Source organism: Mus caroli, unplaced genomic scaffold, assembly GCF_978045245.1.
Source record: "Mus caroli unplaced genomic scaffold, Mus_caroli_1 scaffold_8, whole genome shotgun sequence".
Lineage (NCBI taxonomy): Eukaryota > Metazoa > Chordata > Mammalia > Rodentia > Muridae > Mus > Mus caroli.
This window is the reverse complement of record NW_028227263.1, coordinates 113080844-113152932: the sequence shown is the minus strand read 5'-3', so window position 1 is coordinate 113152932 and position 72089 is coordinate 113080844.

Here is a 72089-nt window from a genome sequence, read left to right as displayed (position 1 = left end):
ACTAGGCCAAAAAACGGACAGCGAGGCCCATGTTCCCAGGGCCCTCAAATATATGGGGCTCTTCAGAAAGACCAGACGAGACCTTTGCCGTCTCTCCGTCATCCGAGAGACCACGGAGAGCCACTACTGGCTCCGCAGGATTGGACCTCCACTCCACCACCAGACTCGTATTAACCCCATAGATGGGGGTACAGCCCATAGATACAGATTTTAAAGGCCCCCTTCCCAAAGATACTGTAGGACTATTGCTTGGCCATTCATCTTCTGCTTTAAAGGATTACAAATTACCCCTGGAGTGATTGATCCAGATTATACGGGGGTTGTGAAAATCTTAGTGGCCTCCCCCAGTGGTATTTCAGCTATCTCTCCAGGAGATAGAATTGCTCAATTATTACTATTGCCAAGTTTGCATAAACATTTTCCAGCAAATAATAAAATAAGAGGAGAGAGTGAACTAGGTTCTACAGGTTCTAGGTTCACTTTCTTATCAATGGAATTAGGAGATCGCCCCATGTTAACTATGGAGGTTGAAGGACGATCCTTTCTGGGGTTGCTAGACAGAGGTGCAGATTGCAGTATTATCTCCGCTCATGATTGGCCGCCAAAATGGCCTTCGCAAACATCATCTCAAAGCCCCCACGTTCTAGGTTATAAGACTGCTCCCCTTATAAGTGCTAAGGAATTGACTTGGAAACATGAGGAAGGTAAGTCAGGGCATTTTTTCCTTATATTGTGGATATTCCTGTGACCCTATGGGGTAGGGATGTCTTAACCCAAATGGATCTTATACTAACTAATGAGTATTCCCCACAGGCCCGAGAAATTATGTCTAATATGGGCTACACCCCAGGAAAAGGGTTAGGAAAGTCATTACAAGGCATGACTAGTTCAGTGCCTGCAAAGTTTAAACAAGAAGGGATTGGGTTTTTCCTAGAGGCCGTTGAGGGTGGTATACCCATTACTTGGAAAACAGAGGAGCCTGTATGGGTTCCTCAATGACCTCTTTCCTCTGAAAAATTAGTAGCTGCCAGAGAATTAGTAGAGGAACAATTGAAATTAGGACATATTCAACCTTCCCAGTCACCTTGGAATACACCCATATTCGTGATTAAGAAAAAATCAGGCAAATGGAGGCTCCTGCATGATCTTTGAGCCATTAATAATCAAATGCAGATTATGGGCCCCATACAGAGGGGCCTGCCCCTACTTTCTAGTTTTCCCAAGAGTGGCCTATTATAATCATTGATATTAAAGATTGTTTTTTCTCTATTCCCCTTGCATTGTGTGATAGTGAGCGCTTTGCCTTTACTCTTCCTTCTGTAAATAATGAAGAGCCTGATAAACGGTATCAATGGATAGTTTTACCTCAAGGGATGGCAAACAGTCCTACTATGTCAACTTTTTGTAGGAGAAGCCCTACAATCAGTCCGTGATGCATTCCCAAAGTTAAGGATAGTACATTATGTAGATGATGTCCTTCTTGCCTCAAAGAATAAAGGAAGTTTAGATGAAGCCTATATTAAGCTAGTAAAAGAATTATAAATGAAACAATTATTTATAGCTCCTGATAAAGTTCAAATGGGAAATTTAGGAGAGTTCTTGGGTGCTCGAATTACTCCACGTTTTATTACACCTCAAAAGATAAAATTACGTAAAGATCATTTAAAAACATTAAATGATTTCCAGAAATTGCTAGGTGATATAAATTGGATTCCTCCATATATGAGGCTATCAAATTTTGAATTAATCCCTCTTTTTGATATATTGAAAGGTGATCCACAGCTTTCGTCACCTCGTGCTCTCACCCCTGAGGCTCGAGTAGCATTAGAAAAAGTAGAAAGGTGTTTAGAAAAGGCCAAACTGTATAGATGGAAAGAGGGAGAGGACATCCTCTTATGCATTTTGAAGACATTCCGTCAACCAACAGGAGTGTTGTAGCAGTCAGGTCCTCTATTGTGGATTTATCCTCATGTATCTCCCAATAAAACCCTTGAATATTATCCCATTGCTGTAGCTCAATTAGCGATTTTGGGCATTAAATCATGTATTCAATATTTTGGAGCACCCCCTCAGAAAATCATTACACCTTATAATGCTAATCAAATACAGATTCTAAGTTCTTTGATAGATGATTGGGCTCTATTGCGCTGTAGTTTTGATGGGGAATTAGGTAATCATTATCCCAAAGATCTTTTGCTACAATTTTTTAGTGAACATCCAGTGATTTTCCCCAAAGTCACAGCATCTAAACCCATATCGGGTGCATTGGATATTTATACAGATGGTTCTAAAACAGGTGTTGGTGCCTATGTAGTTAATTCTCAAAAACCTGTTCTTTTTCAATACAATCCTGGCACCCCACAACTTACTGAATGTAAAATTGTGTTGGAAGTATTCAAAGCTTTTAAGGAATCTTTTAATCTAGTCTCTGATTCGGCTTATGTAGTAAATGCAGTGCATGCATTAGAAATTGCAGGACCCATTAGACCTACCAGCCCTGTGTGCACCATCTTATTAGAGTTACAAAAATTGATTTGGAAAAGAACACATACATTCTTTATTCAACATATACGAGCCCACTCTACCTTACCAGGCCCTATGGCAGAAAGAAATGCCTTAGTGGACGCTAGCACTCGCATGGAATTTATTTTTCATGCCACCCCACTGGAGCTTGCAAAAGATTTTCATCGATTGTATCATGTTCCTGCTGCTACACTTCAGCAGAAATTTGATATCTCTCGAGCCTCAGCACGAGATGTGGTGTTACAATGCCCACAGTGTGTACAATTTCACTACCCTCCTCATGTTGGTATTAACCCTCATGGATTACTTCCTCTAAAACTGTGGCAAATGGATGTTACTCATGTCTCAGCATTTGGAAGATTAAAATATGTTCATGTTTCAATTGACACCTGTTCAGGTGTCATTTTCGCCTCCCCCATGTCCGGTGAGAAATCCTACAACGTGGTTGGCCATTGCCTAGAAGCCTGGGCAGCTTGGGGAAGGCCAGATAGTTTAAAAACTGATAATGGCCCCGCATATACATCAAAATCATTCCAAACCTTTTGCAAAATAATGCAGGTTAGTCACTCTACTGGCCTTCCCTACAATCCACAGGGCCAAGGCATTATGGAAAGAGCACATCGAACCTTAAAAGAACTCTTACAAAAACAAAAAGGGGGAATCGCCCATGGCCAGCCACCCAAAGAACAATTATCTTTAGCCCTCTCTTTTTTAAATTTTTAAATTCTGGACGAACATGGTCGTTCGGCTGCAGATAGGCATGCCATGACCTCGCCTATCCTTAAACAGGATGTCAAATGGAAATATATCCTAACTGGAAAATGGTATGGCCCAGATCCCGTTATTTCGAGATCCAGGGGAGCTGTTTGTGTTTTTCCACAAGGTCAAGAACACCCGATTTGGGTACCAGAGAGGCTGACGCGAAAATTACTCCTCCCAACAGAGATATAGTTCCAGAAGGACATGTTTTTTAGCAGAATGTTGGCAGGGTATACTGCTGTGGTTGTGAAATTTCTCACCTTTGTGCCTATAGTAGATTTTGAAATGTTTGCCACCTATGCCCATTAGGTGCCCCTTGTATAAAGTTGTGTAAGCTAATTTCTCTCAGTCTCTTGAACAGATTCGCCTCTTATCTGAGTAGGAAATTGGGCAGCTAAAGCGGAGCAGTTGTCCAGAAAGCTGCTCCTCCAGATTGCCAAACTCAACAGCACTCTACTGGACCCCGTCACCTTGGGGGACTTCACCTCCTGGATCACCAATGCCTTCTCATATTTTAAGGAGTGGGCGGGAATGTTGGCCTGGGGAGCAGTGGTCCTCCTGGGTTGTGTCTTTTGTGTCTGGCTGTTGTGTCGATTCAAACGAGAGCACGCTCAGTATAAGGCAGTGGTGTACCAAACATTGATGGCAATTAAAAAGGGCGTCTCCCCTGAAGTTTAGTTCCTCTTTTGTAGAGTTCGCCCTAGGTCATTTAGAAGTTACTGTCACACAGCACTGCGGTATCCAGAGACAGGCAACTTTCCTTATGCACAGACCAACCTAAGACACAGGGCCCAGTGGCGATAGGGTAACCTTAGGACAGGTAAGGCTGTGACATGAAAGGATCGACCTAAGACAGGAGCCGTAGCCGTAGCCGATGGACAGACTTGCCCAGACCTAGTCCAGCATCATATTATTAAACAAAAAAGGGGGAGATGTAGGCAGCCGCACACCTAAAAGATGGCGCCGAACTCCGGTACACCGGCCCCGTAAACAATGCCATTGCGCAGGCGCCAGCCCGAATCTGGTGCCAGCCCATCCTGAGCAGGTGTTACATATCAAAGTGCCGACAGACTGACGAATCCCAGGAGGACACGTAGCTCTCCCCAGTGCTGGGGTGAATATAGGCGGTCCTTCCGGGGTTTCCGGAGTTCCCAGGTAGCATGGAGGTGTTCCTGAAATAAAGAAAGCTGTTGAGAAGAATCCGACCGTGTTGCATTTTTTCTTGCTGGACAAGGTGAGCACAACAATCCACTTCTGTGTTTGACAGGCCCTGGCATAGCCTCATAAGAGACAGCTATATCAGGATCCTTTCAGCAAGATCTTGGGAGTGTATGCATTGGTGTCAGCGTTTAGAGGCTGATTATGGGATGGATCCCCGGATATGGCAGTCTCTAGATGGTCCAGCGTTTCATCTCAGGTCCAAACTTTGTAACTCCTTCCATGGGTGATTTGTCCCCAGTTCTAAGAAGGAGCAAAGTGTCCACACTTTGGTCTTCGTTCTTCTTGAGTTTCATGTGTTTTGCAAATTGTATCTTGTATCTTGGGTATTCTAAGTTTCTGGGCTAATATCCACTTATCAGTGAGTACATATCATGTGAGTTATTTTTTGATTGGGTTACCTCACACAGGATGATGCCCTACAGGTTCTTCCATTTGCCTAGAAATTTCATAAATTCATTTTTTAAATAGCTGAGTAGTACTCCGTTGTGCAAATGTACCTCATTTTCTGTATCTATTCCTCTGTTGAGGGACATCTGTGTTCTTTCCAGCTTCTGGCTATTATAAATAAAGCTCCTATGAACATAGGGGAGTATGTGTCCTTCTTACCAGTTGGAACATCTTCTAGATATATGCCCAGGAGCGGTATTGTGGGATCCTCAAGTATACCATGTCCAATTTTTTTAGGAACAGCCAGACTGATTTTCAGAGTAGTTATATAAGCTTGCAATCCCACCAACAATGGAGGAGTGTTCCTCTTTTTCCACATCCTTGCCAGCATCTGCTGTCACCTGAATTTTTGATCTTAGCTATTCTGTCGGGTCTGAAGTGGAATTTCAGGGTTGTTTTGATTTGCATTTCCCTGATGATTAAGGATGCTGAATATTTTTTTTCAGGTGCTTCTCAGCCATTTGGTATTCCTCAGCTGAGAATTCTTTGTTTACCTCTGTACCCCATTTTTAATGGGGTTATTTGAATTTCTGGAGTCCAGCTTCTTGAGCTCTTTGTATATATTGGATATTAGTCCCCTCTCAAATTTAGGCCACTCTGTTGGTGGTCTTTTTGTCCTATTGACATTGTCTTTTGCCTTACAGAATCTTTCAATTTTATGAGGTCCCATTTGTTAATTCTTGATCTTACAGCACAATCCATTTCTGTTCTGTTTAGGCATTTTTACCCTGTGCCCATATCTTCGAGGTTTTTCCCCACTTTCCCTCTATTAATTTCAGAGTTTCTGGGTTTATGTGGAGGTCATTGATCCACTTAGACTTGAGCTTTGTACAGGGAGATAAGAATGGATCAATTCTACTTCTTTACATGATAACTTCCAGTTGTGCCAGCACCATTTGTTGAAAATGCTGTCATTTTTTCCACTGGATGGTTTTAGCTCCCTTGTAAAGATCAAGTGACCATTGGTGTGTGGATTCAATTCTATTCCATTGATTTACCTGTCTGTCATTGTACCAGTACCATGCAGTTTTTATCACAATTGCTCTGTAGGACAGCTTGAGGTCAGGCATGGTTATTCCACCAGAGGTTCTTTTATTTTTGTGAATAGTTTTTGCTATCCTAGGTTTTTATTATTCCAGATGAATTTGCAAATTGTCCTTTCTAACTCAGTGAAGAACTTAGTTGGAATTTTGAAAAGGATTGCATTGAATCTGTAGATTGCTTTTGGAAGGATAGCCATTTTGACTATATTAATCCTGCCAATCCATGAGCATGGGAGATCTTCCATCTTCTGAGATCTTCTTTAATTTCTTTCTTCAGAGACATGAAGTTCTTATCATATAGATCTTTCACTTCCTTTGTTAGAGTCATGCCAAGGTATTTTATATTATTTGTGACTATTGAGAAGGGTGTTGTTTCCCTAATTTCTTTCTCAGTCTATTTATCCTTTGTGTCGAGAAAGGACATTGACTTGTTTGAGTTAATTTTATATCCAGCTACTTCACAAAAGCTGTTTATCAGGTTTAGGAGTTCTCTGGTGGAATTTTTAGGGTCACTTATACATACTATCATATCATCTGCAAAACGAGATAGTTTGACTTTTTCCTTTCCAATTTGTATCCCCTTGATCTCCTTTTGTTGTCGAATTTCTCTGGCTAGGACTTCAAGTACAATGTTGAATAAGTAGGGAGAAAGTGGGGAACCTTGTCTAGTCTCTGATTTTGGTGGGCTTGCTTCTAGCTTCTCAGCATTTACTTTGATGTTGGCTAGTGGTTTGCTGTAGATTGCTTTTATCATGATTAGGTATGGGCCTTGAATTCCTGATCTTTCCAAGACTTTTATCATGAATGGGTGTTAGATTTTTTCAAATGCTTTCTCCACGTCTAACGAGATGGTCATGTGGTTTTTGTCTTTGACTTTGTTTATGTAATGGATTACATTGATGAATATATGACACCATCTCTGCATCCCTGGAATAAAACCTACTTGGTCAGGATGGATGATTGTTTTACTGTGTTCTTGGATTCGGTTTTATTGAATATTTTTTGCATTAATATTCATAAGGGAAATTGTTCTGAAGTTCTCTATCTCTGTTGGATCTTTCTGTGGTTTAGATATCAGAGTAATTGTGGCTTCGAAGAATGAATTGGGTAGAGTACCTTCTACTTCTATTTTGTGGAATAGTTTGTGCAGAACTGGAATTAGATCTTCTTTGAAGGTCTGATAGAACTCTGCACTAAACCCATCTGGTCCTGGGCTTTTTTTTGGTTGGGAGAATATTAATGACTGCTTCTATTTCTTTAGGGTATATAGGAGTGTTTAGATCATTAACCTGATCCTGATTTAACTTTGGTACCTGGTATCTGTCTACAAATTTTTCCATTTCATCCAGGTTTTCCAGTTTTGTTGAGTATAGCCTTTTGTAGAAGGATCGGATAGTGTTTTGAATTTTTTCAGGATCTTTTCTTATGTCTCCCTTTTCATTTCTGATTTTGATTATTATGATGCTGTCCCTGTGCCCTTTAGTGGGTCTGGCTAAGGGTTTATCTATATTGTTGATTTTCCCAAAGAACCAGCTCCTCCTTTGGTTCATTCTTTGAGTAGTTCTTGTTTCCAATTGGTTGATTTAGCCCCTGAGTTTGATTATTTCCTACTGTCTACTCCTCTTGGGTGAATTTGCTCCCTTTTGTTCTAGAGCTTTTAGGTGTGTTGTCTAACTCCTAGTGTGTGCTCTCTCTAGTTTCTTTTTGGAGGCACTCAGAGCTATGAGTTTTCCTCTTTGAAATGCTTTCATTGTGTCCCATAAGTTAGGGAATGATGTGGCTTCATTTTCATTAAACTCTAAAAAGTCTTTCATTTCTTTCTTAATTCCTTCCTTGACCAAGGTATCATTGAGAAGAGTGTTGTTCAGTTTCCACGTGAATGTTGTCTATTATTTATGTTGTTATTGAAGATCAGCCTTAGTCCATGGTGATCTGATAGGATGCATGGGATAATTTCAATATTTTTGTGTCTGCTGAGGCCTATTTTGTGACTAATTATATGGTCATCATTGGAGACGGTACCATGAGGTCCTGAGAAGAAGGTATATCCTTTGGTTTTAGGATAAAATGTTCTGTAGATATCTGCTAAATCCATTTGTTTCATAACTTCTGTTAGTTTCACTGTGTCCCTGTTTAGTTTCTGTTTCCATGATCTGTCCATTGATGAAAGTGTTGTGTTGAAGTATCCCACTATTATTGTGTGAGGTGCAATGCGTGCTTTGAGCTTTACTAAAGTTTCTTTTAATAATGTGGCTACCATTGCATTTGGAACATATATATTCAGAATTGAGAGTTCCTCTTGGAAGATTTTACCTTTGATGAATATGAAGTGTCCCTCCTTGTCTTTTTTGATAACTTCGGTTTGGAGTTTGATTTTATTAGATATTTAAATGGTTACTACAGCTTGTTTCTTCAGACCATTTGCTTGGAAAGTTGTTTCTCAGCCTTTCATTCTGAGGTAGTGTCTGTCTTTTTCCCTGAGATGGGTTTCTTGTAAGCAGCAAAATGTTCGGTTCTGTTTGTGTAGCCAGTTTGTTAGTCTATGTCTTTTTATTGGGGAATTGAGTCTATTGACATTAAGAGATATTAATGAGAAGTAATTGTTGCTTCCTATTATTTTTGTTGTTCGAGTTGGCATTCTGTTTTTGTGGCTGTCTTCTTTTTGGTTTGTTGAAGGATTACTTTGCTTTTTCTAGGGTGTGGTTTCTGCCTTGTAATGTTTTTTTTTTTTTCTGTTATTATCCTTTGAAGGGCTGGATTCATTGAAAGATAATGTGTGAATTTGGTTTTGTCATGAAATACTTCGGTTTTTTCATCTATGGTAATTGAGTGTTTGGCTGGGTATAGTAGGTTGGGCTGGCATTTGTGTTCTCTTAGTGTCTCTAAAACATCTGTCCAGGATCTTCTGGCTTTCATAGTCTCTGGTGAAAATCTGGTGTAATTCTGATAGGCCTGCCTTAATATGGTATTTGACCTTTTTCCCTTACTGCTTTTAATATTTGATCTTTATTTAGTACATTTGTTGTTCTGATTATTATGTGTTGGGAGGAATTTCTTTTCTGATCCAGTCTATTTGGAGTTTTGTAGGCTTCTTGTATGTTCATGGGCATCTCTTTCTTTAGGATTGGGAAGTTTTCTTCTACAATTTTGTTGAAGATATTTGCTGGCCCTTTAAGTTGAAAATATTCATTCTCATCTACTCCTAGTATCTGTAGGTTTGGTCTTCTCATTGTGTCCTGGCTTTCCTGGATGTTTTCAGTTAGGATCGTTTTGCATTTTGGATTTTCTTTGTTTGATTTGCCGATGTTCTCTATGGAATCTTCTGCACCTGAGATTCTCTCTTCCATCTCTTGTATTCTGTTGCTGATGTTCACATCTATGGTTCCAGATTTCTTTCCTATGGTTTCTATCTCCAGAATTGCCTCACTTTGGTTTTTTCTACTTCCCTTTTTAGGTCTAGTATGGTTTTGTTCATTTTCTGTTTCTGTTCACACCTGTTTGGATGTGTTTTCCTGTTTTTCTTTAGGGACATTTACCTGTTTGGTTGTGTTTTTCTGTTTTTCTTTAAGGATTTGTAACTCTTTAGAAGTGTTCTCCTGTATTTCTTTAAGTGAGTTATTATAGTCCTTCTTGATGTCGTCTACAATCATCATGCGATATGTTTTTAAATTTGGATCTAGCTTTTTGGGTGTGTTAGGGTGCCCAGGACAGGGTGAGGTCTGAGTGCTGTGTTCTGATGATGGTGAGTGGTCTTGGTTTCTGTTAGTAAGATTCTTACTTTTGCCTTTCACCATATGGTATTCTCTGGAGTTAGTTGTTATAGTTGTCTCTGGTTCAAGCTTGTTCCTCTCGTGATTCATGATTTTGTTAGCTTATATCCGCAGACCTGGGATACTAGCTCTCTCCTGAGTTACAGTGGTCAGAGCACTCTCTGCAGGCAAGCTCTCCTCTTGCAGGGAAGATGCCCAGAGATAACTTCTGCTAGTGTCCATCTGTCTCTGTTTAATTTCTTTTTTCAGGATCTGTCATTTGTCAAAGTTGGGTGTTGAAATCTCTCACTATTATTGTGTGAGGTGAAATGTGTGCTTTGATCTTTACTAAAGTTTCTTTAATGAATGTGGCTGCCTTTGTATTTGGAGCATAGATATTCAAAATTGAGAGTTCATATTGGTACATTTCACCTTTGATGAGTATGAAGTGCCCCTCATTGTCTTTTTTGATAACTTTGGGTTGGAAGTCAATTTTCTTAGATATTAGAATTGCTACTTCAGGTTGTTTTTTAGGACCTTTTGTTTGGAAATTTTTTTCTAGCCTTTCACTCTGAGGTATAATCTGTCTTTTTCCTGGAGGTGGGTTTCCTGTAAGCAGTAATATGTTGGGTCATGTTTGTGTAGCCAGTCTATTAGTCTATGTCTTTTTACCGGGGAATTGAGTCCATTGATGTTAAGAGAAATTAAAGAAAAGTAATTTTTGATTCTTGTTATTTTTATTGTTAAAGTTGGGATTCTGTTCTTGCAGCTGTCTTCTATTAGGTTTGTTGAAGGATTTCTTTCTTGCTTTTTCTAGGGTGTAGTTTTTGTCCATGTGTTGGTGTTTTCCCTTTATTACCCTTTGAAAGGCTGGATTCGTGGAAGGATATTGTGTGAATCTGGTTTTCTCATGGAATACTTTGATCTCTCCATCTATGGTAATTGAGAGTTTTGCTGGGTATAGTAGCCTGGGCTGGCATTTGTGTTCTCTTAGGGTTTGCATAACATCTGTCCAGGTTCTTCTGGCTTTCATAGTCTCTGGTGAGAAGTCTGGTGTAATTCTAATAGGTCTGCCTTTATATGTTACTTTTCCTTTTTCCCTTACTGCTTTTAATAGTCTATCTTAATTTAGTGCAATTATTGTTCTGATTATTATGTGTCGGGGGGAATTTCTTTTCTGGTCCAGTCTATTTGGAGTTCTGTAGGCTTCTTGTAAGTTCATGGGCATCTCTTTCTTTAGGTTTGGGAAGTTTTCTTCTATAATTTTGTTGAAGATATTTGTTGGCCCTTTAAGTTGAAAATCTTCATTCTCATCTACTCCTGTTATCCACAGGTAATTAATGCCATTCTTGATGTCCTCTATCAGCACCATGAGATATGATTTTAAATCTGAGTCTTGCTTTTTAGGTGTGTTGGGTATCCAGGAATGGCTGAGGTGGGACTGCTGGGTTATGATGATGGTGAGTGGTCTTGGTTTCTGTTAGTTATATTCTTATGTTTGCCTTTTGCCATCTGGTAATCTCTGGCATTAGTTGTTAGAGTTGTCTCTTGTTGGAGTTTTTTTCCTCCTGTGATTCTGTTAGCCTTTGTCAGAAGTCCTAGGAGTCCAGCTTTCTCCTGACTCTCAGTGGTCAGAGTATTCTCTGCAGTCAAGTTCTCCTCTTGCAGGGAAGGTGCACAGAGATCTGGTGTTCAGACCTGCCTCCTGACTGAAGATGAATGCCCAAAACATGGCCTGTCCCAGAAGATGTGTTTCTTCATGCTCACTTGCACAGACTGATCTCTGGAGTACGTGGGATCCAAGATGGTTGGTTTTCTTACCTGCTCTGGTGGTCAGAGCCTTACCAGGCAGACACCTCTCTTCTGGTTTGGAAGGTGCCCAGATACCTTGAGCCTGAAATGGTGTATGTCCCAGAAGCTGTGTTTTTTCTGCAGTCTGCTTGCTCACCCTCTGCAGAGCTGACCTGCACACACTGGTCTCTGAGGGACCCGGGACCCATGATGGCTCCGTCACCTGATCCTGTAGTCAGAGTTCTCTCAGGAGGGCACTTCTCCTCTGGCAGTGAAAGTGCCCGGATGTCTGAAGCCTGAAATAGGGTCTGTCCCAGAAGCTATGTCTCTACTGCCTGTCTCAGAAGCTGTGTCATTTCTGTAGTCCACATTCTCACCTGCACAGACTAGTCTCACAGGGACCCAGGACCCAAGTTGACTCCCTCACCTGCTCTGGCAGGCAGAGCCCTCCTGGGTGGACATCTCTTCTCTGGTGGGAAAGGTGCCTGGATGTCTGGAGCCCAAAACAGGGTCTGTCCCAGAAGCTGTGCTGGTTCTGCCTGTCCCAGAATCTGTGTTGCTTCCCTAGTCCCCACTCTCACCTGCTCAGAATAGTCTCTGAGGGATTCATACCCAAGATGGCTCTCTCACCTGCTCTGGCAATCAGAGCCTTCCCAGGGAGACACCTCTCCTCTGATCCTGAGCCTTCTAATGATTATGATACCAATGATCAGGACAGCTCAAATCCCTATCAGCCAGCTGAGTTAACCTGGAGAGTAGTATCCACTCTTACTGGTGAGTAAGTATATTCTATCAATTCTCAAAACCACACCCCATATACCTGGTGACCAGACTTTGTGTTTCATTATTGCCAATTGGCAGCTAAATTGAGTACCTGGGATATTCCTGCAGACAAGTTCAGTGTTGTTGCTTTTAACTTTTAGAAACAGATTGGTTGCCTTCAGACAGGATCGCTGTCAGCAAGCTTACTATTCACCATGGCAGTTATTCATCTCTATGAAGAAAAGCATTGAATGCATATCCATATGTCCTTTGTGGGTTTGGTCTAAATGTGAAAGAGTGTGTTTTTGAAGGCTGGTAGGCAGGGAAAAGTAAGCGTGTTCTTGAGCTTCTAGCAACCTAAACCAGAGACATACATTAAAATCTATGTTTGCCATCCATGATGGGTAAGAAGGAGCAATAAGGACACATATCTAAGGGAGGCATGATCGCTTAACCACTCTATTTCCTATTCGGGATTATGGACAAAAAGTAAATCTTGTGACCCTGTCCAGCTAGCTCATCTTTAATGAACAAAAATGGGAAGTATGCTCTTCCCCCATTCTTGAGTAGGCTAAACAAACCCAGGATGGTTTTACAACTTACCTGGAGGCATCTGGCCTTGCCACCTTTGCAATTTCCTACAGGAGCTTTAAGGAGTTGACTGTCCACTGAGCTTGCTTTGCAACTCAAGCCAACTTAAACAAAGGATGGGGTCTATAGGCTTTCCCTGTATAAACACAGTATTGAAAATTAACCTTTGCCTTGATCAGATATTTTGACTTGGCTTCATCTTTCTCTCACACCAATTCTTTTTCATTTATAGTCCCACTTTCAGGTAACCCAGCTAATCCATGGATGCATTACAGCTAAAGAGAAGGAGAAGGAGTTAGCCCTCATGCCAGGAAAAGTGCAGCTACCATAGCTGAAACATAAAGGACAGAGAGTCAGCCAACATGAAAGAGCTGAGGACGAGCAGCCCCAGGAAGCTAATCAACTGGATCTACAGAAACAGAAATGGAATATAGATTTTAATAATAAATTGATAATATAGGAGGAATGTGTTAGCCATGCAGAGGATAGGAAGTGGCCCAGCCATTGAGCTGTTTAAGGCATATTAAAATAGAAGGCCCTGTGTGTGTGTGTGTGTGTGTGTGTGTGTGTGTGTGTGTGTGTGTGTGTTTCATTTGGGAATCCAGAACACTGGGGCAGGTAGTAATTAACTCCTGTTTCTGCTGCCACTGTATTGAGTCAATTAGAGAAGAAATTAAATGGCAATAGCGGCTGACACCACCACATCCAAAGCTGCTGCCACCATCACCAATGGGTTGATTAGAGAAGAAATTAATTGAAAATAGCAACAGGAGGTGGGGTGCCTTTGTGCCTGATGAAGTTGCATTGGAGGGTGGTGTCATAGTCAGCTTTAGGTGTCAATTTGATACAATATAGAACCACCTAAGGAGGGTGGACATCAGCAGAGGTCTTGCCAGGAGTAACCATACAGGTACCTAATAAAATAAAATGAAATAAAATAAAATCTTGCACATGGATGTATTTTATTTTTCAGAATTTGAATAACTAAATTCTGTGGTTGTGTACCATTGATGCATATTCAGGGTTTCAATGAGTAACTGCTTTGGGTTCTGAGAAGGCTGTTTCTGTAATTGCACATTACAGCAATTAAGGCTATTGTGAAAGTACCTGTACAAAAAAGGCTGACAAATATCCCCCAATAAGATGAAGCAATTCTTTGCTTATTATAATATGAAGCATATTGGTGGTTCACCATACAATCATACAGGACATGCAATTGCAGAAAGATCTAATCACACTTTAATGAATGATTATAAAACAAAAAGGAAGAATAAAGTCCCTCAGAGACAGAATATATAGTGCTTTCTCAAATATAAAGTTTTGAATATTAATGAGAAAGAAACAACAGTACCCAAGAGACAATGAGATATAGAAAAAATGGTGGAATTAAATCATTCTATATGCTATAAAGATGTGTTAACATCAGAATGAAATTCCTCAAAAGTTTTGCATCAGGGACACAGATGTCCTTATATTTCTTCAGGAAATGAAAAGATGTGGATGCCAGCAAAACTCATAAAGATTAGAACTGAGCATTGGAGGTCTCCTGAAAACCTTGGGCACTAAACCAAAAAAGAATGTTTTTCATTGGAATTGTCTGTGTTCATAGTTTCCTCCTAAATGCAGGACAATTTAGCCCTGGGTATCCTTGTCCACCTTTGCAAAAGCAACCATGATACTGAGTTATACAAATGGGACAGAACCTTCAGAAAGCAGTATAAAATAGCAAATGCTACTTGTATATTGATGGATATTGAGGGGAGTTGAACTAAAATCTCCTGAATTTCTTGGTGGCCTTAAATGAATGAAACCATATTATCTGCCTATGGACATCCATATTACTTTATGTTTTGGTGGAGATAAGTCTGACATTACACACACACACAGACACACCCAAACACGCACACACATATTTGTGTGTATTTATGTGTATGTGCATGTGTACATGTATATATATATATATATATATATATATATGATTTAACTCTTATTTATTATCAGTTATAAATATAACAATTTATATTCAAATATTAGATAAATTATAATATATTTTACATCAGATATTATTTAACTCTTGGGCTAGAAATGTAGCTAGATGTATAAAGTCCTTGCTGAACATTTTTGAGACCCTGAATTTGATGCTCTGCAGAGCACAAAACTGTGATGATGATGGTATACACCAGAATAATCAGCACATAGAGGTTGAAAAGGGAAGATAGGAAATTCAATGTCATCCTCAGCCACATAGTAATTTTGAGGCCATCCTGTGCTGGAGAAACTTGCCATAAAAAAGTAATTCTTAGAAAGCTCAGTTTATGAATTTAAGGAGATGGCTTCATGGTTAAGGGCACTGGCTGATCATTCAGAGGACTCAGGTTGACTCCCAGCTCCCACATGGCAGCTTACAATCTCCTGTGAAAAAGTTGATATAATACATCATAACACACAATAATAGATAATACATAATTTTGACTCCCTCTGCCCATGGGGATTTAGGTTGATGTTGGTCCACGAGGGCAAAAGGTGCAAATGTGACAGACTGAGGTGTTCAGAAGTTCTGTGAGTGTGTTTAGTAGTGGAAAAATACCAGGACCAACTGCCAGGAAATAGATCAATATTACTTGAGGATATTTAAGGATTTCATAGTTTTAGAATAGAGGGTGCAGAAACATCCAGCCTGGGTAAATGTCATTGGTGGAAGGCTGAAGGTGCTGTAATACCTCATAGCATAGGGAATAATTTCAGGAATCTCAGGTGATACATGAATGGATTCTTATCAGATGGAAGTTGAACTTACAATCTTACCCATTGTTATGTGGAATTATGCAAGTAGACGTTTGGGTGAGGTTTGAATTTCCAAGACAAAGGTCAGAAAATGAAAAGCCACTCCAATGAAGGGAGTCCTCCATCTTGCACTGAGCTCCAGAAAGCTAGCACAAAATGGGTACACTTTGTTCTTATTTAGCAAAGCAACATTACCAATTCAACTATAGCTCCAGTTCCAGTGACTCAGATGGCCTCTCCTTTCTTCCACAGTCAACAAGGATCAAAGGGTTCACATACATACATGCTGGGGAAACACCTGTACAAAAAATAAAAAAAAATAATATAGATAAATTCCAAAGCATACTTTAGAAATGAGTAAATAGGCTAGACAGATAAAACAGCTTACCAGACTCAGTGTGATCTGTAGTTTCACTCATTTTCTGCAAATGAGATAACTTTCTCATTCATGGTTTACAGAAATCTATTGTGTATGCATGTCATGTTTTAACAGTGTATAAATCAGACTCAGAATGACAAATACTGAATGATTTAGCTCAGGTATGGATCCATGATACTGCAAACACACACACACACCCCAATGTAGAAAGACTTCAGGAGACTAGGCTCTGGAAAGTGGTGAGAGAAGCAGGCAATAGGTAAATATTTTCCAAACATGTGCGATTGTTGAGTGTAAATGCAAGTTGCCACGGTAGAGGGGGTGCTAAGTGTTTCTGCTAGCATAGGTGGGTATCCTGGAACTAGGAAGCCTAGGAGCCATAGGGAATATGTATACCAGTGGAAAGGCATCCTGAGACATGGGAGTTTAAGAATCACAGAGCTTTGAAAGTAAGTCTCCTCAGCAGATGCATTACAGCCAGTGAAAGGTATCCCCAGCTGAGCTGAGGAGCTCAGGAGCCTAAGCCCTGCTCCATGTCTTTGCTTTTTCTCTTCTTTGCTTTTTTTCTTCATTCCTTCTTCTGATGAGAGTCACGCCAGGCAGGAAATCTCATAAAATAAATTTATTGTAGGGTCCGTGGTTTGGAGGCATGAATCCAGGAAGGCTGCCCTCTATTCTAGGCAAAGGTACCATGCCTATATAGGATTTCTGAGGTGGTGAAGCTTCTAAGGGCAGAGGTTTCCAGGAGTAAGGATTGATGGTATTTCAAGTTCTAAGCTTGGGGAGCTCAGGGATTTGTAGCTTTCCTGTTCTGGTATTAGTGAGTTTTTGTGGTAAGCCCAGTGATTGGTGGACTTTCCTTTTCCTGGAATGATAGGTTTATATTCATCCCTGCAACAGGCCTTTGGGTTAAGGTTGGAAGTCATTCCTGTCTGCAGACTACATTTTCTTATGTGCCATCTCTTTGAGGCTTTGGTGGGGGTGGGGTGAAGGAGAGGCTGGACAGGAGGTTATGCAGCTTTAGACAGCTCCTATAGTACAGCTCCTGCAGTGGTGTTTCATGAAAGCTGGAACCTGAGCCCTTAAAGAAGTTGCTGTCATCTTGGAGAGTTCCTGTGCTGCTCTAGCTGACCCTAGCAAGTTACTATGTCACTTTTTTGCATACAGCTTCTGCAACTACTGTGAGGCCTGAAAATGAAGAGATGGTATGGTGGCACCATTTTAACAGGAGTTGCCAATGGGACAGCTTCTATGAGGCATTTTACTTCGGTGGCTGGATGATCAGCTTTGAAGCAGGGACATGCTCCCAGTTTGAAGGTTTTTGCTCCATGGGGGCTCTTGTGTTATGAAGCTGAAGGACTACAACATATGCATCCATGTTTGTTCTTTATTCTCCTAATACCACATGGAACCCATTGAGGTTTTGTGTTGATACGGGCCTTACATTATTAGAGATACAGTATTGAATTTGAGTAGCATTATCTTGTTTGATCATCAATTTGAGTAAATGAAATCCCATTGAAAAACCCACCCTCGAAATGGTCCAGGCTACATACCTAGTTCAATGTCAAAGTACAAGAGATTCAAAATTCACTGGCTACCTTTAGATCTTAGTTTGCTTTTTATTGCAGTGATACAGACCATAACCATAAGCAACTCAGGGTTAAAGGAGTTCAACTTTCAGCTGGCTCAGATTCAGGTTAAGGAATTCAGGGGAGGAACTAAAGCAGAGGGTGAAGAGGGAAAATACTTTCTGCCTTGCTGTGCATGGTTTGTTCAGCCTACTTTTTGTACAACCCAGAACCACCTGCCCAAGTGTAGCAACACAAACTCACAGTGGGTTGGTCTCACACATATTAATCATTAATCAAGAAGATGCCCTTGTTGAAGAGCCTGCCTTTTCTCTGATGTATACTATGGGCATCTTAATTAAATATGGGGTAGCTATATTGGTATGGGTTTCTTTTTCTTTTTCTTTTTAACTTGAATCTGAAACTAATGTTTATTTTAAAATTCTGTTCTACAAATCTGTTAACAGTTGATATAAGGAGAAATTTAGCTTTTATCAATGGTACAATTTACAAAAAGACAAAAAGCCATGTATTGTAAGACCCCTGAAACTGGGGAGTCCTCTGCTCAAGTCTTGGGATGAGCTGGCCCACACCCCCAATAACTGGAGAGAAAACCACACCAGATGCAAACTGCAAGAGGCTTTATTGTCAGCTAGCTGAAGAAGACCTCCTATCACCATGCAGGTCAGGGGAGTTCGACCCCCAGTGGCAAGAGCAGGGAGCTTTTAAAGGTTAAGTGAGGAATTGGGAGGTGTTGGGAGGAATTGGGAGAAGTCTGGCTACCACTCTTCTCTGGCATGGGGAGGAAGGGGTGTCCTTGACACAGGGATCCAGGCTAGGTCTTTTTACATTTATCGCATCTCTGATTGAAAGGTATTGAAACAAAAAGGCTTTTTGCTGGCTATAGAGAACAAGGAGCTTCTTTCTGGCTGTATTTTTAGAGATCAGGGAAAACAGGCTTAGGGAACGTCCAGGGGCTTTACCTTCCAGGGAAAAATGCTCTAAGTCGGGGTCTCCTAGTACCTCATACACAAAGAGGGATAATGGCCAGTCATATACAATGAATAATTCATAGTAACTGAGAACGTTACTGTTTATTTTATGTAAATATGTATATTTAATTATACATACTTGTAAAAATATGTATAATTATTTTTGTTAAACAAAATACAGATTGCTGAATCCATCCAAAATCGCCAAATATGCTCTTCTTAAACACTTCCATGCAAGAAGAAAGGTGGTTGGTCTGAATTCCGTCAGTCACTTCTTATCCCCTAATTGTTTTTTGGGGTTTTTTGTTTGTTTGGTTGGTTGGTTGGTTGGTTGGTTGGTTTTTTTTCTGTGTGTGTGTACAGTGAGATTTTTTTTAATTAGGTATTTTCTTCATTTACATATCAAATGCTATTCCAAAATTCCCGGATACCCTCCTCCCCACTCCCCTACCCACCCACTCCCACTTCTTGGCCCTGGCGTTCCCCTGTACTGAGGAATATAAAGTTTGCAAGACCAAGGGGTCTCGCTTCCCAATAATGGCCCACTGATACACATGCAGCTAGAGACACGAGCTCCGAAGGTACTGATTAGTTCATATTTTTGTTCCACCTATAGGGTTGCAGACCCCTTTATCTCCTTGGGTACTTTCTCTAGCTCCAACATTGGGCGCCCTGTGTTCCATCCAATAGCTGATTGTGAGCATCCACTTCTGTGTTTGCCAGGAACCTGCATAGCCTCACAAGAGACACCTATATCAGGGTCCTTTCAGCAAAATCTTGCTGGCGTTTGCAATGGTGTCAGCGTTTAGTGGCTGATTATGGGATGGATCCCTGCGTGTGGCAGTCTCTAGATGGTCCATTCTTTCATCTCAGTTCCAAACTTTATCTCTGTAACTCTTTCCATGGGCGTTTTGTTCCTATTTCTAAGAAGGGGCAAAGTGTCCACACTTTGTTCTTCGTTCTTCTTGAGTTTCATGTGTTTTGCAACTTGTATCTTATATCTTGGGTATTCTAAATTTCTGGGCTAATATCCACTTATCAGTGAGTACATATCTTGTGAGTTCTTTTGTGATTGGGTTTTCTTACTCAGGATGATACCCTCCAGGTCCATCCATTTGCCAAGGAATTTCATAAATTCATTCTTTTTAATAGCTGAGTAGTACTCCATTGTGTAAATGTACCACATTTTCTGTATCCATTCCTCTGTTGAGAGACATCTGGGTTCTTTCCAGCTTCTGGCCATTATAAATAAGGCTGCTATGAACATAGTGGAGCATGTGTCCTTCTTACCAATTGGAACATCTTCTGGATATATACCCAGCAGAAGTATTGCAGGGTCCTCCAGTAGTTCTATTTCCAATTTTCTGAGGAGTGGCCAGACTGATTTCCAGAGTGGTTGTACAAGCTTGCAATCCCACCAACCTTGGAGGAGTCTTACTCTTTCTCCACATCCTCACCAGCATCTGCTGTCACCTGAATTTTTGATCTTAGCCATTCTGACTGGTGTGAGGTGGAGTCTCAGGGTTGTTTTGATTTGCATTTCTCTGATGATTAAGAATGCTGAACATTTTTTTCAGGTGCTTCTCAGCCATTTGTTGTTCCTCAGGTGAGAATTCTTTGTTTAGCTCTGAGCCCCATTTTTTAATGAGGTTATTGGTATGGGTTTCTATCCACATCCTCTGTTCTATCTCAGTGCCCTATATGACTGTTTCTAAGGTAGTACTGAAGTCTTCTTGTCACTATGGATCTGTGGCATAGTTTGAGATCAGGAATAGTGATACCTCCAGACATATCACTAGTTCTCAAAACTTCATTGCCATTTATGTTTCCATTTGAATTTTTAGGGTGTCTTTTTTTAAATTTCTGTCCAATACTCTGTAGCAGTCCTTCTGCCTCATGAGTCAGCTGTTTTATGTTGTCCCCAAGTTGACACCAGGTCAGCTCTCCTTGCTGTAGCCCATGGCTGAGATAGGAAGAGTTTCTTATTTTGCTTGTATCTGCTTTCTCTGATTTCTCCTTCTCTGTGTGCTCAATACAGCTTTCTTGTCACCACTGTCAGGGCACTGTCAGTTCCTACTCACAGGTCAGCCTGTCATATTGGAAGCTAGCATGATCTTGCAGCATTCTGTGGAAAAAACAGAAACAGTGCTCCCTTTTCCCCATATTAAGTATCTGAACAGGATCATGCCATTTGCCAATAAGTGGATCCTTTCATCTCATGAGTATGCCTGGTTGTAGGATGTCATAGACACTCAGAGAGATTTTTGGCATCCAAATTTAAATTGTTTTGAAGATATAAAGTTCCACAGTACCGTTTTCTTGAGAATTATAAAAATCTCAGTAACATGGGTAACATTAAATTGTTGACAAAACATCTCAAATGCTTGGCTGTAATAGCCAGTTTTAATTTGATTTGGAACACCAAGCAAAAAAAATCAACACAGGCAATGACTAAGTATACTTTTAGTTGCTTTTCTTGTCAAAGCAGTTGTAAATAGAAAGACTAAAAAGGTACCAATAGTCACATGTACATATTTTATTTTTCTAAAATCAAAAATGAGTATCTATTTGCAATAATTGACTAAGTATAAGTCCTCGAGAATTAACACCAATGTGTGGAACAGGTAGAAACTGAGGACACTGAGAGCAAATCTTTACAATATGACATGCACTATTTATTTATTTATTTATTTATTTATTTATTTATTTATTTATTTATTTATTTATTTTAAATACCAAATTATTATCTCAAGCCAGTACTATTTAGATGATGTAAAGAATGAGATTATATGGTCAATTATTTTTGTGTAAGGCCTATTATAATCTGCCTGGGATATAAATCTGGGGTGGCATTGCCTTAATAGGTCTTGTCCAGGCAATTTAGAGAAAGTTCTTACATGTCTAAAGACCGTCTCCTTAAAAGAACAGCATTTTTTCTTATGAGTTGTATATGCATAAACAATTGCAAAATTGCAAATTCATAGTATCTGAGGGACGAACAATTTTTAAGCAATTGTAAGCTCTGAGCTCTCTCTCTCTCTCTCTCTCTCTATATATATATATATACATATATATATATATACTATTAATGTACAAATTAAAGCTTGATTACTTAACATTTAAAAACACTGGCTACAGCACACTATTCAATTATCTGTGTTGAAGTAGGAGGAAACTCAAAAGAAAAAAACATGTGATCTAGTCACATATACTTCTCTCCCATGTAAGTGCTGTTTATAAATGTAGTAGATGTATTCTTTGTGGAATGCTTTGAGGAGAGACCTATGGAATGCCACTAGGCAGGAATCTGACATTGGCCAAGGACAAGGAAACAAGCCTCAATCTTTAGGCTGTAATAGGGAAGCAGGCCAAGGCAGGAACTCCAATCTCAGGGTGGAACATAAGAAGCAGGCTCCAGAGAAGATCCTGGGTCCGGACAAGGACAAGCCTCTCTGAGGCTGCTCTAAGCTTTGCATTAACTGTAAATATTTCTTACTATGCATACTACCTGAGTCTTGGCCCTCCTGCAGTGAGGACAGATTCCAGGGGAACAATTCAACTGTATGTCCATGCCTCTGATTTTGGACAATCTTTCTTAAGATGACTTATACCTTAAACATTTTTTATAACCTTTTATGGTCCTGCAAGGCTGCAACCATAGCCAAACTGATTTTGTGAGGGTCTAATTTCTGCACAAAGACGAATATATCTAGTTAATTCTGCCTTGCTTTGTATGGCTGAATGGCCAAAGTGAGCGGCCTTAGCGCTCTCATAAGATAACTCTTGTAATAATCTTAATTAACAATATATGGGTGAGTTAAAAATCTTAAGCTTGTGATCAAACTGCAGGCTGCAGTCAATGGAACACTGGCAATTTTTACCAAAACTTTTAAGTTTCTTTTTCAATATTTGAATATATCTATAACTTTTGGTAAGCAAAACCCAATTTTAAATAATTATTCTTTTTAAAATCAATATTAGAAACATCACTATCATGTTACAAAGTTTGGCTGCCAATTCATTAATGCATGACAGTGTAAATTTTAATGTTCCATTAAAGAGACATTTTTTAAAAAATCTTATCTCTATAAGTATACTTTCTAGGATAAGAATTACATAAAATATTATCTCACTTAGAAGTATCCTTAGAGTCCTAGTTTTTTGGCCTGCTTTATGTCACGTGTTTAAAATGACTCTAACCCTGAGTTACCAATTTAAAGCCAACTCAATGTTATACCTTTTCAATCAAACCCAACAACTAATAAGCTAATACTCTATGATGAAGACACATAGAGCATATTTGTACCTTTAAGACCAGTCAAAAACCAAATGAAGTGGCTACATGAGTCTTATAAATTTAGATCAATCAAATAATTTTAATTTTTCTAGCTATAATTATAAGATAAAAAAGAACGTTGTCATTTGCTAATTACAATAATCACAATTGCAGAGAATTTTCTAAGAAAAAAACAACTATCAGCTTATTTGCCTTAGAACTAAGAGGTTGCAGACTCCTTTACTTTAAAAACAGTTTTTCAACAGGACCTCTTCTGCTGTGCTTGATTTTTGGCTAAAGTGAGGGGCCTGTCTCAGCCTCCATTGTGCAAACTGAGAGTGATTCAGCAGGTAAAGTTTTAATCATTTTTTTTAACATGAAACATAAAACAGTCAGTCATTCAGACAATCATTCAGACAAAGAAACAAAACACATACATGAATTGACACATGATTGGTGCACCAAACATAGACAATACAAAGAGGGTAGAGAACTTCTCCTGTAGGGGCTAGAGAGTATAAAACAGGGTGTCCCCCAATTTCTCTCTGTCCCTGGGAGAGTTCTAAAATTCATTTTCATCTATCCCTTCATTTCCTTTCCTGCTTGTAAGAGGCAGCTTGTCAAACCAGAATTTAAACCCAAAATTTCTAACAGCTTCTGGCAAGCATCTAAAACTTCCAATTTATTTAATCTGAGGGCAATTCTCTGAGAAAACACACAATCTCTTTACACTAAATGCCTCAAATAACCTAAAAGTTTATCATGCTGAATCTTTTTTGAAGCCATCATCAGCCCACACTTAGTCAAATATTTTACAGCTATCTGCAAAACGCTCTCTATTTTCTGCAACCAACAAAAACACCATCGACAAAATGAATTATATATGTTTTAGGAAATGATTTCCTAACTTCCAATAAAATCTAATCTACAAATTTTTGACACAATGTAGGATTGGGGAGTTGTAAATAAGGTAACAGTAAGAAGTGAGCTACATTTTGACATTTATGAAGTCTCTTTTTAATGCTTTAACCATAATTTTAATTTTACCTAAATTATCAAAATTCACAACTTGAAGTTTTTCTTATAACTGGGGCTGTGGCCTATAATGAGGTTCACAGTTCCTGAACAGGGCTAAGAGACTGCCCCTTTAGTTTTTTGTCTTACCCACTCCTTTAGTGAGTGGAGTCCCATCTTTATGGGACTTTGATCTGCAATCATTCCTACAAGGTTCTCTCCACCACAGCCTGGACAGAGATCTGGAGAAAGGCCCTTCTTGTTTCCCAAGGGATTCTTACAATCCTTACTCAGGTGCCCCGGTTTTTCACAACCAAACATGTAGTTATAGTTCTTTGTCTTACCTGCTTCTCTAGTGAATGGAGTCCCATCCTTATGGAACTTTGGTTTATATTCACTACTCCAGTGCTTGCCACAACACTGGCAGGTACCCAAAGGAATGCTCTTCTTGTCTCCCAAGAGATTTTTACAATCTTTTCTCAGGAGCCTCCGTTTTTTACAACCGAAACATGTAATTCCATAAGTATTTCTGACATAGGTGCCAAATTTCTCCCCTTTCATTGCTACAGCATAAGTTATTCCCTGAATTATGGCCAGTGAGGCATCTGATTGCCCCATGATAAAACTTACTCTTCGTCCTAACTGATCTACTTATCAGCCCATCTGCAGAATGGTCATGACGAGATCCTATCCTTGCCTGAGAAAATAAAGAAGAGAAAGAAAAAAGAAGGAAAAAGAAATAAAGACTAACCTGCCCCAGTGTCTCTGTTCGAAGGCACCAACTGCCGCAGACCCTCTGGGTCCATTTGTCTGCATTGAACAAGTCTCTGGGGCAGGTGGGCAAGGCGTTGGTGGGTGACAGACAGACAGACCAACACGAGAGATTGTGTAGAATCTGAATGTATTGTCACAAAGTGAACACCAATCTTATATAGTACAGAAAATACCAGGGGTAGCAGGCAAAGTACATTGAAGTTGCCTGATACAAAACAAAGGAATGACTTCAAAAGGATTTATAGGAACCAGGTAAATGTTCACAGTAAAGATAAAGCAGTCCTGCCTAGGGTCAGCTTAATGACAGGAAAGGATTTCACACTCTACTGTTATGCCTTTGAACCTTGTGAAGGCTAGCACCAGGGGGTTCTGCTCTTAGCAGACCTCATGAACAATGCAATATCACACTCCCCCCTCCCCCCGCCCCCATTTCCCAGGCCTTGCCAAATTCTTACATGCCTGTAACTTTTAATTATCTGGAGAATCTCCATTTGTCAGGAGAATTCGCCAACCTGCTTCTAATATGCAATGCAGCCTGTACTGAAGATTTCTATCTCAGTGAGATTCCCTGGCTCTATTATGGTATTCCCTTGTTTGGGTGAGATATGCTACTGTCCTTAGTAAATGCTTCACAGACTAGCTCTGAGCTACTGGCTCTGTCTTTTATAATGCTTAATTAGTTCCTGAATAGGTAACTTCCTTACTGCATTCCTGCTGGATTCCAAGCTCATCTGCTTCTGGAACCTTGGAACACTGGGGAGACTTAACTATATCAGAATTTAATCTTAAAAGGCACTTATAATAAAATAATACTAAAAGAGAGCACGTGGGTCCATACACGAGACTAACACTGGAATAGGGTATGAGTATATGGGTTAATGAGAACCCCCAAAGCTCCAGGAGGTAAGTTTCCGTGAAACTCTGCCTCATGAGTGGCTTCTAGGCTTTTCAGCCTGTCAAACAGACTTGACTGGAGGGCGAGGCAACAGGCAAGAGTTACCTAGGACTTAACAGATTCCTGACTTAAAATCACATCATCTGCAAATAGAGATTCTTAGGTTTCTTCCTCTTTTCTTTTGTCCCGTTTATTTTCTTCCCTTGCCTTATTGCTCTGATGAAGATTCCATACATGATATGGAATAGAAGTAGAGAGTGGGGACCCTTTTGTCTTACTCTTGACCTTAGTGGATATAATTTGAGTTTACTTTTTACATTTCTCTTGAACCGGCCTGCAAGTTTATCATTCGTATACACACCCACACCCACACCCACACCCACACACCCACCGACACCCACACTATATATATATATATATATATATTCCATCCATTCCTATTCAGTTATTATCCTGAATAAGTGGATTTTTTCATGGACTCCACTGTAATTTATCAAGTAGATATTAACAGATGCCTCCCCCTGCATTAGTTTAAATGCTATTTTTATTACTGTCTTTGAGTTTGTGATGATGCACTTGGATGTGTGTATGTTGACACATCTATGGAATGACGTGTTCTTGAATTGTGTTCAACCAGACTTTACTAGGAATATTATGTTTACATTCATCATAGAGAGTAGCCTATGATTTTCTTTTCATGTTGTGCCTTTGTCTGACTTTGGTATTGAAGAAGTATAGCAAAATTCGAGGCTTTTGGGCTCAGGCTTGGGAGTGTAGCCTTTGTGGCTTAGTGCTCCAGGTACTGGTCATAAAACAGATAGCGACATTCCTCCACCTACCCGCTTCCTGGGTTCAATTCAAAGAATGGCACCCTGACCATTACTGGAACCTACAATGCAAATGTGCTATCTTTAGGGGCTCTTAGATTGTTAGGGGCTCTTAGAAACTGTCTTGAGAGATAACCTGACACTTGTGACTTTATGCTTCCTTGTGACTCTTAACTGGTATTTTTGGTATTTTCCAACAACGCCCTCCCCACCTCCATGAGTTGTGGTTTCTTCCTTTAAATACCCCCTTACTCAGCTACTCGGGGCGCCATGGTCCTCTACCCCTGCGTGGTGTATGACCATGGGCCCGAGAACGCTCTCGAATAAAAATCCTCTTGCAGTTGCAGCAAGACCGCTTCTTGTGTGATTTGGGGTGTCGCCTCTCCTGAGTCAGAATGTGGGGGAGTCCTCACGTTGTGGGTCTTTCATTTGGTGCATTGGCCGGGAAACGCGACCACCCCTCACACCCAAGAACCGACTTGGAGGTATGGGGATCCCCTCTTGTGTGTGTGCCGGCCGGTGTCTCTGTTTTGAGTGTCTGTTTTCTGAAGTAACATTGGAACATGTGCATGTTGTGTTGGGTTGTTTGTGTCTTGTCCTATGTTTCTGAAGCATGGCAAAGTCTGAGTTTGGATCCATCTGAGTTTATTGAATTTGTGCCTTGGTTTTCGGGTTGCGAAATTGTGGGTTCGAGTCCCACCTCGTGCCTTGGTTTTACACCTGGCAGAGTGAGGGTCTCCCTTCGGGGGTCTTTCATTTGGGGGCTCGTCCCAGAATTTGTGCGACCACCCAGGGGTCCTAGACCCACTTGGAGGTAAGATTCTCTGTGTAGTCTCTGTGTTGATTCTGTATTCTGTTCGGTGCAATCGCAGTTTCGGTTTTGCGGATGCTCAGTAGTGAGACTGCGCTCCAGGAAGGAGAGTGGGGTGGGTAAGGTTAGACGTATCCAGGTGCCCACCGTCCGTTCGCCCTGGGAGACTTCCTGGGAGGACAGGGGGAGGACCAGGGACGCCTGGTGGACCCCTGCGGTAGTCAAGAGATAGTTTTTCTCCTTGACAATCTGTGTCAGCGTCCTAACTCTAGGCCGGCTGACTCTGGTCGACACGAAGTCGACGTCGGTTTTGGTTTCTTTTTTCCTTTGTGTTTGTGTCTGCTTGTGAGGTGTGTATTGTCGAGCTCGAGATGGGACAGACAGTGACAACTCCTTTGACTTTGACTCTTGATCACTGGACTGAAGTAAGGACTAGGGCCCACAATCTGTCAGTGGATGTCAAGAAGATCGAGAGAGAATTAAATAAACAGTATTAATTGGTCTTTGGAGCCCTGCACCTGTAGTTAGAAATCTAGTGTGGCTGGAGAAGCCCTGCTAGGAGCTGATTATAAATGCTGCTCTTTTAGGGACCAGCAGCTTCTAAAGTTCTATGGTAAGGGAACAAATGACTGTTTTTCCTACAAAAATCTCTGTGCTTGTAAAAATTGGATTCATCAGGTGACAAGGTGCTCCTCTCTTGAAATTACAGCTAGAAAAATTAAGAATTTTGTTTGGTTTAAATGAGCAAATGTATACGGCCATTTCATTTTTGTTTCTAAATAGTTTCAAAAGTATAAATATGTTTTAATTCTTATCCTAGAAACCCGATTTATAACAGATATATTGGCGGCTGCACCTTCTTGTGTTTGTGTGCAGGAACGGACAGCCAAACTTTGTAGCAAGTAATGTTTTTAGAGTTCATTTAAAAAAAAAATTCAAAGGTGTGGTTAGGTCCTTTGACTACTATGTTACAGGACTCTTTGACTTAGTGGAAGAAATAGTCAAAAGCTGCAAGGCCTGTGCTATGATGAGGTAGAATTTCTAAAAGAAATCTTCCCAAGGTAATGGACCTGCCTTTGTTGCCCAGGTAAATCAGGGACTGGCCAAGATATTAGAGATCGGTTAGAAGTTACATTGTGCATGCAGGCCCCAAAGCTCAGGACAGGTAGAAAGAATGAATAGAACCATTAAGAGACCCTTACCAAATTGACAGCGGAGACTGGCGCTAATGATTAGATAGCTCTCCTACCCTTTGTGCTCTTCAGGGATAGAAACACCCCCGGACAGTTTAGACTGACCCCCCTATAAATTACTCTACAGGGGGCCCCCTCCACTGGTAAAAATAGCCTCTGTACATAGTGCTGACATTCTGCTTTCCCAGCCTTTGTTCTCTAGGCTCAAGGTACTCCAGTGAGTGAGACAGCGAGCAAAAAGGCAGCTCCAGAAGGCCTGCTCCAGAAGACCTGCTAGACGTCTCCACGCAGAAAACCTTGAGACTCTGGTGGAAAGGCCCTTATCTTGTACTCTTGACCACCCTACTTTCTACCTTTATGGGACCCCTTTTGATTTTGCTTCTGCTTTTAATTATAGGTCCATGTGTGTTAAATAGGCAAGTCACCTTTATTAAAACAAGAATTAATGCAGTGTGGCTTTTAGTTTTGAGACAACAGTACCATGCCCTAAAGGATCAACTATGTCAGGGAAAAGATAGTGTCTAGTTCTAAGATTAGAACTATTAACAAGTAGAAGGGGGGAATGAAGAAGTATAGCAAAATTCGAGGCTTTTGGGCTCAGGCTTGGGAGTGTAGCCTTTATGGCTTAGTGCTCCAGGTACTGGTCATAAAACAGATAGCGACATTCCTCCACCTACCCGCTTCCTGGGTTCAATTCAAAGAATGGCACCCTGACCATTACTGGAACCTACAATGCAAATGTGCTATCTTTAGGGGCTCTTAGATTGTTAGGGGCTCTTAGAAACTGTCTTGAGAGATAACCTGACACTTGTGACTTTATGCTTCCTTGTGACTCTTAACTGGTATTTTTGGTATTTTCCAACAACGCCCTCCCCACCTCCATGAGTTGTGGTTTCTTCCTTTAAATACCCCCTTACTCAGCTACTCGGGGCGCCATGGTCCTCTACCCCTGCGTGGTGTATGACCATGGGCCCGAGAACTCTCTCGAATAAAAATCCTCTTGCAGTTGCAGCAAGACCGCTTCTTGTGTGATTTGGGGTGTCGCCTCTCCTGAGTCAGAATGTGGGGGAGTCCTCACGTTGTGGGTCTTTCAGTATCAGGGTAATATTGGCTTCACTAATTGAGTTCTCCTTATCTACTTTATGGAGTAACTTGAGACTCATTAATCTTTTTTTCTTGTTTTCATTAGATATTTTCTTTATTTACATTTCAAAGGTTTCCTAGTTTCCCCTCTTAAAATCTCCTATCCCCCGCCTCTCCATGATCCCCAGCCCACCTACTTCCTGGTCTTGGCATTCCCCTATACTGGGTCATAGATACTTCACAGGACCAAGGGCCTCTCCTCCCATTGATGACCGACTAGGCCATCCTCTGCTACATATATATTTAGAGCCACAAGTTCCACCATGTGTTTTCTTTGATTGGTGGTACAGTACCAAGGAGCTCTGGGGATACTGTTTAGTTCATATTGATGGTCCTTCTATGGCGCTTTAGTTATCTTCAGCTCCCTGGGTATTTCTCTGGCTCCTCACTGATAAGTGGATATTAGCCCTGCAACATAGTATGCCCAAGATACAGTTTGAAAAACACATGAAACTCAAAAATAAAAAAGGCCAAAGTGAGGATACTTTGTTCCTTTTTGAATGGGGACCAAAATACCCATGGAAGGAGTTACAGAGACAAAGTTTGAAGCAGAGCCCAAAGGAAAAGACCATCCAGAGACTGCCCCACTTGGAGATCCACCCCATAAACAACCACCAAATCCAGACATTAAGCAGATGTCAACAATAGCCCCCTGACAGGAACCTGATATGGCTGTCTTCTGCCAGGCTCTGCCAGTGCCTGGCAAATACAGAAATGGATGCTCACAGTCATCCATTGAAGACTCATTAATCTTAGTTCTTTAAAGGCTTGGTAGAATTCATCAGTGAACCCAGCTGATACAGAGAATTTGACCTGGGAATCTTTTCACTACTGCTTCAATATCATTTGTGGTGTAAGTTACATTGTAGTTGTAAGTTTCATTGTAGCTATGTTACATATATTGCCTTGTTTTAGCCTTGTTAGTTTTCATTAATAAAATCTGTTTCTTTGGACTTTCCAGTGTAGTGTGACATATATCTTTAAGGTATGTGTTTATGATCTTTCTAATATTTTTGGCATTGTTAATGCAAGATGGGAGGATAAAAATACCCACCTAAATCATCATGGCTAAATTAATTAAAGAAAGCAATTAACTTAACCAAGCTACTTATTTGTGTATACAGCCTGCCTCACCCTAAGGTAGGGTTCCATATATCAGCACTGGTCATGAAAAGACAAGACCTATATAGCTCACAGGTAGGGAATTTCCCAATAAGGGATTTTGTGGGCAAAATAGGCAGAGGTACAGGCAATGTGGCTTCAAATTCCCTCACCACAAAGGCTCAGTTTCTCATTTGAATTTTGTGCTTAAATCTTGTGTACTGGCTCTCTGGTCCTATAAAACATAAGAGACAACTCAGTCTTGCCTCTAAGCACTTGTTTATGCTCAGGGATTTTAACACCTCCTATATGATATTTTATCAATGGGGTAAATCCACACAGCCCCTGGTCTGGACTCCAGAAACCAGAATCCACAGACCCAGTGGACCACATTGGGAATTGTAACTACCAAACTTATAACCACCTTCATTTTGAAATTAAAACAATTTAAAATTATTAAAAACAATTATAATTTATTGAAATAGGATTTCTCTGGGTAGCCCAAGATGCCCCAAATTTGTTTATAGATTAGATTGGCTTCAGATTCACAAGAAACCTAACTGTCCTTGCCTTGGTCTCCTAAGCATTGATATCAAAGTCCTGAATTTGTTTTTTTCATCCATGTTTAAAAACGTTTAAAACCATTTTCATTTATTTCTCCCTTCTATGGAGATTAATATCTCTCTGGACAAATACACTTTCCACTTTATCTTAATTTACACAAATACAAATATCCTCTTTACCTCTATATAAATTTAATTAATATTTTCCTATAATTAACTTCATTTAAATTCCTTTATATTTATGGTTTAAGCCTATTTTAAGGACAACATATATATCATGTGCTAGGATAACCTGTCCCAGTGTTCCCATGGATCTCACATTGAAAGGACCCAGTTGCTTAAGATAGCATTGACATCTTACACTTCTATTATTTCTACCTTCATTTTTTATGGTGAAAAAAGTGTATATTTAGAATTAGCCATCTGGACTCAGTTTAGATGACCCCAATCTTGTTGGCAACATCTAGAGCATCATAATCAGGAGCTAAGCGAACATAAGCCTTCTCTCTGTCAGGTCTTGTCAGGGTATGGACTTTGGACACATCAATGTCATAGAGTTTCTTCACGGCCTCTTTGATCTGGTGCTTGATGGCCTTGACATCCACAATGAACACAAGCATGTTGTATTCCTTTATTTTCTTCATGGCTGGCTCGGTGCCATGAAGAGGCAATTTGAAGACAGCCTAGTGGTCAAGCTTGTTTCTCCTGGGCTCACTATTTTGAGGATATTTTTACTTTCTCTGGAGCCACAGGGACATGGGCTGCCAGAAGGTGTATGATTGTTCTGATCACTGCCTTCTTAGATTTCAAGGCCTTTGCTTTGGCTTCATCTTTGGGAAGGGACAGGGCTTCCTTCCTCGCTTTTGGTGCCATCTTTGTGAAAAGGCTATTTCTCCCTTCTATAATACATTTACAATAAATTTTATTTATTTCTAAATTCTATGGAGTTTAATATCTCTGTGTATAAATTGTGGATGTCAAGGGCAACAAACACCAGATCAAAGAGGCTGTGAAGAAACTCTATTACATTGAGGTTGCCAAAGTCCATACCCTGAGAAAGCCTGACAGAGAGAAGAAAGTGTATGTTTGCTTAGCTCCTGATTATGATGAGATTATGATTATGATTATTATGATAAGATGGCATTGAAATCTCCCATTTACATTTATTTTCTATAATTGTTTGATTTTGGAAGACAGGTAGCCTTGTTTTCTCTCCTCTGAGCAGCAGATGTTGCCTGCTTCGTTGCACTGCAAGGTCTTTAGTATCTTTGGAATTAAGCAGCATCTCCAAAAAAGCAGAGAAGCATTGAGAGTCCTTAGGCAGGAACAAGGACATTAGACTGCTGTTTAGTTAGGTTAGGGAGCCTCAACTTCATCCTAACTTAGAATGACACATGCCTAATTTATATTTTTGTCCTAGTCCTCCCACCTTTAACATTACTTCAAGGAAAACCACACAGCTAAGAAACCAATTATCCCCACCACCTAATCTTAAGATGACAGTGTATGTTTTCCATTTGGCAATCTGACACTATTTTTTAGGTGAATTTTTGCTAGATATTGATTTCCAATATGTTATAGAAAATTTTAGTCTCAATCTGGGGTTTCCACTCAGGCTTTGATTCTTTAGTTCCTGGATAAAATACACACACAAACTTTATATTTACCATAAGCTTTAGTCAACATTAGAACTGGACAGATAACTACCCTCTATACTATTTGAATCTACGTTCCTGAATTATTAACTACTACTTATTGTGCTTCATTTGGGCTCTCCAATTGGCCAGCCCTCAAGATCACATTTTTCTGGTTCACTTATGCCATGGTGGTTTCTCCTTCTTCCTCCTGCACCTTCTTCTCATGGTCCTCTTCTGACCCCAAGCCTGAGAATCCTATACTCCATCTATGTTTGTTATGCTCAGCTATTGTCTGTTGGTATCTTTATATACCAATCAGAAAGGACTTGGTGCAGAGTCACAGGTCTATGCACAGATTCCAGGTCTTGGGGGACCATATTTAGCATTAAAATAGACAGCAAGATCAAACCTCAACAAAACCCCCACATTTAAACCAAGGTAGAAGAATCCTGAAATATACAGTCTTACAATATCTGATCACACAATTTATGCTAGAAGGTGTATTAGCATGTATTTTTGCAAGTACATTTACCGTGTACCTCAGCTTCCTTCATGAGAGTAAAACACAGAACCTATGAGGGACAAGTATCTCTCAGTGGAGCTCAGAACTGACTTGTAGGCTGTCCCTCAGAGTAAGTTATCACATCTACGGTTGAATCATAATTTAGTGCAGACCAACCAGGGAATGGGGTCATAAAACGTGAATTCATGTGGTCTGGCATAGTAAGAAAGATCCTTTTACTTTTAACCAGTAACTCAGAAGATAAACTCAAAAGTTGTGTTTTATTTTTATTCAATGGTTGTTTTACTATTAGTTATAGGTATAGAGATGGAAGGGTTATGGACTTGAGTAGGTAGGTTCCCTGAGAGGCCAGAAGAGTACATATATTACAGTCATTGCAAGCCAGCTCTCCAGGGTTCACCCTTATACCACCAACTTTTCTTGCACTTTTTCTATATCAGAGCCCCTTGATTACAATATGGAGATTCTAGATTTTTATACATTTCACCAATAATGTTGTCTCAGGACCAATCTGGGCATGATTGAATGAATAACTGTGTTTCTAGTTACTTTGTATTGCACAACTGATTTTCTTAGATAAGCTTTACTCCTGATATAGATTTTTTCAACCACAATTGCCAGTGAATGTAGAGTCACTTTCTAGTGGGGAAAATATCCTGGTATGCAGAGATGGGTCAGTGGCTAAGAGGTCTACCAGAGGACAAGGATTCTCAGTATCTATGACAGCTTATAACTGTCTATATCTCCAGTTCCAGAGAATCCAAGGAGACCCTCTTCTGGTCTCTAGCTCACAGAAATAGTCTCATGGTAACCAGACATTCATGCAAACATAATACAGAATTAAAATAAATGTACTTTTTAAATAGCATTTAACACAACCCTACATTCTCACAGTAACAAATTACTGCTTTGCACACATTCTGTATCAGCAACTCCTATGAATACCTGTTACTTTGAAAATGGCTGACTACAGAGACATGTTTTCTATGGGAATCTAAGATTGCTTAGAGTTGGTGTATCCATCTACTCAACTCAACAGCATTCACCTAGTCTTTCCAATCATAAAATCATGATCCTACTTGGAATTTTTTTCATTGCCCTAACATATATATACAACTGCCTTTAATTTCTCTCTCTCCCTCTCCCTCTTTTTCTTTCTCTCTCTCTCTCTCCTCCCCATGCCCCTCTCTCCCTCTCTCCCTCTCTCTCTCTTTCTTTCTTTCTTTCTTTCTTTCTTTCTTTCTTTCTTTCTTTCCTTCTTTCTTTCTCTCTCTCTTTCTTTCTTTCTTTCTTTCTTTTATGTTTATGAGTCAAGGTCAAATGACAACCTGTAGGAGTATGTTTGGTCCTCTTCTAACACATAGGTCTTGGAATTTAAACTCAGGTTGCCATGCTGGGGAGCAAGTGCCTTTAGCTATTGAGAAACAGTATCAGTCCCACAGCTGACATATTAAAAGTCAGCCCACATGCATCTGAATAGAAATAAGGGAATAATATTAATTCCAATGTCATTGGGTGAACATATGGTTTCCTTTGCCATCTGGTTTCGTAGCATTGAAAAATATCAGAAATAAGGTTTCCTGTGCATTGTTTCAGTCCTTTCTATGGTAATCTCTGTACACCACTGTAGCAGGAGAAGGAGCAGAACTTTAGAATACCAGCAAGTATGGCCGCCAAGGGTCTCTAAGTACCTGTTGTGCAACATGATGGTTTTCATGCCTATGAAGGGTCATGCCATGAGAATTTCATTACCCATAAGACTCAGCTTGGTGACTGAGGGTGAAACTTCCAGCTTTTGTCAGGCTGAGGCTTTGTATGGGATTTGAAGAATCTGAGTTTGGGCTACTGCAGTGAAATAAGGAACTCAGAAACTCAAGAAAACTATGTAGGTCAGGTTCAGGAGGATGCCGAATAAGTGACTGCTGCATAGGCTGACAGGGCTTCAGTTGGGACACAGCCTGGAAATACTTCACTCAGCCTCTGGTGTGCAGGTGGCTGCCTCTTGGACACACTACCTGGAAAGGTGCTGTGGTCCCAGGAAGCACTTGAGTGCAGCCAAGTGCACATTAGAAGTCAGAGCTGTGCCTGCCCAGGTCTTTTCAACTCAGCCCAGATGATCAGGACCAGGGTGACTTCCTTGAGTAAGTTTTGCTGTTTCTGTCACCAAGTGCAAGGAGGACCTGAGAAGTTTTCTCTTCAGAGAGAGAGCTGCATGTGGAGAGGCTTGAAGATTCGTGTGAGGAGTGATGGAAACTGAGCTTTTGAGCAGAAGGACTTTAATTCTGAGGGTGTTGGTGCCATCACGATGAGCTGAGGAGACTCCTTCCTAGACAGGATTAGAAAATTTTTCTAGAGTTTGCTCAGAGGGAAAAAGGACTTGGCGTTGAGTGCTAGGGAGGGCTCCACTGTGGATGTAGTTTTGTGAACTTTACTTTTAAATTTATTATTATCATTATTCTAGTTATGAGATTTTTATTGGTATATGGATGTATATGTTTTGTTCATATATGTATTGACATATATGTAAAACACAGGAGTTAGGCTATTGTGCTGCAGGGCAGGGATGGAGGTACATGAGGGCTTTTGTTGCCCCTCACCGGGTGGTTGTACTCTCATAATCTCTCTTTTACCACAGAATTTTATAAAATTCCAAATTTTTTGACTTGGAAGCCAGACACTGTGGTGGAAACCTGCTAGATAGTAGCAGAAAAATCAGCCAGGTGACCTTCCTACTCCACTGATGTCCCAGAAGGAAAACTTATCATCTCCTTCGCCATGCTCTCTTAAGTTGCCTTCAACTCAAAGATGCTTCTTCATCTTTCCTGAGTTTCCTTATGTTCACTCCATGACAACTGGTTGCTCTTACTGCCTCTTGACCTATCATTGATATAATTTAGCTCTTGCTTACAGAAAGCTCTTGGTTTAAAGATGTGTGCTAGAGCTGAGCCACACCAAAACAAGAAAAATAATTTTTTTAAATTCAGTCTTGTTGTTCACAGTGTGATCAGATATCCTGCAACAAGTATGGGTTCTCTCAAAATGTCACTCCATCACAGGTTTCTATAGCTTCAGAGACACTCATAAGGCAAGCAGATATAATGAGATGGTATCTCATGTGATCTTGCCATAAATATCCCACTCATATGTTAACTAGACATTAGTCTTGAAATAAATTGCCTTTATCTTTGATTATTAGACCTGTGTTCTGATCAGACATAGATACTCAATCCAGAACAGCAGATGTATGGACACATCCAAGTATCTGACTACCAGTAGCATGTCCTTTAGAAAGTATAACAGGTACCTGCATTGATGTGTACACATCCTGAGGTGAGACAGCTGGCAGTCAGTTGTAGTTCAGTATCATGTCTTGCACGATCAGAGAGCTAAGATGCAGGATCCAGGACTAGAGTGGCAGCTGAGGATCTGAGCCTTTGTTTGTGGGGTTTTAGTGACTGTGGAAGCTTTATAGTTTGTGGGGAAGGTCTTCAGAATCAGGTTTTATTGGACATCTGTGGGACCAATGGAACTCTGGAGATTTGAGAAGTAAACCTGGAGCAAGAGTGGGTTTGAGGCATGTCCAAATCCCGGAAATATTGTCCTGAGATGAGCAGGATTAGGACTGCATGTCCTAGACTGCTTAGACCTGGGCCCCCACCTTTGCCCCACAGGAAGAGGTCACATAGCCCAGTAGCCAGTTTAGACTTTGTTTGTTTCCCCTTACAAGGCCATGTTCATCAGCATCTGCAAATGAGGCTTTTCCAGCACCATGGCTCCAAACACTGATATATACTCACCATTGATGCCACATCTCACCCCCAAAGGTTTAAATATCTGTTTTTTTTTCCACGCAATTAAATGACCTGTCTCAGCAAAGCATGTCTTCCAAGAGTCTTCTCAACACACTCACTGCTGCTTGAGGTTTCTCTCACTGTCTTTCTTTCCTTCACTCCTCACTCACACACATACACACATCAGCCATTCCCACCATTATAGGTGAACAGACTGGGAACAGCATATATTCACTGGCAGAGGAGTGGAGAGCAGAAGATAGGCTTATCACAGTAGCTTCTGGGACAGTGCCAGTGAAGGCCAAAGTCCAGGGTTCTGGGTGGATCATCATTGTGATTTCAGGTACAGAAAATTGGAATATCTTCTGTTGGTCTGGGAGAGTCCAATGGGATTAGAGGCAAAGAGGGGACATAGACCACCTGAGGCTTTTGATGTCTATTGCTAAACAGAAGAAAATGTTGTCTGCTGATGTGGATAGATAAGTTGCATCATTTTTTTATAAGGAATGTTAAGAATTAGGTTTGGAGCTTTGTTGAATCTGAGCTGTCCTAGAGAAGTCTGTGTGAAGGCCTTGAGTGTATGTCTGGACACAAGTCTGGAGAAATTCAGGACCAAGATTCCAAATGAATACCCACTGGGTATTTTGGTGATGTATATGAGGATGGAAGTAGAAGTTAGTTAATCTTAGGGAAGGCAACATTCAGAGGATTGTGGCAGTGGTGCTAAGTGTAAGGAAGGGTGTGGTCCAATTAATAACACTGGGCTTATCTCTCAGACTGAGATGGCTGTCACATTGACAGATGCGATTTTATCATGTATATGTATTAGAATGATGTTTGGCAAGGGACCAGGGCTGCCAAGAGACACTGGCCATGGGTTGGGTATGAATCTGAACAGTCATAAATTTCAGTGGCAATGATGCAGGTGACTAACTGTGAGGCAGGAAACTAACTGTGAGGCAGTGAGGCAGGTGACTGTGAGGCAAGTGACAGGGACTGTGATGAAGATAACTGCGAGGTTGATGACAGTGAGTCTAAGGCAGGTGACTAACTGTGTGGCAGGTGACTGTGAGGCAGGTGACAAGGATTGTGATGAAGATAACTGTGAGGTAGATGACAGTGAGTCTGAGGCAGGTGACTATCTGTGAGGCTGGTGATTGTGAGGCAGGTGACAGGGGCTGTGAGGTAGGTGACTGTGAGACAGGTGAATGGGAGGCAGGTAACAGTGACTGTGAAGCAGGTGACTGTGAGGCAGGACCCTATACCTGTGAATATTCCCCATACTGTTGTGCTGACCCTGGGTGGAATTTGGAGATCTGCACTTGGACTGGTAGATAAACTCATGGGTAAATAAGAGAATTAATGAATTCTTCAGAACCAAGGAAGTTGGGCTTTTTGTTAATGCAATTTTAAAAGGAGCTCTTTCTTGTATATCTTGGCTATCTTTCAAATACACGAGACAGAGTCCATTATATTTATTTAATCAAGCATTATAGCAGAAAAAGTGGGCAGCCATTGATCCTCTCTATTTCTTTAAGCTAAACTACCTACCTTCCAATAACATTCCACAAGATACTTACATGTTAGTATTGATCTGGCTGTCTCTAAACCAGGTGTTTTCCCGTGGTGTCTCCTTAAGACCCTTTCCTGGTAGCTGAATTCTCTTTTTCTTTTTCCTCCTCTCCCCTGGCTGATGGACGTGCATCCCTGTTTTCTCTTCTACCCAGCCTTTGGTACATCAGTTTTAATAACAAATCAGAGAATAAATTGTTCAATAAGAGACCTGGTCTCAAATAATTAGTTGAAGACTGTTGAGATAGCTCAGTGATTAAAGGTGCACTAATTGAAGGTGAGTTCAAATTCCAGAGCCCACTTGGTAGAGGAGAAGTAACTTCTTAAATTGTCATTTGACCTTTCAACGTATACACACACACACACACACACACCTTGATACCTCTGTCCATACACAGGCACACACACAAGCACACAAACACATGAACACACACCTACAAATGTCTGTGAAAACTGGCATCAGTAAGCATTAAGAAGCTCCTAATAGAAAAATTTGAAACAATTTGACAAACAAAATAAATAACATTATATTAGATTGTACTATATAGTGGTGAAATAACCTATAAACCCTTGCTGATGTGAATTGTTGCATGGCAAGTAAATGAACATGACTGAACCCAGTGTGACCTGGCGGGACCCACTCCACAAGGCACCTAGCACACCCAGGACCTCAGAATCATGGGTGAGTGGAACAGAACTTCAGCACCAAAGAATCTCTGAGGGTCTTGTGTGCCAGCAAGAAGAGGGATAAAGGAACACTGAATGACCAGAAGCTGGGATTCGTTCTGGTTGGGGCTAGCCCCCCCCCATCTTCTTCCTGAACCCAGCAAGGGAGCCAAGGACCCAGAGGACTCTCCACACAACAGGACCCCTAGCACACCCAAAACCTCAGCATCACAGGACTCGGGAAGTGGATGGGAGCTCCAGACTTCTGTACAACTGCCTTGCAAGAAGAGAGCTTGCCTGCAGAGAGTGCTCTGACCACTCTGACTCAGGTGAGAGTTGGACTCCCAGGACTGCTGACAGAGGCTAACATAATCAAAGGAGGAACAAGCTTCAGCCAGAGACAGCTAGATCTTCTAACACCAAAGATTACAAGATGGGGAAAGGCAAGCGTAAGAAATCGAGAACAGTGGGCATCATCAGAACCCAGTACACCCACCACAGTGAGTCCTGGATACTCCAACACACCCGAGAAGCAAGACTAGAATTTAAAATCAGATCTCATGATGGTGGTAGAGGATATTAAGAAGGACATTAATAACTCACTTAAAGATTACAGGAGAACACTGTGAATCAGGTGTAAGCTCTTTAAAAAATTACAGGAATTCACGGCTAAACAAATAGAAGTACATACAGAGGAAACACAAAAATCCCTTAAAGAATTACAGGAAAACACAACCAAACAGGTAATGGAATTGAACCAAAACTCCCAAGATCTAAAAATGGAAGTAGAAATAATGAAGAAAACCCAAAGGGAGGCAACTCTATAGATAGAAATTCTAGGAATGAAATCAGGTACCATAGATGTGGGCATCAGCAACAGAATACAAGAGATGGAAGAGAGAATCTCAGGTGCAGAAGATTCCATAGAAAGCATGGACACAACAAAGGAAATGCAAAATCGAAAAAGAGCCTAACTCAAAACATCCAGGAAATCCAGGACACAATGAGAAGACCAAACCTAGAGATAATAGGTATAGATGATACCTACTCTGATATCTAAACCACATATAGAGCCAACAAAGAAAGAGAACTTCAGACCAATTTCTGTTATGAACAGGGATGCACAAATACTCAATAAAATCCTCGAAAACCAAATCCAAAAAGACATCAAAACGATCATCCATCCTGATCAAGTAGGCTTCATTCCAGGCATGCATGGATGGTTTAATATACAGACATCCATCAACATAATCCACTGTACAAAGAGCCTCAAAGACAAAAACCACATGATCATCTTATTAGATTCTGAGAAAGAATTTGACAAAATCCAATACATCTCCATGATAAACGTCTGGGGAAGTTCAGGAATTCAAGGCCCATGCCTACACATAATAAAGGCAATATACAGCAAGCCAGTAGCCAACATCCAACTAAATGGAGAGAAACTCGAAGCAATCCCACTAAAACCAGGGACTAGAGAAGGCTGCCCACTTTCTCCCTACCAATTCAATATAGTACTTGAAGTCCTAGCCAGAACAATTCAACAACAACAGGAGATCAAGGGGATACAAATTGGAAAGGAAGAAGTCACTCTTTGCAGATGATATGATAGTATATATAAATGGCCCTAAAAATTCCACCAAACACCTCCTAACCTGATAAACAGCTTCAGTGCAGTAGCTGGATGTAAAATTAACTCAAACAAATCAATGGCCTTTCCCTACACAAAGGGCAAACAGGATGAGAAAAAAATTAGGGAAACAACACCATTCATAATAGTTACAAATAATATAAAATACACATGAGTGACTCTAACTAAGGAAATGAAAGATCTGTATGATAAAAACTTCAAGTCTCGATCTTGTGTCTGGGGTCCCTCAGAGACTACTCTGCTCAGGGGAGAGTTCAGACTAAAGAAGCAACACAGCTTCTGGGACAGACACCATTTGGGGCTCCAGAAATCCAGGCATCTTCACTCCCAGTGCAGAGCTGTCTTCCTGGGAGGTCTTTGACTGCCTAAGAAGGTGAGGGAGCCATCTTGGGACCTGAGTCTTTTGGAGACCAGTCTGCCCAGGTCAGCTTGGGGACTGTGGAGGGTGAGTGAGTGGTCTGCAGAAGTGACACAGCTTTGGGACAGATCCTGTTTCAGGCTCCAGACATCCAGTAACCTTCCCCTCCAGAGGAGAGGTGTCTGCCTGGGAGGGCACTGACTGCCTGAGCAGGTGAGGGAGCCATCTTTTGACCTGGGTCCCTCAGAGACTAGTCTGCACATGTGCAGACTGCAGAAAAGGCACAGCTTCTGAGACAAGCCCCTTTTCGGCTCCAGACATCCTGGCACCTTCTTAGCCAGAGGAGAGGTGTCCTCCCGGTAGGGCTCTGACTGCTGGAGCAGGTGAGGGAGCCATCTTGTGTCCCTGGTCCCTCAGAGAAGAGTCTGCCCAAGTCAGCTATCAGACTGCATTGGCAACACATCTTCTGAAACAGGCCCTGTTTCAGGCATTCATCTTCAGCCTACTGTAGGCAGATCTGAACGCCAGAACTCTGTGCACCTTCCCTGCAAGAGGATAGCTTGCCTGTAGAGAGTACTCTGACCACTGAGACTCAGGAGAGAACTGGGCTCCCAGGACTGCTGACAGAGGCTAACAGAATCACAGGAGGAACAAGCTCCAACCAGAGACAACTGTAACAACTAATGCCAGAGATTACCAGATGATGAAAGGCAAATGTAAGCATCTTACAAACGGAAATCAAGACCATTCACTATCATCAGAACCCAGCACTCCCACCTAAGCCAATCCTGGATACCCCAACACACCTGAAAAGCAAAACTCAGATGCAAAATCCTATCTCATGATCCTGAAAGAAGACTTTAGGGAGGGCATTAATAACTCACTTAAAGAAATATAGGAGAACACTTCTAAAGAGTTAGAATTCCTTGAAGAATTATAGGAAAACACAATCAAGCAGGACATGGAATTGAACAAAACCATGCAAGACCTAAAAAGGGAAGTAGAAACAATAAAGAAAACAAAAAGTGAGACAACTCTGGAGATAGAAACCCTAGGAAAGAAATCTGGAACCATAGATGAGTGGATCAGCAACAGAATACAAGAGATGGAAGAGAGAATCTCAGATGCAGAAGATTCCATAGAGAACATGGGCACGACAATCAAGGAAAATGCAAAATGCAAAAATATCCTAACTCAAAACATCCAGGAATTCCAGGTCACAATGAGAAGACCAAACCTACGGATAATAGGAGTAGATGAGAATGAAGATTTTCAACTTAAAGAGCCAGTCAACAAGACAAAAAGGCCACCAATACATTGGGAAAGGATTTTTACCAATCCTAAATCTGATAGGGGACTAATTTCCAATATATACAAACAACACAAGAAGCTGGACTTCAGAAAATCAAATAACCCCATTAAAAAAATGGGGCACAGAGTAAACAAAGAATTCTCAACTGAGGAATACCGAATGGCTGAGAATCACCTGAATAAAAGTTCAACATCTTTAATCATCAGGGAAATGAAAATCAAAACAACCCTGAGATTCCATCTCACACCAGTCAAAATGGCTAAGATCAAAAATTCAGGTGACATCAGATGTTGGCAGGGATGTGGAGAAAGAGGAGCATTCCTCCATTGTTGGTGGGATTGCAAGCTTGTACATCCCCTCTGGACATCAGTCTGCGGTTTCTCAGAGAATTGAACATTGTACCACAAGAGGATCCAGCAATATCTCATCTGGGCTTATACTCAGAAGATGTTCCAATGGATAATAGGAATACATGCTCCATTATGTTCACGGCAGCCTTATTTATAATACCAGAAGCTGAAAAGTACCCAGATGTCCCTCAAGAGAGGAATGGATACAGAAAATGTTGAATTTTTACACAGTAGAGTACTACTCAGCTATTAAAAACAGTGAATTTATGAAATTCATAGGTAAATGGATGAATTTGTAGGGTATCATCCTGAGTGAGTTAACCCAATCACAATAGAACTGAAATTATATGCACTCACTGATTAATGGGTATTAGCCCAGAAACTTAGAATATACAAGATACAATTTGCAAAACACATGAAACTCAAGAAGAAGGAAGACCAATGTGTGGATACTTCGCCCTACTTATAATGGGGAACATGGAAGGAGTTACAGAGACAAAGTTTGTAGCTGAGTCCAAAGGATGGGCAATCCAGAGACTGCCCCACCCGGGGATCCATCCCATAATCATCAACCAAATGCAGACACTATTGCATATGGCAGCAAGATTTTGCTGAAAGAACCCTGATATAGCTGTCTCTTGTTAGACTATGCCAGAGCCTTGCAAATTCAGAAGTGGTTGCTCACAGTCATCTATTGGATGGAACACTGGCCCCCCAATGAAGGAGCTAGAGAAAATAACCAAGAAGATGAAGGGGTCTGCAACCCTATAGGTGGAACAACAATATGAACTAACCAGTACCCCCAGAGCTTGTGTCTCTAACTGCATATGTAGCAGAAGATGGTCTAATCGGTCATCATTGCGAAGAGAGGCCCCTTGGTCTTGCAAACCTTATATGCCCCAGTACTGGGGAACACCAGGGTCAAGCAGAGGTAGTGGGTGGGTAGAAGTGAAGGGTCCCGGGAGGGTATAGGGGACTTTTAGGATAGCATTTGAAATGTAAATGATGAAAATATCTAATTAAATTTTGAAAAAATAAATAAACATGAATGAAAGACTGTGTTCTTACAACTTACAGAAGAATTCCAGATGATCTGTAGGTGTTACTCCTGGGAGGTGATCTCCCTTCATTCAAAAGACCCAAGACTAGGTAATGTATTTGGGAAAGAGGTTAACTTGCTTCTTGATCTGGAATGTTGAAAGTCAAGGATAGGGCAAGCTGAGGTAGCCAGGGACTTGTGATGTCTGATCCCAAGGTACACAGCAGAAGTGTAACAGGGTATTGTGGAAGACAGAGAGCAGAGGCTCCACTCTGCTTCTCAAGCACCCATGATACACTCACTGATACACAATGGGGACCAATACTCAATGTGGGTATTGGTGTGTGCCTCCTTATACATGTTAATGCATAGGTGGCCCTTCCTTCAGACATGTTGGTTTTTGAAGAGTCTGGGTATTTAGGAGACAAATTACCCAGGCAGGTGGAGAAAAAATGTTTTAGGCAATGAGGGCAGAGCAAATGAAGGCCCTGCTTTTTGCTTGGGTCACACTTACAGAGAAAATGTGTCATACCTAGTATAAAGTCTCTGCAAATGACAAACACAGTGGTTAAATGGTAAATTGTAGGTAGAGGCTTATACAGAGCAATCAGATGACCAGGAAAGAAATGAGGTGAAGACATGCTTCTCTCCACCTGTGATCCCCACTTGTGGGAAGCTGAGGCAGGTGTGCCCCAGTCACCTGTCTGGGATCCCCTTAATCACAAAGATAAAAATTGAGCTGGGATCCAATGTGAGTCACCATCGCTAGGCATTGCTAAGAGACTTTGACAGTGACTGCCACCAGCCCGAAGGAAAGCTGAATCTAACACACACACACACACACACACACACACACACACACACACACACACACAGAAAGAGGAAAGAGAGAGACAGAGAGAGAGAGAGAGAGAGAGAGAGAGAGAGAGAGAGAGAGAGACTTTTCTCAGTAGGATTATGAGCTCAAGACCAACATGCTAAGACAATCTTCAAAAAAAAAAAAAAAAACCCAAAAGTGGTGAAACACTGGATTTTAACAAAAGCCTGCACTTGTAAATGCTCCTGTGATTTCTCCCTTTGAGTCTGTGACAACACTTGCAGATATTCATGCATTGAGCCATCTCTGGAAAGGATGTGTTCTTTAATTGAGTACAACATATCTTTACTGAGAATATTGTGTCTATTTTCATCAGGAGTATCCTATACTTTTCATTTCATGTTGTGTCTTTGACTTGGTATCAGAATAATATTTGCTTCACTAATTGAGTTCTGCTAATATACTTTGTAGAATACCTCAAGATTCATTAATCTTAGTTCTTTAAAGGCTTGGCAGATATCAGCAGTGAACCCAGCTAATCTAACCTAGGAAACTTTTCACTACTGCTTCAATCTCATTTCTGTTATAAGTTACACTGTAGTTTTAAGACACAATGTAGTCATAAGTTGCATTGTAGTTATAAGTTACATTGAAGTTATAAGTGACATTGTAGTCATAAGTTACATATTTTGCCTTGGGTTAGCCTTTGTAGTTTTTAGACATAAAATCTATTTCCTTACATTTTCCAGTCTAGTGTGACATTGGGTTTAAAAGTGTCTTTACGATAATTCTAATATTGTTGGAATTGTTAACCTAGAAGATGGGAGGGAAAAAACACCCACCCAAATCATCATGGTCATATTAATTAAAGCATGCAATTAATTAAACTGAGCTATTTATTTGTGTATACATTCTGCCTCTCCCTAAGTTGGGGTTTGATATGTCAACATTTGACATGAAGAAGACAAGACCTATACAGCCCATGGGTAGGGAATTTGGGAGATAAGGGATTTGGCAGGCAAAATAGGAAGGACAAAGAAATTAGTCCTAATGACCTCTTGAACCAAAGATATGCCTGCAAGCTGTGACTAACAGGGTGGTCATAGTCAGAAGTTGTAGCATAAGGAGCCATATAAACTTTCTGAAACAAATATAAGGTTGCAAGATGGTTACAAACAACTTTTGAAACAAAGACATGATTGTCAGTCCTAGAACAGGAAGTATGCAGCCACATGTAGTTAAGGTTACAGGTCGGACTTAGCCCAATTCTTAAGATACGGAGCTTTGTTTAATCATTAACATGAATGAACTTAGTTTGTCTTTACTATAAGATGGCTTTTAAGCATAAGATGGAGGCAGGCTAGTTCCTGCTTATCTGTGATGTTATCCTCTTTTCTTCTCCTGTTTCGTACGGAGTCTTAACTTCCATTTGCTTGGTTTGGGTTAGGGTTTATCAATTTAATTCATTTTTTTACCCTATTTAGTTACTTAGGGAGGGTGTTGCTCTTCACTGGCAGTCAACAGTAACTGATTGTGATTTGCCTTGTGCTCTAGCAAGGGCATGATTTTACCAGCTGCAAATAGTTTCTGTGAATGTGTGATATTTGGAATTCTGGGAACTCCTCAGAAGGTATATAAACACTAGGGCCACAAGAATTGGGTATTTGCTTGTTATTTGCTGGCTATTTTTGGTCATAGATTGTTAAGTAGCCATCCTCAAAGAAGAAACAAGTATAAAAATTCTATATCCTGATGATGTAGATCAAACTTTTCCCAAAGGACTCAACACACTTAATCAGCGGGAAGTATTCAAATGATAAAATCACCCCCTTTGCAACCTCTGGATTAATTCATGGATTTCTCTCTTTTTTCTATCTAGTGTTAGGAATTTAAAAGGGTACAAGGAAAGAGGTGGAAAAGGGTGGAAGAAAGAACACACAAGGAAGGACAACGACAGCTATACTCTGTAGTCTGTAATAGTCTCAAACATGCTTATAAGTTCAAAGTCTCTTCTGACATTCATGAAATCTCTTAACTGTAATTCCATGTAAAATAAAGATAAAAAAGTAAATCACATACTTTCCACAAATATGTCACAGGATAAATTTTACTGTTGGAGACCATACTGTGAGAAAGTAGGCCTTTCACAGTTTCCCACCCTAATAAGCCAAATGGCCTTGTGTTAAGGAGCTGGTCACCCCCTCCTCCCTATTCCCTTCCTGGCACCTGAGTCTATAGAAGGCTGAATTATAGTCCCCTCTTCCTTATATCTCCTGACTCCCAACACTTCTAAGGACACGAGTTACGTGCTGACCTCAGCCTGACACCCAAGGTTGTTAAGGAGGATTCTACATTCCGGAGATAGACTCAGATTGCCTCCCGTCTACAGTTTGAATTCGGCCTTCATGTCCCCAGATGCCCACTTCTTTGTTCTTTGTTAATTCCCCCTCAACCCCTCCCTATTCCCCTTGCTGTGTGCTTAAAACCTGGCGTTCCAGCATAATAAACTGAGACCTTGACAAGAATCTTCCTGGTCTCTGCCCTTCTTTCTCGATCATTTGTTTTTCAGGTTTGTGGTCCCCCTCGTACACACGAAAACTGGATCCTGCTGTACAGGACAAATGGCACCTCAACATGGAGCTGAGGTTTGGATCATTTACCTTAGGTGGAGATTACAGAGTTTGACAACCCTAGAGATGTTCGTCGTGACCCCAAGAAGAAATAAGTAGTGAAGGACCTCTCCCACAGCTCATGGGAGAGAGTAGCCCTTGGTAAGTGATTCATCTCCACTGAGAATTGGGAACTAAGCTTAAGAGGCAGCCTTCATTAAAGGCTTAAAGTTGTCTCTCAGGGAAAGAGGAGTTAGAGTTAAAAAGAAAGATTTGATAAACTTTTTTATTTTCATACTCCAGGCATGTCCATGGTTTATTATAGATGGAGCAGAGATACACTATAAAAAATGGTGAAAGGTAGGCAGACATTTAAATGATGAACTAGCTAATGAGGGTCCTGATGTGGTCCCTGCAACCATCTTTTCTTATTAGGGAGTGTACTGGCTAGTTTTGTGTCAACTTTACACAGCTGGAGTTATCACAGAGAAAGGAACTTCAGTTGAGGAAATGCCTCCATGAGATCCAACTGTAAGGCATTTCCTCAATTAGTGATCAAGGGTGAAAGGCCCCTTGTGGGTGGGACCATCTCCAGGCTGGTAGTCTTGGGTTCTATAAGATAGCAGACTGAGCAAGCCAGGGGAAGCAAGCCAGTAAGGAACATGCGTCCATGGCTTCTGCATCAGCTCCTGCTTTCTGACCTGCTTGAGTTCCAGTCCTGACTTCCTTTGGTGATGAACAGCACTATGGAAGTGTAAGCTGAATAAACCCTTTCCTCCCCATCTTGCTTCTTGGTCATGATGTTTGTACAGGAATAGAAACCCCGACTAAGAGAGGGAATAACTATCAGAAGCTACCAGTGTGCCTCCTCTCCCTTCTCTGGCAGAATTCCCAGAAGAAGGAGATAAAGAATTAGAGTTTGAACATGAGAGAGAGAGAATAAGTTTCAGAAAAGCAGTTATCCCCTGTTTGGGATCTTTTAGCAAAAAATAAAGAAAATGAAAAGAAGCTATTTCAGAGCTCTCCTAGGGACAGAAGGAAATTGGGAGATGTCCTGTTTCCTCTCTGGCTCCTATGGAGATATTCTTAGTTCTGGTTAGGATATCTGGGTCCCTTTGAGACATTAAGTTCTATTCCCTCTCTGTCTATTGTCTGTCCTTGGTGCACCATTTGTCCATATGTCTGTCTATTTATGTTTGTTTTTGTTTTGTTGTTTGAATGATTGTTGTTCTGTGTTTCATGTTGAAAAAAAATGGTTAAAACTTCATCTGCTGGCTGTCCATCCTTTGATTTAGTTTAACTTGTTTAAAAGGAAGTCTCAATTTGCACAGCAGAAACTGATAAGTTACACTGCACTGTGGCTGGGAGTCAAGTACAGCTGGAAAAGCCCTGCTGAGAACCGATTGCAAATGGAGCTCTTAAAGGGGCAGGCAGCCTTTTGCTTGTAACAAAGTTAGCTTAAAATTACGAACTCAGAGTTGGAGTTATTCTAAACAACATGAATCCAAGAAAACAGATCTATAAAGATATTTCAAAATAGGGATAATCTTTGGGCCAGGACTCTGGCAGAGTGCTCAGATTGAGAAATGTTTGCGTTTGGGTTGTCTCTGAGCTCAGAGGGGAGCAGCCTCAGTGAGGCTTGTGTGGCACGTCTTTTGTTTCACAAACCGTGACTAGGGAAATTCCTGGGACCTCACCCCTCCCTCCCTTCCTTTTAGTTAATAGAGCCTTTTTGCAGACCTAGCCAGATGTTGTTCTAAATAAAGTTTAAATTCAAAGTTTATAAAATGTCAATCAGGCTGTGAAATTTATCAAGACATTGCAATTTGACTTGCCTACTTTATATAAAGTTATAGTGTGCAGAGTTTGCATATATATATATATATATATATATATATATATATATATATATATATACATATATATATATACACATACATATATATACATATATATGTATATATTTTTTTTCCTAAGTGAAAAGTGTTTTAGTTACTAATGCTTTTAAGGGGAAATTTACTTTAAATACTTGCTCTCACACAATGAGCTTTTAAGTTCTGGGGAGTAGCTATAACGCCAGATAAGATTTAGAGGCAATATCTTTTAATGCTTAGGGTTTTTTAGCTATATTTAAAAATTGTGGTACAAAAAATCTAAGAAGAAAAAAATGATTTGCTTCAAAATTTTATTTTCAAAAACTTCCAGGAGATGTTAATTGGCTAAGACCTCACCTTGAGGCCTTAAAGTGACTTAAACCTTTGTTAGGTGCTATCTAGTGAGATTCAAAAATTACTGGTGAGAAACAAAAAGGTTTCACAAAAAGCAGAAGAAACTTCTGTGATCAATTGTTATCAATTATAATCAATGGTAATTAAATATTACCTGCTCATATGTGCCCAAAACAAATCTTTGGCAAGAGAAAACATTGTTGTAAAAATCATCCTTCTTCACCCCAAAGTTTTAACACCCTATAAAGCCATGGTGGTGCAAATAAAGAATTGTAAGATCTTAAGAACCTAAGTGATTGTTCCTTGTTCCAAACAGCCATTAATTTATTACAGAATATTGATGTTTGATCTATTGCATACCATCATATTAAATAAAATTGAAAATCATTATCCCAAAGATAAGTTAAAAATTGTTTTTACGCATGCTTCTATATCTTCTATAAATTCATGCATCCCATTTACTGTGTTTAAAAAATAGCCCTTGTATGGGAGAAAAGTATATGTGAATTGGATCACAAACTTATTCTTTTGAGTTTTCTCCTGCTTCAGCACAGATAATTAAATTGTGTGCTGTAGATGGTGTTTTAAAATGTTGAACAATCAAACTTTAAGTTGTATATTAATGGTCAATATTATATCTCAGAGCTTACAATTGCTTAAAATTGTTCATCCCTCAGATGCTATTAATTCTCAAGCTTACAATTGCTTATGCAACTTATAAGAAAAAATACTGTTCCTTTACGAATACTGTTTTTGGTCAGTTAAGAAATTGTCCTTGGATGCCTGGAAAAGACCCCCAGGATTTGCTTTTGTGTTATAGAGGTTTACCTAAATCTTTAACTGATAAGGATTACAGATAGCTCCTGAAAGGATACAAACTCAGGATCCTTATAATTATTTGGGTTTTAGACTTACTAATCAAGCTGTTTTTCCCTAGAAGATAGTTATTCACAGAGACAATTTAAGGACTTTGAATGATTTTTAAAAATTGTTAGGTGATATTAATTGGCTTCGCCCCTATTTAAAGTGTACTTCAAGGGAATTGAAACCTTTGTTTGATAGTCTTAAAGGGAGTTGTGATCCAACTTCCCCTAAATCTTTAACCTCAGAAGGATTGCTGGCCTTACAACAAGTGGAAAAAGCTGACATTAGATTACTCTTTGCCTTTACATTTGTTCATTTTTAATGTGATTCATATGCCTACAGGATTGTTAAGACAAAAGTCTCTTCTAATGGGGATACATTCGAGGATTTCTCCTAAATGTAATATCTTGCCATATTTATTATGAAGCAGTAGCTCGGACGGTTATCCTTGGAAAGAAGCAGGCACTAACTTATTTTTGCAAAGAGCCAGATATTGTAAAACAATGTCCTAAATGTTTTACATTATCTCCAGTGCTACATTTAGGAGTTAATCCACGAAGTTTTATGCCTAATCATATTTGGCAAATGGGTGTAACTCATTATGCGGAATCTAGAAGATTAAAATATATACATGTTTGTATTGACACTTGTTCAGGATTTCCTTTGCTTCTCTGCATACAGGAGAGGCCTCTAAAAATGTAACTGATCATTGCCTACAAGCCTTTAATGACATGGGATTGCCTAAACTTATTAAGACAGATTTCAGGCCATCTTATTCTAGCAAGAATTTTACTTCATTGTGTAAAGAGTTTGGCATCGGTCTGCTCCAATCCAATTGAGCGGGACCTGAGACTGCATTAACTAGGGAAGCAGGCAACCCAGCCTCTGCTGGGGCACAAGTCCCTTCCGATCCACTCGAGTATCGGGGTGCCTTGCCAGAGGAGTCTCTGGACACCTGCAAGGACCCGCACAGGACTCCCCAAGGGATCCTAAGACCTCTGGTGAGTGGAACACAGTGACTGCTCCAATCCAATCGTGCGGAAACTGAGACTGCATTAACTAGGGAAGCAGGCAACCCGTCCTCTGCTGGGACACAAGTCCCTTCCAGTCCACTCAAGCACTGGGGTGCCTTGCCAGTGGAGTCTCCTGACACCCGCAAGGACCCGCACAGGACTCCCCACTGGATCCTAAGACCTCTGGTGAGTGGAACACAGCGTCTGCTCCAATCCAAACGTGCGGAACCTGAGACTGCATTAACTAGGGAAGCAGGCAACCTGGCCTGAGGTGGGGCACAAGTCCCTTCCGGTCTACTCGAGCACCGGGGTACCTTGCCAGTGGAGTCTCCGGACACCCTCAAGGACCCACACAGGATTCCCCACGGGATCCAAAGACTTCTGGTGATTGAAACACAACTTCTGCCAGGAGGTAGGTTCGAACACCAGATATCCGGGCACCTTCCCTGCAAGAATACAGCTTGCCTGCAGAGAATACTCTAACCACTGAAACTAAGGAGAGATCCAGCCTCCCAGGTCTGCAGATAGAGGCTAACAGAGTCTCCTGAGGAACATTCTAATCAGAGACAACTATAACAGCTAGCTTCAGAGATTACCAGATGGCGAAAGGCAAATGTAAGAATCCTACTAACAGAAATCAAGACCACTCACCATCATCAGAACGCAGCACTCCCACCCCACCTAGTCCTGGGCACCCCAACACAGCGGAAAATCTAGACCCAGATTTAAAAGCATATCTCATGATGATGGTAGAGGACATCAAGAAGGACTTTCATAACTCACTTAAAGAAATAAAGGAGAGCACTGCTAAAGAGTTACAGGTCCTGAAAGAAAAACAGGAAAACACAAATAAACTGGTAGGAGTCCTTAAAGAAAAACAGGAAAACAAAACCAAACTGGTAGAAGTCCTTAAAGAAAAACAGGAAAACACATCCAAACAGGTGATGGAAATGAACAAAACCATACTAGACCTAAAAAGGGAAGTAGACACAATAAAGAAAACACAAAGAGAGGCAACGCTGGAGATAGAAACCCTAAGAAATAAATCTGGAACCATAGATGCAAGCATCAGCAACAGAATACAAGAGATGGAAGAGAGAATCTCAGGTGCAGAAGATTCCATAGAGAACATCAGCACAACAATCAAAGAAAATACAAAATGCAAAAGGATCCTAACTCAAAACATCCAGGAAATACAGGACAAAATGAGAAGACCAAACCTATGGATAATAGGAGTGGATGAGAATGAAGATTTTCAACTTAAAGGGCCAGCAAATATCTTCAACAAAATATTAGAAGAAAACTTCCCAATTCTAAAGAAAGAGATGCCCATGATCATACAAGAAGCCTACAGAATTCCAAATAGACTGGACCAGAAAAGAAATTCCTCCCGACACATAATAATCAGAACAACAAATGCACAAAATAAAGATAGAATATTAAAAGCAGCAAGGGAGAAAGGTCAAGTAACATATAAAGGCAGGCCTATCAGAATTACACCAGACTTTTCACCAGAGACTATGAAAGCCAGAAGGGCCTGGACAGATGTTATACAGACACTAAGAGAACACAAATGCCAGCCCAGGTTACTATACCTGGCCAAACTCTCAATTACCAAAGAAATTCCACGAATTACCAAAGAAAATACTTTGGAGAAACCAAAGTATTCCACGACAAAACCAAATTAACACATTATCTTTCCACGAATCCAGCCCTTCAACGGATAATAACAGTAAAAAACCAATACAAGGACGGAAATCACGCCCTAGAAAAAGCAAGAAAGTAATCCCTTAACGAACCTAAAAGAAGACTGCCACAAGACAGAATGCCAACTCTAACAACAAAAATAAAAGGAAGCAACAATTACTTTTCCTTAATATCTCTTAATATCAATGGACTCAATTCCCCAATAAACAAACATAGACTAACAGACTGGCTACACAAACAGGACCCAACATTCTGATGCTTACAGGAAACCCATCTCAGAGAAAAAGACAGACACTACCTCAGAGTGAAAGGCTGGAAAACAATTTTCCAAGCAAATGGTCTGAAGAAACAAGCTGGAGTAGCCATTCTGATATCGAATAAAATCGACTTCCAAGCCAAAGCTATCAAAAAAGACAAGGAGGGACACTTCATACTCATCAAAGGTAAAATCCTCCAAGAGGAACTCTCAATTCTGAATATCTATGCCCCAAATGCAAGGGCAGCCACATTCATTAAAGACACTTTAGTAAAGCTCAAAGCACACATTGCACCTCACACAATAATAGTGGGAGACTTCAACACACCACTTTCATCAATGGACAGATCCTAGAAACAGAAACTAAACAGGGACACAGTGAAACTAACAGAAGTTATGAAACAAATGGACTTAACAGGTATCTACAGAACATTTTATCCTAAAACAAAAGGATATACCATCTTCTCAGCATCTCACGGGACCTTCTCCAAAAATGACCATATAATTGGTCACAAAACAGGCCTCAACAGATACAAAAATATTGAAATTGTCCCATGCATCCTATCAGATCACCATGGACTAAGGCTGATCGTCGATAACAACATAAATAATAGAAAGCCAACATTCATGTGGAAACTGAATAACACTCTTCTCAATGATACCTTGGTCAAGGATGGAATAAAGAAAGAAATTAAAGACTTTTTACAGTTTAATGAAAATGAAGCCACAAGTTACCCAAACCTATGGGACACAATGAAAGAATTTCTAAGAGGGAAACACATAGCTCTGAGTGCCTCCAAAAAGAAACTTGAGAGAGCACACACTAGCAGCTTAACAACACATCTAAAAGCTCTAGAAAAAAAAGAAGAAAATTCACCCAAGAGGATTAGACAGCAGGAAATAATCAAACTCTGGGGTGAAATCAACCAAGTGGAAACAAGAAGAACTACTCAAACAATTAACCAAACGAGGAGTTGGTTCTTTGAGAAAATCAACAAGATAGATAAACCCTTAGCCAGACTCACTAGAGGGCACAGGGACAACATCCTAATTAACAAAATCAGAAATGAAAAGGGAGACATAACAACAGATCCTGAAGAAATCCAAAACACCATCAGATCCTTCTACAAAAGACGATACTCAACAAAACTTGAAAACCTGGATGAAATGGGCAAATTTCTGGAGAGATACCAGGTACCAAAATTAAATCCAGATCAAGTTAACGAGCTAAACAGTCCCATATCCCCTAAAGAAATAGAAGCAGTCATTAATAGTCTCCCAGCCAAAAAAAGCCCAGGACCAGATGGGTTTAGTGCAGAGTTCTACCAGACCTTCAAAGAAGATCTAATTCCAGTTCTACACAAACTATTCCACAAAACAGAAGTAGAAGGAGCTCTACCGAAGTCATTCTATGAAGCCACAATTACTCTGATACCTAAACCACAGAAAGATCCAACAAAGATAGAGAACTTCAGACCAATTTCCCGTATGAATATTGATGCAAAAATCCTCAATAAAACTCTCGCTAACCGAATCCAAGAACACATTAAAGCAATCATCCATCCTGACCAAGTAGGTTTTATTCCAGGGATTCAGGGATGGTTTAATATACAGAAATCCATCAATGTAATTCTTTATATGAACAAACTCAATGACAAAAACCACATGATCATCTCGTTAGTTGCAGAAAAAGCATTCGACATGATCCAACACCCATTCATGACAAAAGTCTTGGAAAGATCAGGAATTCAAGGCCCATACCTAAACATGATAAAAGCAATCTACAGCAAACCAGTAGCCAACATCAAAATAAATGGTGAGAAGCTTGAAGCAATCCCACTAAAATCAGTTACTAGACAAGGCTGTCCACTCTCCCCATACCTATTCAACATTGTACTTGAAGTCCTAGCCAGAGCAATTCGACAACAAAAGGAGATCAAAGGGATACAAATTGGAAAAGATGAAGTCAAAATATCACTTTTTGCTTATGATATGATAGTGTGGCCTCCCTTCCCCCAGCCTGGAACCTGCTTGCTCAAGGGTGGAGCTACCGGCTCATTCGTCCTGCCACGCCAACTGTTGGAACCTGCCTTTGCTGCCTGGAGGCACACACGTGCTCGTCCTGCTACTGGACCCTGAGTTACTTGGCGGGATATTGGGTTCCCTCCCCCTTCCTTTATAACTGAGTGTCTGGAAATAGTAAAATTGAGCTTTGATCAGGATGTTGTCTTGGCTCCATTGTTTCTTCCGCCCCGTCTAGATTCCTCTCTTTTCAGCTCGAACTGCCATTCTCAGTTGAACCGTTCGTGTTTTGGACTGCGGGCAGGCCGCAACAGTTGGCGCCAGAACTGGGACCTGAAGAATGGCAGAGGGATGCTAAGAGAAAAGACTGCTGTGTGGAGCTCCACAAGAAAGGAAAGGATCTTCGTATCGGAGGAGCATCGGAGCAACAGACAGGTAAACATGCTAGCGCTAGCCTAAAATTTCAGTTTTGTAAAGTGTTGCTGAGGATGCGGTAGGATACGAATCAAGTTTGAATCAGTGCTGACCCAACACTGTTTCTGCTTGGGGTCAGTAGTTCGTTAATCGGAACTAGATACGGAGACAGGCGGTGTGCTGCAGCTTTTTAGAAAGCTGTTTAGGTGGAAGAAGGAAGGGTTTAAAGTCATGGATCAGGCGGTTGTTTTTAGCTTTCAGGAGTTGCTTCAGGCCAAAGGAGTAAGGCTTGAAGTACAATTAGTAAGAAATTTTTTAGATAAGATAGATAGCTGTTGTCCATGGTTCAAAGTAGAAGAAACGATAGATTGTGGAACCTGGGAGAAAGTTGGTGAGGCCCTGAATATCGCTCAGACAGATAATTTTACCCTAGGTCTCTGGGCGCTTGTAAATGATGCTATAAAAGATGCAACTTTTCCCGGGCTAAATCGCCCTCAGGCGGAACTTGTGGTATCTCAGGAGGAGTGCCTATCAGAGAAGGCCTCCTCAGAAAAAGATCTTCTTAACTCAAAAATTGATAAATGTGGTTCCTATCCTAAATAGTAAAATTTAAGATAAGATATAAAGCAATGCCTCTTTATTAAAGCGTTAAAGCTTGCTCTAATAGGTATTCATAGGTATTAATTGATATCCAAACTTCGTAATATGATAGTAATGCTTCTAATATTGATTTTAACAGTGATAAATTGTTTTAAACATAGGTTTTCCTTTCCCAAAGTTGTAGATATTATCCTAACCTTGCACAAAAACTTAAAAATTATGGTTAAAACTGCCATTGTTCCATTGACTGCAGCTTGCAGTTTGATTGCAAATTTAAGATTGATGCTCAGATTAAAAAGTATTTTACCTTTGAGTCAATACAGGAATCTGGGCAGTCCCAGAGCGGCTTGTGGCCCTTTCTTTTGTTTTGCAAACAATGCCTAAAAAAGTTTTTCCCTGTGTTCAAGAAAATTTCTTTTTAACAGTATTACAGATCTATTCAGATGTTTAAAATAATGCTTAAATTCAAAGATTTTTGCTTCTAGTAAACTGGTAATCACTAGAAAATTTTGCCTCTACGTATGGCTAATATAGCTTTACATTATGTAAGAAAAATGTTTATTGTTTCTGCTTCTTTACAAGAAGCCAAAAGTTTTAATCTTTCAGTATATATTGTTCCCTAAGTGGAAAGTATTTTATTAACTAATGCTTCTCAAGGGAAGTTTACCTTAAATCCTTGCTTGTCATTTTTCCAGTTTAGACTAGCTTCTAGCCTTTTAACTTTATGGCAATAGTACATCAGAGACTGTATATTCAGACTTAGTAAAATTAGTCATTTAATAGAGTCATAATGATTTTTCACTCTTCTTCAGTGTGACCAGCCATTCTAACTCAATCTTAGACTGGTCTAATATTCAGTTCAATTATTAGAGATTCCTATATTCTAAATTACCTAGCAAAGTTAATTCAGAGCATTTCCCCCAAGGTCACCAAAGGCTCATCTTGCCTTCACCTTATTTGTCCTAAACTTTTTGCAAACTGACATCAAAGGTCAGTCTGCAGCGAAACGCCACTGACACCCAGTTACTTCTAATTTGAGATTAGCTTTAGTTTTACAATTTGCATCTAAATAAAGTACCTTGACTTCTCCAAACAGAAAATTTACATTGCTACACTCTCATTGTTTAGAATTCTTCCTTTTCTCAAGCAGGTCAATCTACATTCTCCGGTTCTCCGCCCCTAAGAGCAAACAGGTGGTACTGCTAATCTCCCTTCCAAGGACATCCCAGCATGTGGTTTTCAGTCTAAGATAAGATTTAGATTTACCAGGAGAGCTAGGGAAGTAGAAATTTCATATATATTTACAGAGATTAGTTCTTATTTTGATAGAGATGGGCTTAGTCCCTTGGCAGGCCTCTGGCTTTCCAACCTTGCTGTTACTGCAAGGTGTCCTTAGTTCCTCAGGCTATTGGGAATAACAGAGAAGAAGAGGAAAGACTTTCAGCTCCTATTTTAACCAAAATTAATGGTGTTAATACTGACATAATTTTTGTCTAGGCCTTGCTAAATCTGAGGTTGACAAGTCTCATATAGAGACCGCGCATAACTCAGAACTGTGAAACTGATTCATAATCATATGAATACAGTATGGGTATCGCTTGGCGCAGGAGATTACTGCGGAGGGAAGGTTCAGCTTGACCGTTTCTGAGTTCCCTGTGCGACACACCTGATTTGAAAGAGGTTGGTATCTGATTCCACCTAAAAACCAAAAATACTTAAGGCTCTGCCTCCCCTCCCCAAAAGATACCAAGAGCCACAGATGTGAGTTGTTATAATGCTCACGGGAGGAATCAGGTCAATGTCCACCCAAGTCAAGGTTAAAGGCCCACTCATCTATGGATGAAAAGAATCATTTGATCACCTCTGTTAAGCATTGCCTATTTAAACTTAATTAATAGAGGGGAGAGAGGTTGGAGACCTTGCTGTCGTAAGGGCAGGCCCTTCACTGCCTCCCACCCAAATAAAAAGCCAACTGGCCTTGTACTAAAGAGCTGGTCTTACCCCTTCTCACTGTTTCCCCTGCCAGTCACCCAAAATTGCGGAGGATTATCAGCTCAGTGTTATTCTAAATTTGTTTAGTTAAACTCAGCCAGGGTTCCAACGCCCTACTTAAAATGCAAACAGGTAGCTACCTATTCAGCACTAATTAGCATTATAAAGTCAGAGCCTATTCTGTTAAGTGGTTTACTAGGATAATAAAGACAGTCTTAGCCAAATACAGTTTACCATTAGAAAAGTTAGGGAATCCCACGGAAACAGGTTTTTTCTTTAGCCCTAAGAACTCAGGCAGAACTATTGAACATAGATAATTTTTCTGCCTCAGGGCACCCCCTTTTTCATTTTTGTTTTGTTAACTAATGGGAGGAAATGTGGCCTCCCTTCCCCCAGCCTGGAACCTGCTTGCTCAAGGGTGGAGCTACCGGCTCATTCGTCCTGCCACGCCTACTGTTGGAACCTGCCTTTGCTGCCTGGAGGCACACACGTGCTCGTCCTGCTACTGGACCCTGAGTTACTTGGCGGGATATTGGGTTCCCTCCCCCTTCCTTTATAACTGAGTGTCTAGAAATAGTAAAATTGAGCTTTGATCAGGATGTTGTCTTGGCTCCATTGTTTCTTCCGCCCCGTCTAGATTCCTCTCTTTTCAGCTCGAACTGCCATTCTCAGTTGAACCGTTCGTGTTGTGGACTGCGGGCAGGCCGCAACATGATAGTATATATAAGTGACCCTAAAAATTCCACCAGAGAACTCCTAAACCTGATAAACAGCTTCGGTGAAGTAGCTGGATATAAAATTAACTCAAACAATCAATGGCCTTTTTCTACACAAAGAATAAACAGGCTGAGAAAGAAATTAGGGAAACAACACCCTTCTCAATCGTCACGAATAATATAAAATATCTTGGCGTGACTCTAACTAAGGAAGTGAAAGATCTGTATAATAAAAACTTCAAGTCTCTGAAGAAAGAAATTAAAGAAGATCTCAGAAGATTGAAAGATCTCCCATGCTCATGGATTGGCAGTATCAACATTGTAAAAATGGCTATCTTGCCAAAATCAATCTACAAATTCAATGCAATCACCATCAAAATTCCAACTCAATTCTTCAACGAATTAGAAAGAGCAATCTGCAACTTCATCTGGAATAAAAAAAAAAACCTAGGATAGCAAAAACTCTTCTCAAGGATAAAAGAACCTCTGGTAGAATCGCCATGCTGGACCTTAAGCTTTACTACAGAGCAATTGTAATTAAAACCTGCATGGTACTGGTATAGTAACAGAAAAGTAGACCAATGGAATAGAATTGAAGACCCAGAAATGAACCTACACACCTATGGTCACTTGATCTTCAACAAGGGAGCTAAAACCATCCAGTGGAAGAAAGACAGCATTTTCAACAAATGGTGCTGGCACGACTGGTTGTTATCATGTAGAAGAATGCGAATCAATCCATTCCTATCTCTTTGTACTAAGGTCAAATCTAAGTGGATCAAGGAACTTCACATAAAACCAGAGATACTGAAACTTATAGAGGAGAAAGTGGGGAAAAGCCTTGAAGATATGGGCACAGGGAAAAGATTCCTGAATAGAACAGCAATGGCTTGTGCTGTAAGATCTAGAATTGACAAATGGGACCTAATGAAACTGCAAAGCTTCTGCAAGGCAAAAGACACTGTCATTAAGACAAAAAGACCGCAGGGCGGTGGTGGCACACGCCTTAAATCCCACCACTTGGGAGGCAGAGGCAGGTGGATTTCTGAGTTCGAGGCCAGCCTGGTCTACAAAGTGATTTCCAGGACAGCCAGGGCTATACAGAGAAACCCTGTCTCGAAAAACCAAAAAAAAAAAAAAAAGACAAAAAAAGACCACCAACAGATTGGGAAAGGATCTTTACCTATCCTAAATCAGATAGGGGACTAATATCCAATATATATAAAGAACTCAAGAAGTTGGAATACAGAAAATCAAATAACCCAATTAAAAAATTGGGCTCAGAACTGAACAAAGAATTCTCACCTGAGGAATCCCGAATGGCAGGGAAGCACCCGAAAAAATGTTGAACATCCTTAATCATCAGGGAAATGCAAATCAAAACAACCCTGAGATTCCACCTCACACCAGCCACAATGGCTAATATCAAAAATTCAGGTGACAGCAGATGCTGGCGAGGATGTGGAGAAAGAGGAACACTCCTCCATTGTTGGTGAGATTGCAAGCTTGTACAATCACTCTGGAAATCAGTCTGGCAGTTCCATAGAAAATTGGACATTGTACTACCGGAGGATCCCGCAATACCTCTCCTGGGCATATATCCAGAAGAGGTCCCAACCAGTAAGAAGGACACATGCTCCACTATGTTCATAGCAGCCTTATTTATAATAGCCAGAAGCTGGAAAGAACCCACATGCCCCTCAACAGAGGAATGGATACAGAAAATGTGGTACATCTACACAATGGAGTACTACTCAGCTATTAAAAAGAATGAATTTATGACATTCTTGGGCAAATTGATGGACCTGGAGGCCATCATCCTGACTGAAGTAACACAATCACAAAGGAACTCACACAATATGTACTCACTGATAAGTGGATATTATCCCAAAACTTAGGATACCCAAGATATAAGATACAGTTTGCTAAACACATGAAACTCAAGAAGAATGAAGACTGAAGTGTGGACACTATGCCCCTCCTTAGAATTGGGAACAGAACACCCATGGAAGGAGTTACAGAGACAAAGTTTGGAGCTGTGATGAAAACATGGACCATCTAGAGACTACCATAACCAGAGATCCATCCGATGATCAGCATCCAAACGCTTACACCATTGCATTCACTAGCAAGATTTTGCTGAAAGGACCCAGATATAGCTGTCTCTTGTGAGACTATGCTGGGGTCTGGCAAACAAAGAAGTGGATACTTACAATCAGCTAGTGAATGGATCACAGGGCCCCCAATGGAGGAGCTAGAGAAAGTACACAAGGAGCTGAAGGGATCTGCAACCCAGTGGGTGGAACAACATTATGAACTAACCAGTACCCCGGAGCTCTTGACTCTAGCTGCATATGTATAAAAAGATGGCCTAGTCGGCCATCACTGGAAAGAGAGGCCCATTGGACATGCAAACTTTATATGCCCCAGTACAGGGGAACGCCAGGGCCAAAAAAATGGGAATGGGTGGGTAGGGAACTAGGGGGGAGGGTATGGGGGTCTTTTGGGATAGCATTGGAAATGTAATTGAGGAAAAGATGTAATTTTTAAAAAGGGAAAAAAAGGAAAAAAAGCTCTTCCGGAAAGACCAGCACCAGGGTAGCTAGAGCGCAGGGTCGGCTGACACCCGCCAGCTACCCACGACACCCTCCACAGGATTTTGAGACTGCTGGTGAGTGGAACATAGCTTCTGCTCCAATCTTTAAACAGTGACAACGACAACAACTAACCCCAGAGATTACCAGATGGCGAAAGGTAAACGTAATAATCTTACTAACAGGAACCAAGACCACTCACCATCATCAGAACCCAGCACTCCCACTTCACCCAATCCAGGGCACCCCAACACACCGGAAAAGCTAGACACGGATCTAAAAGCATATCTCATGATGATGGTAGAGGACTTCAAGAAGGACTTTAATAACACACTTAAAGAAATACAAAGGAACACTGGTAAACAGGTAGAAGAAAGTAAAGAGGAAGCACAAAAATCCCTTAAAGAATTGCAGGAGAACACTGCTAAAGAGTTACAAATCCTTAAAGAAAAACAGGATAACATAATCAAACAGGTAGAAGTCCTTAAAGAAAAACAGGAAAACACATCCAAACAGATGATGGAAATGAACAAAACCATACTAGACTTAAAAAGGGAAGTAGACACAATAAAGAAAACCCAAAATGAGGCAACACTGGAGATAGAAACCCTAGGAAAGAAATCTGGAACCATAGATGCCAGCATCAGCAACAGAATACAAGAGATGGAAGAGAGAATCTCAGGTGCAGAAGATTCCATAGAGAACATCGGCACAACAATTAAGGAAAATGTAAAATGCTAAAAGATCCTAACTCGAAACATCCAAGAAATACAGGACACAATGAGAAGACCAAACCTAGGGATAATAGGAGTGGATGAGAATGAAGATTTTCAAATCAAAGGACCAGAAAACATCTTCAACAAATATATAGAAGAAAATTTCCCAAATCTAAAGAAAGAGATGCCCATGAACATAAAAGAAGTCTACAGAACTCCAAATAGACTGGACCAGAAAAGAAATACCTCCCGACACATAATAATCAGAACAACAAATGCTCTAAATAATGATAGAATACTAAAAGCAGTAAGAGAAAAAGGCCAAGTAACATATAAAGGCAAGCCTATCAGAATTACACCAGATTTTTCACCAGAGACTATGAGAGCCAGAAGATCCTGGACGGATGTTATACAGACAATAAAAGAACACAAACTCCAGCCCAGGCTACTATACCCAGCCAAACTCTCAATTAACATAGATGGAGAAACCAAACTTTTCCACGACAAAAAAAAAAAAAAATTCACACAATATCTCTCCACGAATCCAGCCCTTCAAAGATAATAACAGAAAAAAACCAATACAAGGACAGGAACCACACCCTAGAAACAACAAGAAGGTAATCCCTCAACAAACCTAAAAGAAGACAGCCACAAGAACAGAATGCCAAATTTAACAACAAAAATAACAGGAAACAACAATTACTTTTCCTTAATATCTCTTAATATCAATGGACTCAACTCCCCGATAAAAAGACATAGACTAAAAAACTGGCTACACAAACAAGACCCAACATTTTGCTGCTTACAGGAAACTCATCTCAGAGAAAAAGATAGACACTACCTCAGAATGAAACGCTGGAAAACAATTTTCCAAGCAAATGGTATGAAGACACAAGCTGGAGTAGCCATTCTAATATCTGATAAGATTGACTTCCAACCCAAAGTCATTAAAAAAGACAGGGAGGGACACTTCATACTCATCAAAGGTAAAATCCTCCAAGAGGAACTATCAATCCTAAATATCTATGCTCCAAATACAAAGGCAGCCACATTCATTAAAGAAACTTTAGTAAATCTCAAAGCACACATTGCACCTCATACAATAATAGTGGGAGACATCAACACACCACTTTCACCAATGGACAGATCAAGGAAACAGAAACTAAACAGGGACACAGTGAAACTAACAGAAATTATGAATCAAATGATCCGGCAGATATCTAGAGAACATTCTATCCTAAAACAAAAGGATATACCTTCTTCTCAGCACCTCATGGTACCTTCTCCAAAATTGACCACATAATTGGTCACAAAACAGGCCTCAAAAGATACAAAAATATTGAAATTGTCCCATGCATCCTATCAGATCACCATGGACTAAGGCTGATCTTCAATAACAAAATAAATAATAGAAATCAAACCTTCACGTGGAAACTGAACAACACTCTTCTCAATGATACCTTGGTCAAGGAAGGAATAAAGAAAGAAATTAAGGACTTTTTAGAGTTCAATGAAAATGAAACCACAACATACCCAAACTTATGGGACACAATGAAAGCATTTCTAAGAGAAAAACTCATAGCTCTGAGTGCCTCGAAAAGGAAACTAGAGTGAGCACATATTAGCAGCTTGACAACATACCTAAAAGCACTAGAACAAAAGGAAGCAAATTCACCCAAGAGGAGTAGACAGTAGGAAATAATCAAACTCAGGGGCGAAATCAACCAAGTGGAAACAAGAAGAACTATTCAAAGAATCAACCAATCAAGGAGCTGGTTCTTTGAGAAAATCAACAAGATAGATAAACCCTTAGCCAGACTCACTAGAGGGCACAGGGAAAGCATCCTAATTAACAAAATCAGAAATGAAAAAGGAGACATAACAACAGATCCTGAAGACATCAAAACACCATCAGATCCTTCTACCAAAGGCTATACTCAACAAAACTGGAGAACCTGGATGAAATGGAGAAGTTCCTAGACAGATACCATGTACCAAAGTTGAATCAAGATCAGGTTAATGATCTAAACAGCCCTATATCCCCCAAAGAAATAGAAGCAGTCATTAATAGTTTCCCAACCAAAAAAAGCCCAGGACCAGATGGGTTTAGTGCAGAGTTCTATCAGACCTTCAAAGAAGATCTAATCCCAGTTCTTCACAAACTATTCCACAAAATAGAAACAGAAGGTACTCTACCCAACTCATTCTAAAAGCCACAATTACTCTGATACCTAAACCACAAAAAGACCCAACAAAGATAGAAAACGTCAGAACAATATCCCTTATGAATATTGATGCAAAAATCCTCAATAAAGTTCTTGCCAACCGAATCCAAGAACACATCAAAACAATCATCCATCCTGACCAAGTAGGTTTCATCCCAGGGATGCAGGGATGGTTCAATATACGGAAATCCATCAACGTAATCCAGTATATAAACAAACTCAAAGACAAAAACCACATGGTCATCAGAATAGATGCGGAAAAAGCATTTGACAAGATCCAACACCCATTCATGATAAAAGTCTTGGAAAGATCAGGAATTCAAGGCCCATACCTAAACATGATAAAAGCAATCTACAGCAAACCAGTAGCCAACATCAAAGTAAATGGTGAGAAGCTTGAAGCAATCCCTCTAAAATCAGGGACTAGACAAGGCTGTCCACTTTCTCCATACCTATTCAACATTGTACTTGAAGTCCTAGCCAGAGCAATTCGACAACAAAAGGAGATCAAAGGGATACAAATTGGAAAAGATGAAGTCAAAATATCACTTTTTGCAGATGATATGATAGTATATCTAAGTGACCCTAAAAATTCCACCAGAGAACTCCTAAGCCTGATAAACAGCTTCGGTGAAGTAGCTGGATATAAAATTAACTCAAACAAATCAATGGCCTTTCTCTACACAAAGAATAAACAGGCTGAGAAAGAAATTAGGGAAACAACACCCTTCTCAATAGTCACAAATAATATAAAATATCTTGGCGTGACTCTAACTAAGGAAGTGAAAGATCTGTATAATAAAAACTTCAAGTCTCTGAAGAAAGAAATTATAGAAGATCTCAGAAGATGGAAAGATCTCCCATGCTCATGGATTGGCAGGATCAACATTGTAAAAATGGCTATCTTGCCAAAAGCAATCTACAGATTCAATGCAATCCCCATCAAAATTCCAAATCAATTCTTCAACGAATTAGAAAGTGCAATCTGCAAATTCATCTGGAATAACAAAAAACCTAGGATAGCAAAAACTCTTCTGAAGGATAAAAGAACCTCTGGTGGAATCACCATGCCGGACCTAAATTTTTACTACAGAGCAATTGTGATAAAAACTTCATGGTACTGGTATACTGACAGACAAATAGACCAATGGAATAGAATTGAAGACCCAGAAATGAACCCACACACCTATGGTCACTTGATCTTCGGACAAAGGAGCTAAAAACATCCAGTGGAAGAAAGACAGCATTTTCAACAAATGGTGCTGACACAACTGGTTGTTATCATGTAGAAGAATGCGAATCGATCCATTCCTATCTCCTTGTACTAAGGTCAAGTCTAAGTGGATCAAGAAACTTCACATAAAACCAGAGACACTGAAACTTATAGAGGAGAAAGTGGGGAAAAGCCTCGAAGATATGGGCACAGGGGAAAAATTCTTGAATAGAACAGTAATGGCTTGTGCTGTAAGATCGAGAATTGACAAGTGGGACCTCATGAAACTGCAAAGCTTCTGCAAGGCTAAAGACACCATCAATAAGACAAAAAAACCACCAACAGATTGGGAAAGGATCTTCACCTATCCTAAATCAGATAAGGGACTAATATACAATATATATAAAGACCTCAAGAAGGTGGACTCCAGAAAGTCAAATAACCCCATGAAAAAATGGGGCTCAGAACTGAACAAAGAATTCTCACCTGAGGAATACCGAATGGCAGAGAAGCACCTGAAAAAAAATGTTCAACATCCTTAATCATCAGGGAAATGCAAATCAAAACAACCCTGATATTCCACCTCACACCAGTCAGAATTGCTAAGATCAAAAATTCAGGTGACATCAGATGCTGTCAAGGATGTGGAGAAAGAGAAACACTCCTCCATTTTTGGTGGGATTGCAAGCTTGTACAACCACTCTGGAAATCAGTCTGGCGGTTCCTCAGAAAATTGGACATAGTACTACCGGAGGATCCAGCAATACCTCTCCTGGGCATATATCCAGAAGATGTCCCAACCGGTAAGAAGGACACATGCTCCACTATGTTCATAGCAGCCCTATTTATAATAGCCAGAAGCTAGAAAGAACCCAGATTTCCCTCAACAGAGGAATGGATACAGAAATTGTGGTACATTTACACAATGGAGTACTACTCAGCTATTAAAAAGAATGAATTTATGAAATTCCTAGCCAAATGGATGGACCTGGAGGGCATCATCTTGAGTGAAGTAACACAATCACAAAAGAACTCACACAACATGTATTCACTGATAAGTGGATATTAGCCCAAAACTTAGGATACCCAAGATATAAGATACAATTTGCTAAAAGCATGAAACTCAAGAAGAATGAAGACCAAAGTGTGTACACTGTTCCCTTTCTTAGAATTGGGAACAAAACACCCAGGGAAGGAGTTACAGAGACAAAGTTTGTAGCTCGATGAAAGGATGGACCATTTAGAGACTGCCATATCCAGGGATCCATCCCATAAGCAGCTTCTAAACGCTGACACCATTGCATACACTAGCAAGATTTTGCTGAAAGGACCCAAATATAGCTGTCTCTTGTGAGATGATGCCGGGGCCTAGCAAACACAGGAGTGGATGTTCACAGTCAGCTATTGGATGTATCACAGGGCTCCCAATGGAGAAGCTAGAGAAAGTACCCACGGAGGTAAAGGGATCTGCAACCCTATTGTTGGAACAACATGATGTACTAACCAGAACCCCGCAGCTCTTGTCTCTAGCTGCATATGTATCAAAAGATGGCCAAGTCGGCCATCACTGGAAAGAGAGGCCCATTGGACTTGCAAACTTTATATGCCCCAATATAGGGGAATGCCAGGGCCAAAAGAATGGGAATGGGTGGGTAGGGAAGTGGGGGGCGCTATGGGGGACTTTTGGGATAGCATTGGAAATGTAATTGAGGAAAATATGTAATAAAAATATTTAAAATTAAAATAAAATAAAATTTAAAAAAGGAAAAAAAAAGAATTTGGCATCAAACATAAAACTGGAATTCCTTATACCACCATGGGACAAGGAATAGTTGAACATGCTCATCGTACTTTAAAAAAAAATGACTATATAATCTCGTCTTTATATATTCAAATAGTAATGGTTTAAGATAATATTTTGGTATTTTTAGAGAACTGGTGTCCTCAGTTCCTACCTGTTTCCACATAATGTTATTAAATCTTGAGGACCTATGCTTAATCAGTTGCTGCAAATGAATGCTCTAATATCTTATTAAGAAATAAATAAATAGAATTGCGCGAGACCTGAGACTGCATTAGTTAGGGAAGCAGAAACCGGCCTGAGTAGGACCACAGGCCTCATCCGGCTGGATCAGCGCCGGGGTAGCGGGAGCGCAGGGTTGCCTGACACCCGCCAGCTACCCACGACCCCCGCCGCAGGATTTTGGGACTGCTGGTGAGTGGAACACAGCTTCAGCTCCAATCCAATTGCGCGGGACCTGAGACTGCATTAGTTAGGGAAGCAGAAACCGGCCTGAGTAGGGCCACAGGCCTCATCCGGCCGGATCAGCTCCAGGGTAGCGGGAGCGCAGGGTTGCCTGACACCCGCCAGCTACCCACGACCCCCGCCGCAGGATTTTGGGACTGCTGGTGAGTGGAACACAGCTTCTGCTCCAATCCAATTGCGCGGGACCTGAGACTGCATTAGTTAGGGAAGCAGAAACCGGCCTGAGTAGGGCCACAGGCCTCATCCGGCCGGATCAGCTCCAGGGTAGCGGGAGCGCAGGGTTGCCTGACACCCGCCAGCTACCCACGACCCCCGCCGCAGGATTTTGGGACTGCTGGTGAGTGGAACACAGCTTCTGCTCCAATCCAATTGCGCGGGACCTGAGACTGCATTAGTTAGGGAAGCAGAAACCGGCCTGAGTAGGGCCACAGGCCTCATCTGGCCGGATCAGTGCCGGGGTAGCAGGAGCACAGGGTTGCCTGACACCCGCCAGCTACCCACGACCCCCGCCGCAGGATTTTAGGACTGCTGGTGAGTGGAACACAGCTTCTGTTCCAGTCCAATCACGCGGGACCTGAGACTGCTCTGGTTGGGGAGAGAGAAATCCGGCCTACATAGGGCCACAACCCTCTTCCGGTCAGAAAAGCACCGGGGCAGCTGGGGCGCAGGGTCTGCTGACACTCGCCAGCTACCCACAACACCCGCCACAGGATCTTAAGACTTCTGGTGAGTGGAGCACAGCTTCTGCTCCAATCCAATTGCGCGGGACCTGAGACTGCATTAGTTAGGGAAGCAGAAACCGGCCTGAGTAGGGCCACAGGCCTCATCCGGCTGGATCAGCTCCAGGGTAGCGGGAGCGCAGGGTTGCCTGACACCCGCCAGCTACCCACGACCCCCGCCACAGGATTTTGGGACTGCTGGTGAGTGGAACACAGCTTCTGCTCCAATCCAATCACGCGGGACCTGAGACTGCTCTGGTTGGGGAGAGAGAAATCCGGCCTACATAGGGCCACAACCCTCTTCCGGTCAGAAAAGCACCGGGGCAGCTGGGGCGCAGGGTCGGCTGACACTCACCAGCTACCCACAACACCCACCACAGGATCTTAAGACTTCTGGAGAGTGGAACACAGCTTCTGCTCCAATCCAATTGCACGCGGGACCAGAGACTGCATTAGTTAGGGAAGCAGAAAAACGGCCTGTGTAGGACCACAGGCCTCTTCCGGCTGGACCAGCACCGGGGTATCGTCAGCTACCCACGACCCCCGCCGCAGGATTTAGAGACTGCTGGTGAGTGGAACACAGCTTCTGCTCCAATCTTTAAACAGTGACAACGATAACAACTAACCCCAGAGATTACCAGATGGCGAAAGGTAAACGTAATAATCTTACTAACAGAAACCAAGACCACTCACCATCATCAGAACCCAGCACCCCCACTTCGCCCAGTCCAGGGCACCCCAACACACCGCAAAAGCTAGACACGGATTTAAAAGCATATCTCCTGATGATGATAGAGGACTTCAAGAAGGACTTTAATAACACACTTAAAGAAATGCAGGAGAACACTGCTAAACAGGCAGAAGACAATGAAGAGAAAGCACAAAAATCCCTTAAAGAATTGCAGGAGAACACTGCTAAAGAGTTACAAATCCTTAAAGAAAAACAGGATAACATAATCAAACAGGTAGAAGTCCTTAAAGAAAAACAGGAAAACACATCCAAACAGATGATGGAAATGAACAAAACCATACTAGACCTAAAAAGGGAAGTAGACACAATAAAGAAAACCCAAAATGAGGCAACACTGGAGATAGAAACCCTAGGAAAGAAATCTGGAACCATAGATGCCAGCATCAGCAACAGAATACAAGAGATGGAAGAGAGAATCTCAGGTGCAGAAGATTCCATAGAGAACATCGGCACAACAATTAAGGAAAATGTAAAATGCAAAAAGATCCTAACTCAAAACATCCAAGAAATACAGGACGCAATGAGAAGACCAAACCTACGGATAATAGGAGTGGATGAGAATGAAGTTTTTCAACTCAAAGGACCAGCAAACATCTTCAACAAAATTATAGAAGAAAACTTCCCAAATCTAAAGAAAGAGATGCCCATGAACATACAAGAAGCCTACAGAACTCCAAATAGACTGGACCAGAAAAGAAACACCTCCCGACACATAATAATCAGAGCAACAAATGCTCTAAATAAAGATAGAATACTAAAAGCAGTAAGAGAAAAAGGCCAAGTAACATATAAAGGCAAGCCTATCAGAATTACACCAGATTTTTCACCAGAGACTATGAAAGCCAGAAGATCCTGGACGGATGTTATACAGACACTAAAAGAACACAAATTCCAGCCCAGGCTACTATACCCAGCCAAACTCTCAATTAACATAGATGGAGAAACCAAAGTATTCCACGACAAAACCAAATTCACACATTATCTCTCCATGAATCCAGCCCTTCAAAGGATAATAACAGAAAAAAAACAATACAAGCACAGGAACCACGCCCTAGAAACAACAAGAAGGTAATCCCTCAACAAACCTAAAAGAAGACAGCCACAAGAACAAAATGCCAACTTTAACAACAAAAATAACAGGAAACAACAATTACTTTTCCTTAATATCTCTTAATATCAATGGACTCAACTCCCCGATAAAAAGACATAGACTAACAAACTGGCTACACAAACAAGACCCAACATTTTGCTGCTTACAGGAAACTCATCTCAGAGAAAAGGATAGACACTACCTCAGAATGAAAGGCTGGAAAACAATTTTTCAAGCAAATGGCATGAAGAAACAAGCTGGAGTAGCCATTTTAATATCTGATAAGATTGACTTCCAACCCAAAGTCATTAAAAAAGACAGGGAGGGACACTTCATACTCATCAAAGGTAAAATCCTCCAAGAGGAACTATCAATCCTGAATATCTATGCTCCAAATACAAAGGCAGCCACATTCATTAAAGAAACTTTAGTAAAGCTCAAAGCACACATTGCACCTCATACAATAATAGTGGGAGACTTCAACACACCACTTTCACCAATGGACAGATCATGGAAACAGAAACTAAACAGGGACACAGTGAAACTAAGACAAATTATGAACCAAATGGATCTGGCAGATATCTACAGAACATTCTATCCTAAAACAAAAGGATATACCTTTTTCTCAGCACCTCATGGTACCTTCTCCAAAATTGACCACATAATTGGTCACAAAGCAGGCCTCAACAGATATAAAAATATTGAAATTGTCCCATGCATCCTATCAGATCACCATGGACTAAGGCTGATCTTCAATAACAAAATAAATAATAGAAAGCCAACCTTCACGTGGAAACTGAACAACACTCTTCTCAATGATACCTTGGTCAAGGAAGGAATAAAGAAAGAAATTAAGGACTTTTTAGAGTTCAATGAAAATGAAGCCACAACATACCCAAACTTATGGGACGCAATGAAAGCATTTCTAAGAGGAAAACTCATAGCTCTGAGTGCCTCCAAAAGGAAACTAGAGAGAGCACACATTAGCAGCTTGACAACACACCTAAAAGCACTAGAACAAAAGGAAGCAAATTCACCCAAGAGGAGTAGACGGCAGGAAATAATCAAACTCAGGGGTGAAATCAACCAAGTGGAAACAAGAAAAACTATTCAAAGAATCAACCAATCAAGGAGCTGGTTCTTTGAGAAAATCAACAAGATAGATAAAC